At 34.9% G+C, this 59,694-nt stretch overlaps 7 protein-coding genes, 1 long non-coding RNA gene and 1 other non-coding gene across 10 annotated transcripts in view; 3 read left to right on the top strand and 6 right to left on the bottom strand.

Annotated features, from left to right (window-relative positions):
- Positions 1 to 7,612: 7,612 nt before the first annotated feature.
- LOC137726074 (acetolactate synthase small subunit 2, chloroplastic) lies at positions 7,613 to 13,675 on the top strand. Of its 2 annotated transcripts, XM_088693823.1 has the most exons (13): positions 7,701 to 8,134; positions 8,832 to 9,045; positions 9,127 to 9,210; positions 9,663 to 9,731; positions 10,384 to 10,467; positions 10,942 to 11,094; positions 11,407 to 11,493; positions 11,677 to 11,781; positions 11,873 to 11,995; positions 12,558 to 12,710; positions 12,905 to 12,970; positions 13,091 to 13,218; positions 13,305 to 13,675. In XM_088693823.1, the coding sequence occupies exons 1-12, from the start codon at positions 7,917 to 7,919 to the stop codon at positions 13,172 to 13,174; spliced, it is 1,440 nt and encodes a 479-aa protein (XP_088549949.1). In that variant the 5' UTR covers positions 7,701 to 7,916; the 3' UTR covers positions 13,175 to 13,218; positions 13,305 to 13,675. The 2 variants fall into 2 exon arrangements, with proteins under 2 accessions (XP_068321038.2, XP_088549949.1); XM_068464937.2 differs by having other exon boundaries at positions 7,613 to 8,134; positions 13,091 to 13,675.
- A 360-nt stretch (positions 13,676 to 14,035) lies between these two features.
- Positions 14,036 to 14,109, bottom strand: TRNAI-AAU (transfer RNA isoleucine (anticodon AAU)). The gene has a single exon. It is a non-coding gene; the product is annotated as a tRNA-Ile (tRNA).
- Positions 14,110 to 18,678: 4,569 nt separating this feature from the next.
- On the bottom strand, positions 18,679 to 19,323 carry LOC148696582 (precursor of CEP14-like). Its single transcript, XM_088693822.1, has one exon. The coding sequence runs from the start codon at positions 19,198 to 19,200 to the stop codon at positions 18,913 to 18,915; it is 288 nt and encodes a 95-aa protein (XP_088549948.1). The 5' UTR covers positions 19,201 to 19,323; the 3' UTR covers positions 18,679 to 18,912.
- A 10,139-nt stretch (positions 19,324 to 29,462) lies between these two features.
- Positions 29,463 to 34,647, top strand: LOC137726040 (NAD(P)-binding Rossmann-fold superfamily protein). Its single transcript, XM_068464896.2, has 17 exons — positions 29,463 to 29,625; positions 30,327 to 30,581; positions 30,665 to 30,826; positions 30,951 to 31,001; positions 31,239 to 31,373; positions 31,465 to 31,488; positions 31,649 to 31,760; positions 32,081 to 32,206; positions 32,354 to 32,403; positions 32,517 to 32,675; positions 32,761 to 32,856; positions 32,953 to 33,068; positions 33,194 to 33,317; positions 33,492 to 33,605; positions 33,810 to 33,890; positions 33,981 to 34,165; positions 34,382 to 34,647. Exons 1-16 carry the CDS (start codon positions 29,566 to 29,568, stop codon positions 34,125 to 34,127), a joined length of 1,812 nt encoding a protein of 603 aa, XP_068320997.2. The 5' UTR covers positions 29,463 to 29,565; the 3' UTR covers positions 34,128 to 34,165; positions 34,382 to 34,647.
- A 2,251-nt stretch (positions 34,648 to 36,898) lies between these two features.
- Positions 36,899 to 40,518, bottom strand: LOC148696580 (uncharacterized). Its single transcript, XR_015962289.1, has 3 exons — positions 40,403 to 40,518; positions 37,805 to 37,893; positions 36,899 to 37,032 (listed from the first exon to the last, which is right to left on the bottom strand). It is a non-coding gene; the product is annotated as an uncharacterized LOC148696580 (long non-coding RNA).
- LOC148696581 (uncharacterized) lies at positions 38,397 to 38,909 on the bottom strand. Its single transcript, XM_088695136.1, has one exon. The coding sequence runs from the start codon at positions 38,904 to 38,906 to the stop codon at positions 38,397 to 38,399; it is 510 nt and encodes a 169-aa protein (XP_088551262.1). The 5' UTR covers positions 38,907 to 38,909.
- Positions 40,519 to 40,537: 19 nt separating the features above from the next.
- On the bottom strand, positions 40,538 to 43,666 carry LOC148696579 (uncharacterized). The gene is made up of 3 exons (XM_088693250.1): positions 43,646 to 43,666; positions 43,517 to 43,598; positions 40,538 to 42,781 (listed from the first exon to the last, which is right to left on the bottom strand). Exons 1-3 carry the CDS (start codon positions 43,664 to 43,666, stop codon positions 41,388 to 41,390), a joined length of 1,497 nt encoding a protein of 498 aa, XP_088549376.1. The 3' UTR covers positions 40,538 to 41,387.
- A 6,516-nt stretch (positions 43,667 to 50,182) lies between these two features.
- On the top strand, positions 50,183 to 54,130 carry LOC137726041 (ras-related protein RIC2). Its single transcript, XM_068464897.2, has 2 exons — positions 50,183 to 50,577; positions 53,402 to 54,130. Exons 1-2 carry the CDS (start codon positions 50,357 to 50,359, stop codon positions 53,829 to 53,831), a joined length of 651 nt encoding a protein of 216 aa, XP_068320998.1. The 5' UTR covers positions 50,183 to 50,356; the 3' UTR covers positions 53,832 to 54,130.
- Positions 54,131 to 58,415: 4,285 nt separating this feature from the next.
- Positions 58,416 to 59,694, bottom strand: part of LOC137726039 (putative WRKY transcription factor 65) — a 1,667-nt gene continuing 388 nt past the window's right edge. The window contains exons 1-3 of the mRNA XM_068464895.2: positions 59,674 to 59,694; positions 59,408 to 59,548; positions 58,416 to 59,172 (exon numbers count right to left, since the gene is read on the bottom strand). The exon at positions 59,674 to 59,694 is cut by the window's right edge and continues 388 nt beyond it. Coding sequence (XP_068320996.2) covers positions 58,644 to 59,172; positions 59,408 to 59,548; positions 59,674 to 59,694 — 691 coding nt within the window. The 3' untranslated portion in view covers positions 58,416 to 58,643. The remainder of the gene's footprint in view (positions 59,173 to 59,407; positions 59,549 to 59,673) is intronic.

The following is a 59,694-nucleotide window of genomic DNA, read 5'->3' as shown; positions in this document are numbered from 1 at the left end:
CACCTGCACAATCCGTCAGGTGTGAGATTTTATCACAAAAGACCTCGTATTAATTAAAGTGAAGTTAGGATATTTAAACTATTACTTATCATTTAGCATGAACGATGTGGGATTCAACATATCTTCCATCTTCATTGCTGTTCATATTGCCGGTCATACCGTCTATAAGTGCAGTTCACAGTTGGGTTACTGTTGTTGCAGTTGTCGTGGTTGCCATGACTGGAGCACTATTATCTTTGGTATGTTCAACATCAGATTTTTTTTTAAACCTTCATTTCCCTTCTATATGTTCAACCTTAATTCGGATATCTAAGAAACAGGGTTTGGTGATTCCTTTAGCCATGAAGAAAGCCAATGCAGCCAAAATTTACAAGACCATGAAGAGAAACATGTCCAAATTCCATAAACCAAAAGTCTACAGAAAGCCAAGAACAAACCTGCATTACTACAAAATCTTCGGATGATGGAGCACAGTCTGAAGAAGCCTTGAAAGATTTCCTGCAGATGAGAGTCCTTGGTAATGTGTATGAAGAAGAGGATGAGATGAGCTGAGCTTAACTGGACTCAATACAAAAACCTGAACCTGTGCCTACTCATGATCATTCTGCTTTCGAAGATAAGTCTAATACGGAGAAATCTAGGTCATTTAGGCAGTTGCTTGACTCTTCAAACAAGGCACTTTCATAAGATTGAAAAAACACCACCGGTTGAGAACTCATTTCGGTTCATAAAATGCCATCAGAATCAGCTTTTTTTCTCATGTAAGACCTATACATACATATTTCATTCCTGCCTGAATGTGCGATTCAGATTCACATTACCTTATATCACGCTAACCTTCATGCTTTTGTGACGGAATAGGTAAACGAGTATGACAGACAAGATCTTGTTCTGGCTGAAAAATATGATGATGTGGATGGCTTGTTCATCTTACCACAAATTATAGCTTCGTGTATCTTCATGTAAGTTCATTTATGCCCCGAAAAGCCCAAAAACACTATGTTCATTGATGTAAAATATAGTGAAGTTATTGACACTACGTTCTTTTAGGCTTATTCAATCCGCTAATGAAGTATATGCCATTGTGAATTCATATGGAACAAGGGATGGGCAAATACCCATTGGTTATGGGTAACCACGATTATCCGTCCATTTAAATTTGACGGTTATGGTTATGGGTAACCGTTTAGATAAATAAACGGTTATGGGTATAATCATTTACCCGTGAAATTTAAATGAGCGGTTATGAGTATTACATGCAGTTATAAATTGGTACCCATTTAACCGTTTATTTTAATATATGTAAAACTAAAAATAAAATAAAAATTAGTTTCTAACTAGGTATAGTATCCCGAGATATATTTGGTTATAAATGGCCATATATATATATGTGTGTGTGTGTGTGTGTACTTATGCCTCACTTGAGAGAAAAATATAGTTGATAGAACGGGCTAATATTTAATATATGTGATTGAATGTGCTAAAGCATTAGAGTGTTCAACAGTTTTGTTTTGGAGTTTTTTGGAGTTTTGACCAATTCAAGATAATGATTACCTTGAGCATTTAGAAACATGTTATTATCAGATGATGCGTACCTATATATATTATTAGAGTTGTTTGAGACTGAAGTGAAACGGGAGTCATGTATTATTCTGTTTATTTTCTTCATTAGCATCAGATAAGAGAAATGAACGTAGAGAAAGACAAATGAGAAAAACATGATTATTACTTTCTGCTTTTCATCTTTTATACAAGCATACGTCTCTTTTAATGCATGTAAAAGGCTTACACACCAAAACAATAAAAACCAAACTTCTACTATTTAAGCTGTATAATTTTGATTTCTATTCTTCCACTTTCTACCCTTAGCCATATGTGGTTGTTTTCTTTATGTGAGCATTCACACCAATTTCACAATAGAAATCATTACTTGAGTATTTATAGTCTTAACAACTACTAATGTTAGTGAGAAACAATTCAAGAATTAATTACAAAAAAAAAAAAGGCACATCTTTGTATTACTTGTAGGGCAAGTAACCACACTATTTTTCTTAAAAAAGGCACAAAGTACGGAGAAATATTATCACAGTAATTCCCAAGCCTATCTTTGCTCTTTATGCAGCTCCACCCTTCTCTCTCTCCTTTAGTTAAATTTAGGCCACAACGCATTGTCAAACACGCTCCTAACACTGAGCTAAGGAACTGAATGCTTGTTTACTACAAAGTCGTTCACAATATTCATCAAGCAATCCAAGTAATCTATAAAACATGGTTTCAATTTCGATATTTTTTCAGCAATGATTGCATGAAACATTCACCATGAAGCATGAACTCTAATTTTACGTTTTTTTTTTTTTCAAATTATAAATTCAGCTTAAATTTATTGTTCTTATAATTGTGGTAAATTGAATATGCATGAATAAGAGAAGAAAAAAAAATGGGATTTTTCAAACCCTACACGCATGGGAGCCGCAGCCTGAAGTTGCGCTGCCCGAGCCACCAAGTCGTTCCTGCTACAAAACTCTAAGGTCCAAAACAAAGCCGTGTTGCATCACCTTTCTTATGGACCTGGGCTGCCTGCAGTCGACCCGCAACCCAATTGGGCGTATTCACCAAACCGTCCCACTTGTTTTTTTTTTTTTCTTTTGGGCCTTGTTTAATTTTTGGCTCGCATGAAATAACAAGCTCATCGGTTAGGCCTTGTTTTTCACTTTTCCTTCTTAGCCCAATAATTGGGTATATAATCTATTAATCCATTTACTTCTCTTTTGTTGTCTAGCAACCCAACAACCACTCTTTTGGGCCTACAAGCCACGATAGCCACATATTTTGGGTCGACACTCATTCTTTTCATACATAGGTCTCAAAGCTATTATTGTTCACTACATATGTATATTGTGTTTGTTTGCAGGTATCATGAACCTAGAGTTCATATTTAAACTCGAACTTGAAAATTTGAAAATAAGTGCCATAAAAATTCGAAGTTTCATAAAACAATACACCTGTAAAAGTCTGGAGTTCTTGTAGGTGATTTGTTAGGATTACATGTAGATGATGCTTTTAAAAACAACTGTAAAATTTAGTTTGTGCAAATTACTTTATTGTCCATAATTTTATTTTGTGATAGAAGACAAAAATGTTTTTTCACTCTCTTATAGTTGACAAAAAGAGTTTCATTAATATGTGGTTTAAATTAACTTCTTCCTTAGAAATCTGTTATGTGTAAATAAGTTAACTTGAAATAGGTCCAATTTTACGGAAAGAGATCATTTCCGGATCTCTTCCACCAAATCCATCCAATCAATCAATCTAGGCTCTTGAAATTTGATCAAATGGCTACAAACAGGGGGGCCCCTTTAAAAGTTATAATAATTTTAGCCGTTGGACTAAATTTCAAGGGTCCGAATTAGGTAATTGGGTGGATTTGGTAGAAGAGATCCGGAAATGATCCATTTCCCAATTTTATATCCTAACAATTAGATTAGTCCAATTTTTAGTTATTTTTTTTATTTAGGTCCATGAATAGGACTCCATGTATCATCACTTTTTGTTGTTAGGTTGATACTTTGCATTGTGATTACTATTTTACTCTATTATACTTATTCAATGGAAAAAGAAACAAAAAGAAAAAAAAAAAAGAAAATGATACGATCGGTACTTTGCTAAGTATTGTCTTTGAATATAATCGCTCAAAAGATAGCGACTTATTCCCAAAATTGTCGCTATCTTCATAGCGATCAATCCCTTTTCAGTTTTTTTTTTCAGTTATTTATTTATTTTTATTTTGTTAATATTTCTTTTATTTCTCTTACTATAATAACAAACTATCATATTCGTGTTTTTCAAAATGTATTTTTTCCGTGCAAAATATATTATAATTCATTTTTAAACACTTGTAATCAATGATTTAAAACCTAAATTTAAAGATATTTTCTATTTTCTCACTTTGATAATCAATAAAAAATAGTTTCAAGACCTAATAATCGGTAGGATCACATCCAAATGTTTTGCAATATTTTCCTTAACTCCAACGCAAAATATTTCTTAAGGCTAAAAATTTCAATTTTTTTCCACAAAAAAACTGTGTGCTATAAGTCAAAGTTAGAGTCATTCTATTCGCACCACATATTTCCTAAAATTAATTAAGGACATTTCCAAAATTTCAAACACTTATAAATCTCTTGGGGGCCTCGCTATTAGTTATATTATTTTTCTATTTTTTTTTCAACTCAGGTACTGTATTAGTCTGTATAAACCCAAATTTCAGCTAATCTTTTATAATCTAAACTACATATCATATAAGTGCTTTTACAGTCCAAACTACATGTATTTAAGTACTTGTACAAGCTAAACTACCTATCATATTATAATATTAGTCGGCATAAACTTAGACTTCAGCTGATATTTTATAATCTAAACTACCTATTATATAAGTACTTTTATAGTCTGAACTACCTGCCATATAAGTACTTGTACAAGCTAAACTACCTATTGTATTGTAACTACCTATCATGGTGGAATAAGTAATTTTACATGATTCTAACAGTAAGATTTAGTCCTCCATCTTGGTAATGTTAAAAGCCCCCGAAGCTAACACAATCAATGTCAAAAGCCTCTTGAACAATTACTTACATAAGACAATCAATGTATAATGCTCGCGAATCATGTAGACTAGAATCATGTAACAAATACCAGCAAAAATGAAGCTTACTGTTGTAAACGACTCGACGAAAACATGTAAAATTACTTGTAGTTCTCATAGCTTCATGCGAATTCAAATTCAAATTTGGATACTAATTTGCAGGAATCGCGAGGAAAATTCAAAATAGGAGTCGGATAGAGTTTTTGATGAAACGATGAGATTTGATGTGTAAGTTTTTATTTTATTTTATTTTATTTTATTTTATTTTTATTTTAATACAAAGATGTATTTTACATTAAAAAAGATGAGAGTTTTTTTATGAAATGATGAGATTTGATGTGTAACTTAAAATTCCATGTTAATTATGGAAGAGTCATGATAAAACATTCGACGACAATCGATGCAATTTTGTTTTCAAATTATGGACACTTTAATTGCTCTACTTATTAGACGCTACCTATGACTGTGCAATACATTAGACCCATATCAAAACATACAGATCAGGATCCTCTCCTGAGCAAAGGGTGAGGATCCTCCTGACCAAGCCCATCGGGCTGTTGAAATTTTATCCAACGGCTACAAACAGGGGCCCCTCTAAATGTTATAATAATTGTAGCCATTGAATAAAATTTCAACGGCCCGATGGGCTTAGTTAGGAGGATCCTCACTAAGGATGGGCAAATACCCATTGGTTATGGGTAATCGCGGTTATCCGCCCATTTAAATTTGACGGTTACGGTTATGGGTAACCGTTTAGATAAATAAATGGTTATAGGTAACCGTTTACCCGTGAAATTTAAATGGGTGGTTATGGGTTTATAAACGGGTACCCATTTAACTGTTTATTTTAATATATGTAAAACTAAAAAAAAAAAAAAAAATAGTTTCTAACTAGGTTTAGTATCCCGAGATAGAACGGACTAATGTTTAATATGTGCTAAAGCATTAGTGTTCGACTGTTTTGTTTTGGAGTCTTTTGGAGCTTTGACCAATTCAAGATAATGATTACCTTGAGCATTTAGAAACATATTATTATTAGATGATGCGGACATATATATATATATATATATATATATATATATTTGATTGGCCTCGAGTTTTCAATAAATATTTGACCCCAAAATTAGAAATCGATTAAATGACTTGGATCGATGAACATATGTTTCTAAATAAAAATCCAAATATTTATCAAATTAGCCTATTAGCAGACTGATGCGTACTTATATATATATATGTATGTATGTATGTATGTATGTATGTATGCAAGAATATTAATTAACCCACAACCATGCATGATTCTTGTAATAGATTGACCATCAAATAATTGGAAAACATCGCTTGTATTCATAAATAATATTGCCGTTAATATAAAAATACATGTTAAATGTACTTATAACGGTATTTAATAGTTAAAAAAAAAATTATGACAAATTTCTTTTTAATTTTCAAGTTGTTAAAAAAAAGGGTAGACGGGTAAAAAAAAAAAAGTAAATGGGTACGCGGTTATGGGTAAATAGGTATGCGGTTATAGGTATGGGTATACCCGTTTATGTAAATACTCAATGGGTAAACGGTTATGTGGGTAAAAACTTAAACGGTTATGGGTAAATAATCGCGGTTACCCACCTACCATAACCGTTGCCCATCCCTATATGGAACTATTCTTGATGTATCTCAACACAGAAAAAAACTCTGGAAATGGGGAATCTGTGGTGAGTTATTGACTGTATATAACCATGTGTCTATAACTGTTTCCTGTATCTTATCATCTTGACAATCAAATACTTGACACTTGCAAGAATCCATCCATGTGAATTGGTGGTTTAAGGTGATTGGCGGATTTGGTGCAGCAGTTGGTTTCTTGATCTGTGGCGGGAGGCTGACACAATGCCAAGGTGGAAGCTGAATTATATAAGCAACTCAAGAGCACAATGCCTAGGGGGAAAACTGAGTTATACAAGCAACTGAGAGGCTTGGCAGCACAATTGTCCACTGTGGCAGCTACGATTTTGGTTCATAAGATTAAGCTTCCCGTTACAAGTGTTCATGTTTTTTGTCGGATCGTTAGTAGGACTGCAGGAGTCTTCTCGGTGTCTGTACACTCCCCAGCCTATGTGGTGCCCTAAATCTGTCTCAAATTGTTCTATCAATAATTTCACAAATACCACCCAAATAATTTAATTTGATAATTTACCAACAATAAGGGCTTACTTATTAATTAGAGAGGGTGTATCACTTCCATAATTTTTTACCAAACTTTTTATGAAAGAGCATCAAAAGTCATATAAGCAAGCCCCTTTTTAAAGGCATTTTCGTGACCTCACAACCCTAATATAACTTCTCGTAAAAATTGCGCTGATTAAAGCTTATTAGCATAACATAATTGTCGCTGACTCTATTTGGCTTCTGTTATGTTACGAGCTTTTAATAAATGCTATTTTTACCCCAAGTCGTTTATAAATCATGAAATAACAAAACCGCTCTTCATTGGAAAACACAAGTAACGAGACAACATATTTAAAAAAAAATAATGACAATTAATAAAAGTGATACATTCAGCACAAAAAAAAAATTTTTACTACCTATGATGATTGAAAATTCCTTGAGAGATCAAATAGATATTAGAGCACACTCTTGTGTTTGTGCATTTTTGATGAAGTAGATGTTTTTGGATACAAAAATAAAAATATTTTTTATGATAGAAATGTCACGGATTCGAATCGTAAAAATAATCTATTTGCAAAGTATATAAAGCTAGGTACGACAAAATGCCTTTCTGGCTCTTGGAAAGTAAGAAACTTTGTTAACTTGAGGTCTTTCTTCGATATTTTATGACACACTTAAAAGAAGTTGTTAGATTAACTCACAATTTTCTACTGAAAAAAAGGAAGTTCCTAGTCCAATCGTGGGTCCCACGCGATCACTGTGTGGCGAAGGGCCATCGTTGATTCGAATCCACAGTCACCGTTCATCAAAGAGATTCAGAATCTCACGTGCCAAAAGTTGCCAGGTGGCTCCGGAGGTCTTCTTTCTTCGAGATCTCTGCCCGTGGCGTGCTGCGAGTTCAAATCCGATTTAAATTCTTCAACTTATCTCTTAAAAAAAAATTAAAAACTAAAAATAAATCAAGTTGAAAGACCACGTATCACTCAAATAGGTAGGGCATTGGCAGCTCGCAGCGGTTGGGGGTGCCGAAGATTTGACTCGTCTGCTGCACCTTTCTCATTGTATATAACACTTTCGGCCAGCATCTCTCTCTCCAAACAACCAACCAATGGCGGCTGCTGTGTCATCACCGTGCTCCCCTTCACTAGCGGCCCAGAAACCGAGTTTTCGAGTTGATTTCCGGCATGGGTTTTCCACAAGCTTCGATCTTGGCCGCCAGAGGCCGCTCAAATGGAAGAGTTGCGGGCTGAAGAAGCTGGTTGTTTCTGCTAGCACCGGCAATGCTGTTTCTGTCAGTGATTCTGTGCCTTCATTGACTAGTTCTAAGTGAGTACTCTTCGTGATTAAATTTGTTTTTTCTCTAATTTACGTTTCAATTCTTTCTGGGTTTTCCTTGAATGCAATGAAGCTTTCATTTTTTGGTAGTTTTGTGCCCTTTTTGGTTGAAATTTGCTCGCTTTTGTCTTGGGTTGAGCTGAAAATTTGTGGGGTTTTTGCTATTTCAGCTGCTGGATTAAGTGCTTTTGTATAGAATAGAACTGTTTTAACATTGTTATGTTTGTCTTTATTTATTAACATTTAGTGACCAACATATATATTTTTTCCTCAGCGGGTATTGGTTTTGATAATTTAATTGTTCCAACCAATCTGTTTTTATTTATTTATTATTATTTTTTTTTAAAGCTTTGGTAAATCGACTTTGATGGTGACCAGAACCAAATTTTATATTCAATTTTTGAACTTCAGTTAAAAAGAATTAAAAAGAATGTACCAATGGAGTGAAAAACTGATTTGGGAGTTATACTTTTATGGCAAGTGTAGCAAAAGTAAAAAATACAGGCGATGGTTGTGTCAATGAGGAATGATTAGTTCTTCGTTTCTATAGTTTTGGCAACGATGATTTGGAATCCCAGGTCGTGGACCTGGAAGTCTATTTTGATATTTTGTCATGAATGTGCTAGAAATTTTTAATCTGGAAAGACTTTAGGGTGATTTCAAGTTTTCAATTCTAATATGATTTCAGGGTCAAGCGCCATACGATTTCAGTGTTTGTTGGGGATGAGAGTGGAATCATAAACCGAATAGCAGGGGTTTTCGCCAGGAGAGGTTACAATATCGAGTCTCTTGCTGTTGGTTTGAACAAGGACAAGGCTCTTTTTACCATAGTTGTGTCTGGAACTGAAAAGGTTTTGCGACAGGTCGTTGAACAGCTTAACAAGTTGGTGAATGTGATAAAGGTTAGTGGACATCTTTAGTATTTTGTTTAAAACCTTTTGGTAGTTTCTGCATTATCTTCACTTATACTTCTGCTTTATCAGGTTGAAGACATCTCAAGGGAGCCACAAGTAGAACGTGAATTGATGCTTATCAAACTTAATGCGGATCCAAGTACACGTGCAGAGGTAAATTTTGGACCATCCAACCAATATTTGGATAGACCTATTCCTGTTGATACGTTTAAATGATCCACCCTAAGAATAATCATCAGTAATATGAGGTTTTAATTCATCGTGTATGATTCTCTATAGATAATACCAAAATATGTAATTGTTCCACAGAACTTGTTGATTTGTTATACATCCTTGGTTGATCTCTATTATATATACATATCTGATTTTGGGCCCATCAATCACGTGTGTATTAGACTATTAGGCTGTTGTGCTCTGCAATGGTTATGTATTGCAGGCTTCACTGGTGTGGTTACCTTATATTTGTTGCAGGTGATAATTCTTGGAATTAAACCATTAAACTGAAGTTAACTTCTAGTTTGATGGTTATCAGCACTGTTTGAGATGCTCTTTTATCATTTTAGTCATCATTTTACCTGATAATGTTCCTTTGTGTGCATTTTCAGATAATGTGGTTAGTGGACATCTTCAGAGCAAAAATTGTTGATATCTCGGAACAGTCGCTGACAGTTGAGGTGAATTTTGGTCCTTACGCCTCAACTAGTTGTTGCAGTTTGTTGATGTGTTCATTTTAGCACATATACTTAATTGTCTATCCCAGTTTATAACTCAGGTGTCACTTTAGCACATATACTTAATTCTCTGTCCCGGTTTATAACTTAGGCACCCAGGCACCTAAAACCTTACAGATGACGAACTTGTTGAAAATTTTATCTGGAGGATACATTCTGATTAATGAGGCAAAAACCATTACAGTTTGTTATAATGCATTGTGGTATAAAATTATAAAGCAATTATGTCATTTATTTGTTTTCTTATTTTCTCTGATAAAAACAATGCAACAGTTATCTAGAAAAGGAGTATAGTAAGTCACAATGACAATGCGTTATAATATTTTAGAATAATTTCTCAATGTTAGATTAGTTAAACTGGTGAAGCTATGAATTTTGTTTATAATGTGATTTAATCCTACTTCATGAGCAGTTGGTGTCATTTTGTTGTTTGGTTCGCTAAACCTACATATGTAGCTCTAGGAAATTTTATAAATTGTTTTAGCCAATATCCTTTTGCTATACAAAGTATGTGCAAACTTGCAATTTTTGTATGGCCTCTTACAGTGATACTGGTACCAAGTCCATCTATGCTTACAAAATCAGTTCATCTCAGGTTACTGGAGACCCTGGGAAGGTGGTTGCTGTTCAAAGAAACTTAAGCAAGTTTGGAATCAAAGAACTTGCAAGAACTGGAAAGGCAAGTTGTATATTTGCATTCTGATGTTTATGCGTATACAAAGATGTCCATTTATGCATGTGTTAATGGTTGCAACCCTCTAAAACAATGCCATGCAGCGACTCTTATGTGTATGATATCCAATAATTAAACGGTTCTTGAGTGGCCAAAGAACTTGAACTGTCAAGTTGTCCACGACTAACAATATGGAATGGTGCAATGCTTGATTTCTCTTGTACATCTTCTCCCAAAATGCATTTTGAACTTGCAATCAAGTTCTCTGCGTGTTATATGTAAATGCAAGAGGAAGCATTTTTGTCCTTCTCTTTTCAGTTTTCACGTATGTATTTCCATTTATTTTAAACGATGCATATTAGGGTGGTCAGGTAACTATGCTACCGTCTAGAGGTTGACACTTTTTTTCTCTCTCTTCAATCTTTATTGCATTACGCAAGTATCATCTAGTTGAGGTGTTCAATTTGACTCTTCCAACAGATTGCTTTGAGACGAGAAAAGATGGGTGCGACAGCTCCTTTCTGGAGATTTTCTGCAGCTTCTTATCCAGATCTTGAAAAGTCCACGTCTGATGATGACATTGCAGTGAAAGCAAATGGTACACTCAATAGTGATGCTGGTACCGCCTCAAGGGTATATATGTTGTTCTTTTTCTATCGAGCTGATTTCATATGCGCGGTTTATATCTCTGCAGGCATAGTATTTAATTCTGATATATATGGAATCATTTTTAGTAAGGCTGAAAGAGGTTCTCCTATCATATATTGGGTGCCCCATTCACAATACATTCCAGATAATGTTTAGTTATTTATATGCCGCACAACAAAGCATGTTGTCCTCCATTAACTGTTATAATTTACAACGATAACAAGTAGGTGCACAACTTTTACTCTTGCCTTGGCCATTTTGGATTGAACATAATTGAACCTCATTTCATTATTGCAGGGAGATGTTTATCCTGTGGAGCCCTATGATGATTTCCGTTCGAATAAAGTTCTTGATGCTCATTGGGGTGTTCTCTATGATGAAGATGTAAGTTTCTTTACAATATTCAAATCACGTTGTGTTTCACTTTAAGTCCAAATATTGCCTTGTATGAGACACACAAGGTGGAAAAAGTCGATGTATCTGCTTAGGAAGTAGGCTCTAGATACTTAATTCATGTTTGCTTTACTCTACAAATTGAAACCTAACCTGTGCATTCATTATATGCAGTCAAGTGGGGTTCGATCCCACACTTTGTCTATGATTGTGAATGACTCTCCTGGGGTTCTAAACATAGTTACAGGAGTCATATCTCGAAGAGGTTATAACATTCAGGTTTGTTGGTTCTGATCTGTGCTCACTTTTTATATTTGGTATTCTTGGGCCTTTGCTTATGTGATTATTGGATTTCATTTCATACTCCTAGAGCCTAGCTGTGGGGCCCGCAGAAAAGGAGGGCCTTTCTCGCATTACAACGGTTGTTCCCGGTACAGAGGATTCAATTTCCAAGTTGGTTCAGCAACTTCACAAGTTAATAGATCTTCATGAGGTGAGGGTTGCTGAACTTACATGTTCACAAGTTTCTTTTGAGAATTTAGAATATTCATTTTGGGTGATGATTGAGTGATCTATTAAAGAAAACTGAAAATTGTTAGATTTTGGCTATTTGGAAGATTTACAAATTTTGTTCGTAGTTATGGAGTTACAATATTCAATCATACAAATTATATAATCTATTGACAAAGCTCTTACACATTTGAAACTCTGCATGTTCGATTCTAATCACCTTTTGCAAGTTAAATGCCGTTGTTTTGGTAGCAGTCTGATCGATGTGGAAGGTTGGGGTTGATGACTGAAGTAGTACTACGAGTCTACGGCCCAGGATCTATTTTTCCTTTGTTTTTCCCTCTCCATATTTAGATGAACCAAAATATGCTCCTCAGTTATCTTAGTCATTGATAATAGGCAGCCTTGATAATTTGATGCTTACCCAATTCAACATTGATGAGTTAATGAGTTTTAATCTTGAGATGATGAAGTTTTTCCAAGATTATTCTTAAAATAAGATTTGTTCGTGCCTTCATGGATGATAACGCTGGTTGTTTCTCCAGGTTCGGGATATTACTCACTTACCATTTGCTGAGCGAGAGTTGATGTTGATAAAGATTGCTGTGAACGCTACTGCTAGAAGGGATGTTCTTGATATTGCCAGCATTTTCCGTGCTAAAGCTGTTGATGTATCTGATCACACAGTTACCCTTGAGGTTGAGGCCTTGTCCTGCATTACTATGATACTGTCTACATATTGTGATTATTGTTATTATGAATTAGTGTAACAGAATCTGTTGAGAAGTTCTACCTTCGAACAGGATCAATTCCACCGTAATTTTTGTATTTAATTTTACCAATGCTGTTATTGCTAGTCTTACTAATAAAATTTACTCATGATTGTTTTCAGCTTACTGGTGATTTGAATAAAATGGTTGCACTGCAGAAGTTACTAGAACCCTATGGGATTTGTGAGGTTCGTCTTCTCATTCTTTTGTTGGTCTTGTACTGAACAGTTAATTAGCATATAAATTTTCAGGTTTTCACATGAGCTTGGTCCTCGTATCTTAACATTTCTTTCTTCCCCTCCTTGAAGGTTGCACGGACTGGGAGGGTGGCGTTGGAGCGGGAGTCTGGTGTGGATTCCACGTATCTCCGCGGATACCCTCTTCCATTGTAATGCTGAGTTCCTCATCCGCTTCCTATCATGGCTGGCCAGGTTATGTGAGTTTTTTCCGGTCCATTTTGACGAGCTCACTTTGTGCCTATTAGCTATATGACAAGGAATAAAAATCCAGTTTGGCTGTTAGGTCTCAGGAAAGAGTGAATCAACATGCATGGAAGTTCAAGTCTCTGAATGTTTTCTCCTTTTTTCTTTTACTTTACGAGGAGGGATCAACCAACGTCTAACTTGAAGGTCGTTGATAAACCCTGGATGGAGGATCTGACTCCCGCGACCCTTGTATTTGGTAAAGCCGAAGCATTGCGTTCGAGGGTGTTTGAACTTCATGTCCCCATGCTGATTAAGTTAAGAAGCTTGAGTGTACGAGTGTTTTTGTAGGAGTGTTTTAAGACACTGGAGGTTATTCAGTTTGTTTTGTATCAGTGTAACAAACACGTGTGTGAACATCTTAGACGGTCTTCTAATCAAATATAAGGATAGAACAAAACTCTTATTGTTCGTTTTTGCCTGTGAAACAAATGGCATGAGTATTCAGAAGCAAACACAACTGAAATCATTGGAACTCAGCATTGATGCAGAGAAGAAAGGGGAAACCGAGAAAAGAACCCGACTTGTCAAAATCCCAAATGAAAGATGTCAGATTCGACTTTGCTCTCCATGCCGGAGAAATATCGCTGAAACCAATCGACGATAGCCTGAAAAGTGCAACCACAAAAGCTTGGAACACCTAACAGAAGCTAAAAACTTAGCTCGCTTATTCTTTGTCCAAAGTGAAGGGCAAATCCAATTATCCAGGTGAAGAGAAAAAAACAGGACCAACTTCACTGAAAAATAGTAAAAAATGAGACAAAAAAGAAATGGCCCATACAGGTTTCGAACCTGTGACCTTCGCGTTATTAGCACGACGCTCTAACCAGCTGAGCTAATAGGCCGGTTGACGTTCTGTTCGATTTTCTTGTATTTAATTGAACGAAATTTCGGAAATGACGATAGAAATTTCCTAGTTCTATCATTTGAAAAATCATACAGTTACTACCCTTTTGATTACAAATTCTCCTAAAGCTTGTCCACTGGATAAGATCTGAGCGATGGTTGTGGTTGTGGTTGTGGGTGGTTGGGTTGTTGCTGCTAGTGCTTCGATTGGTTGCATTCTACTCTCCAAAAGTATGTGATGCATGCAATCTTAGTTGAATTACACCTCCTTAAATTATTGGTTACAGAAGAAGCCTCTCATCAACTCTTCCCAAAAGCACTTCCATCTTCAAAAGTGCAGTACAATGACAAATCAAATCAAATCAAATCAAATTTGTCCCTACCATGCATGTTGCAACGTGCAACAACAAAAAAGAAGAATTGGTACTTAAAACTCAAAAGCATGTGATTAGGAACTTAATTAGGAAGATAGCCACACTGTGTAACTTTTTTCCGAAGTGATCTTGTGACAGCTTTGCTTTCACGAAACAAACGTGGGCTCAATCTATCAAGAAATTTTTCGGTATGTCAGAAATACAACTTGATACATCAATTGTTATAATACGATTAGTTGAATTTATTTATTTATTTAATTTCTAAGCAATTGTATTATTACTTTTAATGTACCAGGTCGTGTTCCCATAACACTAAAAAAATTCTCCAATCTATCAATTAAACCATTTCATTCACTTTTTCATGAATTTCAAAATCGAAAATGATGGTAGTAAGATGTTGAAATCTTATCATTGACAAAATGAGAAAGAAATGCACATTGACTAGCATATGATTGTGAAATATGAGCTTTTATATCGGCTAAATTCAAGGTTAAAAGTTAGGGTTACAAACAAGAACATGAACATTATGGAGAGAAAACATCTTCGTTAACGAAATTAGTTATCTTATTTCTCCAAAATTTTCATTTATATTCTATGCTAATGTCTATCCAAGAAGTCACGTTATGTACAATATCATTTAGTTGCTCCCATTCCATGCATATAAAAGCCACCGCATATAGCATGCTATTCAGGTCACTACCAAAACTCTAAACGCTATATCATGCACTCCGTCGGTCGGAAACCCTTTTCTTTCTTCTTAACCAGTATATTAATATTTCTCTTAGTTTTGGCACCCATGGCATCTGCAAGTCGAACCTACCCAACACCAAATGTACTGGATTGTAAAAGCCAAGGCGCTTCGGAGACGCCTGCAGCTGTGCCTCGGCTGGTGCTGTTAGATTTGCAGGAGAGGCTAGTGCCTGTTTTTCATCATGTTATTTCTAAGCGTCCTGTCCTGCCTTCTGGTCCAAGTCATAGGAGTAACAAGGCTCCCAATTCCTCAAGGCATTAGTTATTAATTAGTCCATGATTTGCCTCAGTAGTTGTACTAGTTCGCAGTATTTTGCCTGGAAAAATGAGGCCTTGAACTTTTGTGGGTTTCTCCAACCCAAATTGAATGTACCAGGAATATGTCTTGTTCGTACTTGTAGTATAATTTTTTATTTGTAATTTAGATTTTGAACAAATAGTCAGTTATAGGTTCTACAAGACCGACTTGCTCAATTTCAATCTTGTTCAATCTCAGCCGCTAAATAGGCATGTATGAGTGGATTGAACTTGGACGGAGATGCATACCTTTGAGAAAGTAAATTGCATTCCTTTTGCCATTTTTGGTTACTTGGAAGGAATCGAATCTCACACTTTTTATAATCATCTCACCACTCAGACAAATCCCTAAAGCTAAAGTTAATTGGTGTTTGCTTAAGTAAGTTTTTGTACACAAGCGACATTAAAATAGAAGATTTTTACACTAAAAAAATCGATGCATAGATAAACGCTCTTAATAAGTGCAATAAGTCCCTTGCGACATTGTTCAATTAGGTTCACTCACACTACACGTCTTGTACAACCCTAAACTAAAAAGTCAACGCACCAAAATATCCAGAGGTGGCGCTACCCAATGTACGTTGCCACTGTTTAGTCAATGGCCATCAGCGTCTGACAAATATGGGATTTTGGTCTAAATCCACACTTTTCTTTGGTTTTTGTTTTTTCTTATATATTTCGATTATATTAATTTAACTTGAGCAGCACTTGTGCATTATTGATTTGGAAACATAATTAATCTGTATGCCAAAAATCACAAACCAAGTGGAGGCATTTTGGTCCTATGATCAGGTTTAAATTAACGAATGAGTGCGCAGTTTTGTGGATTCCTTGAGTTGGTTTACAAGAGCCAAGAGCCGGTTCGATGTTCTTGAGTCTTGGTTTAGTCATTTTTTACGTTGTATAATCAAATTGAAATTGAGCGAGGTTGTGTAACTCGAGTATTGAGATTATGCACCGATGTTTTAAATTTGATTTTTCTTTCTTCAATATAGGTTTTGAACAAATATTGATCGATGCACTTGAAGTGAACTTAGGTTTGATTTTTTTCTTCTTCATTATCACTTGTATAAAAAATAAAAGAAAACAAAAAACCAAAAACAAAAATTTAACGTTAACAGATAGTTTTTTTTTTTTTTTTTTTTTTAAATTATTTTCCGTAGAAGTGACTATTCTTTCATAAACATGACAACAATTGGGCTGCCAAATTTCGAACTTTGATTTTTCAAAGTTCCTTTCTTTTGGGTCACATTCGAAGAAAGCCAGAAGCAAGAGATGTGAATAGACTTATGAGTGAAACCTGCTTGATCTTTGAATTTAACAAGCCGTGACTTTGAAATTTAAAAGATATTCTTGGAGAAAATAAGAAAGTTGTAGACTCAAATGAATATTGTGCATGCTTATCTGATCCAAGCTCCATAGTCAATCCTGACGATTAGGATAAGAATAATGCTACATAGACTAATTGTTTGTTTGTTTGTTTTTTTTTTTTTTTTTTTTTTTTTTTTGGCAACGGATCATATCATAAAAGTGTTTTTAAATAACTGAAGCGCTTTTGGAGAAATTGATTTTGAGTTCCAAAAATATTTTTTGAAAGAAGCCCCAAATATGTGTTTCTTGCAAGGAGCACTTCAAATGTTTTTTCATGGTAAATTTGGATTTTTACTAAAGATTAATTAAAAAAAGAAAAAAATCACCAGAAGCGCTTTCAATCATTTTAAAAGTACTTATAAACGAACCATAACTTTTAGACTAAATCTGTAAACTATGTGATGCACCACCAAAATAGTTTACAAAAATCACGTCATATAATGATGTGTCACCAATAGAAAATAAGCACGTTAATCAATACTTAAGTAATAATTCAATTACCAACAAATATGTTATTTGATTTGCAAATCTAGTTTAGTATTTAATTTCTCTAGCATTACCCCATCATATAATTTACAAAATATGATTTAAACACATGGTCTCTCTAACATTACCCATAAGAATAATATATACTCATCGTATAGTCTTCCTACTTATTTCTCATTCAATTAATGGATGTGTCTTTGCAAGTGGCACCCTTAGACCTAAATTATATCTTCCTTATGGACGTGATTTCAAAACACGTTTAGTTTATTTGAAAAACACTTCAAAAATTCCCAAATAAAACTATGCACATTATAAATTTTATTATGACAAAAAATGCTATTTGTAAATTTCTACTTGGTCGTGAATGCGAAGGAATAAATTTTTTAGTATGTTCAGAACACGAAATGATACATCACATGTTATCGTATAAGTGAAAAAAAGTTTTATTTTCAAGTGTCTCTTAATTTATATAATGATATGTAATGTATCAATCCATATTTCAAGCACACTTAAAAAACCTCACCAATACGGGAGCCCTATGCCAAATGTCATTTTATTAAAGAGCATCCAACAACTTGTCGGCTTGTGACGGTCCTGCTTCAAAAGCAAGTCCCAAAAACGCGCTTTTGCATTTTCTGTCACTTCTCTTTCACCACCTTTAGAGCCAAATGGCATATACCATTTTATACACTGTCTCTCCACCATTGTTACTATTTATTTACATTTTTTTTCCAACACTAAATGATAATAATTTATTTTAATTCAACTTCCAATGAAAGTCTTATATGTATCCCCACCCAATTAATAAAAGAAAAAAATTCCATTTTAGGAACTTTTTGTTTGTTTTGGTATGATCTATTTGTAGAACTTTGGCAAAGAGACCAAAGTGTTATGCACAACACTTTTTGCTACTTAAATGAACAAGAATTACAGAAACGACTGACGTTAGAACCTCCACCACCCACTTAGAAAAAAGAATTATGGCTTTTATGGAATCATCAAGAATTTGGAGAGCTCTTAAATAGGAGATGCCAAATTTAACCAAATGCAAGTCAAGGTATGAGTTTGATCTCCTTTGCACCCAAAGTTCCGAGTTTGATATCTCAACAAGAAGAAGCCAATAATCCTTGTTCCTCTCTTACCTTTTACTTATATACCATTCTTCATCTGTTTTCCCGTTGAAAATTCGCAGAACGATTTTTCAACGGTGAGATGACAACATATTAAACAAAAAGAAAAGAGGGAAGCCCAAGAATAATAAAAAATATGAACAATGTTACGAATGGGATCTTGTAAAAGCACTGTCTTTATAATATTTAAAGGGATGCAGAGATTATAAAAATGAATCCCAACAAATTAAAGAAAATGAAATAAATAACATCTGCACTGTCTATACATTTTCTCTTCAACTCTTTAAATTTTATACCTAATCAAGCTCCAAAATTGTAGTGATCTATAGAGATTTGAAAACTAATGAAAAAAAATATACGAAACGAATAGTTATGAATGTATAACTGGTACAAATCAATGACCGACGCCGGGGCTGGGAACAGACTGCGCCAGGATCCGATTTTGAACGACGCTAAGATGGCGGGCAATGAGCTTTTCGTTGACGACGACGGCGTGACCCTTCTTGCTTGGGGTAGAAGCTGGCACCTTGCCCTTCGGAAGGGCACTTAGAAACAGAGAAGCCACTTTCTTTTGATTCTCGGCATCGTCCTTTACATCCAAAAGCTTTCTGCTTTCTAGAGTTGACACAGATGAGGCCATTGTCACTAAGAAAATCAGTGCCAAAGCGGTCAGACGAGGCATGGTAGTGAAGAATGTAGAGAGAGAGAGAGAGAGAGAGAGAGTTGAGAGATTTGGGATTGTGGGTTTTGTGTAGGTTGAAGAAATGCTGATGGGGGATTGGTTTCATTGGGTTAGGCCATGTATATATAGTGGTAGGGTTAGAGAGAGAAAGTCGTGTACCCCGTCGCAGCTAGAGAGAGAGAGAGTGGAGCTTCCTGAACAAGTTAGCCGGAGTCTACAGGGACAGGGAGGTGGCCAAGTCAAGATCAAGTTTGAAGAGAGAATCAGGTTAGTCAGAGGAAAGTGCCAATAATGTCATTTCAAACTATGTGGGAGACCAGAGAGAGAGAGAGGAGGCCGCGTGGAGGAATTGGAGACCGGTTTGGTGGGTGTGAGCTAAGCCGCCGGCCATTTTCTCTTCATTTTCTTGGTAATTTTCATTTTTTGGAAACACATGCACCGTCAAATACCAACACCTTCCCTCCAAGTTAATACACCTCGGCTTGGCTCAGGTATAATCAGCCGACACCCGGGGCTAGCCAATTTGTCTTAAATAGGGTATCTTATTTGAGGGTTGATTTTCACTCTCATTTTCTCATTTTGCACTTTTTTATTTAGCGAGCTTTTAAATTGAATGAATCAAAGGAAATAAGTCCGGAATGAGAAAAACCTTGGCTAAAGTTTGCATAGAGATACAAAAAATATGTAATTCAAAAAGTAAACATAAAAATTAAAGTGTAACTGTGCGAGATTAATACTCTTTATTATTTAAATTACAGGTTTCTTCCTTTAAAAAGGCAATTTTATTTGTGATTAATAGAAGTAGATTTAAGTTCATAAGTACTTATCTGATTTTTTTTTATTACACTCGTGATGAATTCAATTCAATGTGAGTTGAGGCATTCAAGTTGCAAGGATTATTACTTCTTTCTTTTATATTGATCATATAATCTCTTCTGGTGCTAATAAATGGCCAATGGAAGTTGGAATACCATCTTAAAGGAAAATTCTTTCACTCCTAAATGCATTAATTAAACCCAATGTTAATTAAAGAGCTAAACCTTTTCAATAGAGCATCCAAAACATCTTCTTAAAAGTTAATTATTTTTCATTTCCTGAACATAGGTTGGCGAGGTATGGAGTAATGGCGGCGCAAGAGCTTATTCAGTTTGAGGAATCTCTGAATTTTATTGTTGATCTTCTGTTAGAGGATCCTCATATTATGTAATTGTAGGGTACGAGACCCAAATGAAAGCACTATATCCTCGCTCTTTGTGTGTGTTCTTTCACCTTTTTATCAAAGAATATTGTACATTTGTCAACAAGAAATAATATTTCTCATTTCTTTAAAACTTAAAAGGGATAACTTTCTTCTTTGCAAAGAAAGCCACGACTAGACATAGTGGATACTTATGTGTTAACGTTGCAAGGACATTTCTATATAAGGAGAACACATTTATTTGAGTGCTGCTTCAATGGGAGAGATTTTTCAATGTGCTTGAAATACTGAACGGTAAGTCACGTTATTATACAATTGATGGAAAGTTTTTATTTTCAAGTATTCCTTCAATTGTATAATTATATATGGTATACCACATCGTATTTTAGGCACATCCAAAAATCTTTCCTTCAATGAAGCCCTCATGTACTATAGTAATTATATTATGAGACTAAGATGTTGCAAGGGTTTATGAAAGGAAGGTAATTTATTTATTCTTAAATCAAGGTAATGAGGTGCGAATAAAATCTACTTCACCATAATCTATACCATAATGTTTATTTAGTAATAGTATAACACAAAGAAAAATATAAAAGTGAAGGTTGTGAAAGCATGGACCTGCCAAGCGAAGCCGAGCCATTTGTTTTGGAAGCAGAAGCTTGGGACTTGGGGGGCGGGGGGTGGGGAGCTCGTGGGTAGGTGGGCATAGTCAAAGCCGTGAAGCTGAAGAGCAAGGAAGATCCAAATGGTCTCTAACAACCCAATTCTTTTTTACGTGGAAATCTCACAGAAGAAAATTGGAAATCTTCGGGAAGAAAAATGGGAACGTGATTCAACGGTCTCACACTCGTGACATCATAAGTTACTAAATTCAAACGTGATTTTCAAGAACTAAAACTGCATCTTAAAATTTTAATTAAAAAGGTATGCTGCTTGAAAATAGTTTTACGGGGCATTAAAAAAAAAAAAAAATACACTACCATCTTTAATACTATAACTAGAATACAAAACCCTCCTAATCAGAATTGAAGACGATGATAAATATTTCGAACAAGGGTTTAACTAAGATGTCTCTTCTAACTAAACCCGACTAATCAGAATTGAAGACGATCATATATTTTTCAAATAAGGGCCAACTCTCAGCACGTAGATGGTGATTCCTTAAAGCAGAGCTGCAACATACGTTTAATTTATTCTTGATTATTTTGGCCATGCATGCATGCATACTGAAATTGAAAGGTGCAAAATATTGACTGAGACTTTTCAGTGCTCTGGAAAGAGAGAACAAACGAACGTGTGCACTGCAAAGCAAAAAAAAAATACCAAATTGGAAACCGATCATAAATAGAATTCAAACTAATAGTACACGTTTAAGTTAATTTAAAGGGTTGGATTTAGCAACAAACAATATACGGTTCAAAATATATGTTAGCTTCTTCTTCAATTGTCAAATGCAGCTCAAACATCAGTTTCATCTTTTTTAGTTTATCTTACAGCCAGTACAACTTGGACTAACCACGTACAAGTCCCCCTTTAACAGCTGTGGCTCAAAGTTGCACGTTTTAGGTGTACGTTTTGTAGTCTGAAATCCCTAGTCATTTTGCATTGCAATTTGCTCTTGTTCCAAATTGTCATGCCATTGTTTGAGGTGAAACAATCATATATAGTTTTAATGTTGTGAGTACGGCCGGTACTCAAACCAAAAATACTTAAAAATAAAGAATAAGTTCAACTTGGTCATTCTAACCGCTATTGTATTGTCTGATACGTGAACGTGACAAGCACGAGAAGTTGTAAACCAATAAATTGTCATATCATTTGTCAAATGGTATTTGAAATTTTTGCCTTTTCTCTCTCAATTTCTTTTATGAGGGAAATTTAATTAGTTGGTCTCAGCAAATGCAAATGGAATATTATTAAATGGCATTCATACCTTATGAGTCACAACATTCTAGCTACTAGATAGACCAAATCATAGAAGTGCCCCATTAAATAAATGTCAAAAAGAAAATGCTTACTTAGATATATCAAATTAGGAAATACATTTTATTTATTTATTTATTTTTTTTCATGTGCTGAAACTTTATGTTGTTTGGTCAGACAATAAACTTTTTGGGCCATGGGAGCAGATAAATCTTCTAATGAAAATACCTGAGCAGCTGACATGGGTGAATGATTTAAGGGTTGTTTTGTTGACGTAGTGCCCTGCACATGCATTTCTTCTTCCTTGGCCCATTCTATGCCGACAATGCAGGAAATTCAGCACCATACTACTGTGACTTCCTCTATCTCTTGCATTTTTGGCTTATGTTTTTCTGCGTAATGTAGGTAGTATCATGCAGATTTGTTTTATGCACAGTAAGGTAGCTAGCATTAAGTCAACAATTTTGATATGGTTTTGTCTGTTATGGGCATGCATAGCCAAATTGGCCATGGGAAACCTCCGTATGTTTCTGGTTTTAATTTATTTTGTAATATTCTTATGGAAGTGGATATTTTTTTTTTAAATTAGGGTTTAGGCAATTGATATTATGGTGTAATAGGAACAGTATTTGAATGGATGCGGAATTGACCTGTTAGTATTCACGTATTAACCTATGTTGAAAAATAATTATTCATTTTAATAATTATTTACTTGCGAAACCCAAATTATTTGCTATAATTTCTGCATATTGAGAATCATGCTTGCCATGAAAAATAATTGCTCTCATATGTATGTGTCGAAATAATGGTTAATTACACTAATACCCCCTGAGGTTTTTCGTGTTTTCACAAAACCCCCTCACGTTTGAAACATAACACTAACACCCATTGAGGTTCTAATTCACTTTCACATAACCCCTTTAGGGCTAACATCACCTTAAAATAATTTCTTAAAGACAATTTTGCCCTAATTATTAATTACTTTATGAAAAATCTTTTATAAATAAATAGAATAAAATTTCCAATTAAAATCTTACATTAAACAATTAAAAGGAAATAAAAGAAAATTGAAGAAATCTTGTTACCTTCTTCATCTAGGCTGTTAATTCATATCCCAATCCTCTTTTCTTAATTGGAAAACCCCTAGCAGAACATCTCTTTCTCCTGTTAAATCCTTTGGGAGTTTCAGACTATGAATGTGGTCGGGTAATTTCTTCCAAGAAGCCAAATCAAGTACTCTTCTCCATGTTTGAAATTAAGGCTTTCTTCCATATCGTTTTCTCATTGAAATTGGTTTCAGTTTGGGTGAACAAGGAGTGAAGGAGGTTGACGAAGAGATGGAGGTAGCGATTTGAGGACAAGAACAGAAAGAAAAAAAAAATTGAGAGAAAGATCCAAAGATGCATAGGTGGCTTTCTATTTTCAGTTTATTTATTTATTTATTTTTATTATTATGGTTAATGTATGTTTTTGAAGTCCAACAAAAAAAAATCTATTTTCTTTATATGGGTTATTATTATATGTATTTTTAAGAAGCCTTTTTTATTTTTTAAAGTAATTAATAATGGGGCAAATTTGTCTTTAAGAAATTATTTTAAGGTAATGTCGGCCCTGAAGGGGTTTTGTGAGAGTGAATTAGAACCTCAAGGGTTGTTAATGTTATGTTTCAAACGTGAGGGAGTTTTGTGAAAACACGATAAACCTCAGGGGATGTTAGTGTAATTAACCCGTCGAAATAATTAGGTGATAATGCTTTGCATGTTCATGTTTTCAATCTGTTCAAATAAAAATATATAAACAAAAACCGATGAAAATTAACAAAGCAGAAGGGTCCTACAAAAACCAAATAAACGGTTCACGAGATATGATATACAAATTAATTAGGAGCAAAAAGAAGTAGACCCATAAGGGTTTGTCACAAGAAAATGCATAACATCTTTTGAATATCCTTCTCTTGAGCTTTGAAGTTTGGACGAATAATATTTTAATCAAATTGATGATTCGTCTAATGGTGTATCGTTTGAGAGTTGTTTGCTGACTTTCGATCTATACAAAACAAATGCAAGTTGATATGGCTGATACCAGCTTTTATCATCTGGCCAACATCATTGATCAGTGCATACAATTTATGACATGTATAGTTGAATGTAAGTTAGTGCATACCAGAAGAAGAGAATGGTGGCATATGTGATTGTCAATTAGACTTATAATATAAATATTGAGTACTATTATTTTGAGAATCTTTCTGATTGGATTGAAACTCAGTTATTTGATAATATGACAGGAGTCTCTAAAACTCGAACTATCTATAATAACTCTTTGAACTAGTTTTTTGGGTGATCCACCCCTTATGTTACCAAAACAAAACGAATGCAAGTTGAGGCTGAATTACAAGGGGCCGATTACCCATGCACTACGGGTTCAAAGTAGACGGAAAATATAATAGATAATGCTCCAAGGTCAAATAATGAAAAATAATTAAGAAATAATATAGTTATTACTCTTCTATATATTGTCACATCCCGGCCCAGGGGATCACTTTCCGGGTCTGCTCCACCACCGTAGCACGATATTGTCCATTTTGGGTCCCGATCACGCCCACACGGTTTTATTGTTGGGAACTCACACGAGAACTTCCTGATGGGTCACCCATCCTAGGAATGCTCTCGCGCGCTACTTTCTTAACTTCGGAGTTCCGATGGAACCCGAAGCCAGTGAGCTTCCAAAAGATCTCGTGCTAGGTAGAGATAGAAATATATATATATATATCACTTCCTGGTAAGATCTTACATATATGATCTTAACACTTCAACTAAAAATAATGTTAAAGAATTTTCACCATTATCTTTAGTCCTGTAGCCCCCTAGGTCTAATTAGCTAATTAATTAACTAGTTAAGTCAAACTTTGTTAATAATGTTACACTACGACTGCAGTCCACGTCTCGCACATATCATTGACCTTAGGCTGCTAACAAAAGATACGACATTGCGATGGAATTATTGGATTCTTTGATCTTTGAATTATTATCCCTGTATTATATTAAATAATCAATTAGTTTAGGTGGTTCTGGTTGCATAATAATACTACAAAATTGATATCTACCCCAAGGCATGTATGTTATAATAATATTCCATGGCATCGGCATTCTGCAGCAGTCCCACGAAACCGCGTACCAACAACTGCTAACAATATTACTTTCTAGCTATGAGATTTATGCCAAAACCTAAACAGCTAATTAACTAAATCCAAAAGATTTAATTCTGGTTCCTCCTTAATTAAGTACTGTACGTCTTAATCAACCATGACTTGTATGTATAAAATTAAGATATACACATACGTACATGCTCACACATACTGAAATACCGTACCCCACAGGAGCCTGCAGCGACGGCCGAGCCAAGTTTGGTTGATTCTCGCCGGCTAAAATATAAAAACAAAACTGAATATACAATCAATTAATATAACGTCATGCAGAAGTCATACATACATACATACATACATACATACATATATATAGACATTGCAACTGTAAGTGCCTCGATCATCAATCATCAATGGCGTCACATATTTCTTAATTATTTGGTGTGTGTGTGTGTGTATGTATATATATATATTTATTTATTTATAGTGGAATATTGATCAAGTTCTTGTGCGAATCTGAGTCAAAATTAATCCCACGGCTGTTCACACTTGTTAGGAATGTTGGCTTTCCTTGCTGCGTTGCTGCTATGGAAATTGATTCGATCTGTTGATACTGGATAACTACAGGAGTCTGGTTAGTTGCAAACTTGCAGGGTGCCATCAATGGTGCCAAAAGTAATTAATCCAAAGAAAAGGTCATGGCCATGTGATCCTGGTTCATCTTATGAAGAAAATTTTCTTCCTAGTTAATACATATATATTGCCACACTTTGCCACGGATACTAGAAAGAGCTCCTATATGCAACATTAGTCAATAGAAGAAATCATGAGAATGTGTACGAAGGAGAAGTTTTCCGAATGACGTGTTTATTTGCTTGGAATTAGTAGATTTATAAATAGAGGATGAATGTGAATCAGTTTAACTATTTAAGAAAAAAAAAGAGACTTAAAATAAATAAACAAATAAAATAAAAGAATTGAAAAAATGAGAAGATTGGTATGACACTACCGATCCCCGCCTGTTCAGTTGATGCCGTACTACAAATCCTAACATGAGGAGTCAGTAGCATCATATCAATCCTCCCATTCTTCAATTTTTTAATTTTTAATTTTTTTTAATTTTGATAACACCAAATTATTGTATTTATGTTATACAAAATGTAATTATCGGTGTAAATCTCTAGGAATTCAAGTTTAAACACTTGAAAAACAATGATATAAAAGTTAAAATTAAAGAATTTTGAATCTAAACAAATGAGTTCAAATACTAGTATATTATACTTACCTCCAACTGCGGTTCCAATGGCGGTGACGTCCACCTGCGCGCAATTGGTGGCTAGTGGCAGGAGTTGGATACACCCTAAAATCACTGGATGCACACTCCTCAGTTCTCCACCAAGATGACAAATTGGAATTTCTCATGGATTACAATATTTTTTTTTTTTTTTTAATTTGGCATTGAAACACTACAACAAAAATGGGCACTGCGCACAATAAATTATCTGTGCCCTTTGAGGCCAAAGAGCCCCAACATATGTACCCATAGACCAATAACAACAGTGCAGCAACTATATTTGTATCCGTGCCCTCTATGGGTGTCACCTTTGATTAGAGGGCACGATATGGCTATTGGTGCTCAAGGGGTTGAGCACAAATAAGGGACACCTGTGTCAGATGACACTTCAAATTCAACTTATGACAATTTTTGTAATTGTGCCCTATGAGTTAAATATTAAAAAAAAAAAATTTAAATAACATCATCGTAACACCTTACAACCTGAAACAAACATTTGAAAACACCAGATCATAATAGGAAAATATTGCTCAGTTTCTCTTCTTGACAGATTAGACTCAACCAAGTAATCAACATTATAAATTAAAGAAAAAAAACAAGGCAACGATTTCAAACGTATATTCTTCCTTTCAGCCATTCATCCTTCAGTGGAGGCGTCTATGCTCCACGCACCATCCTCAGCAGTACCATGCACAACTCCATTCATGCGATTACGACTGCCGCCTGCAGCTACACCAGGGGTTTTAGAATTCGTTTTGGGTCCAAAACAAAATCATTTTCAGCAATTCAAAAGCCCAAAAAAAGCTACAAAGGTAAGGATTCAAAATATACCTTCCTCAGGGCCATTAGGCGGCCGGTGATAGCCTCAAATCAGCCTCAAATTCACGGGCCTCACCGAAAATCTGGAGAATCTCTCCCAAGTTGAAACTGCATCCAACCTTAAACAAATCAGGCATGCAATGCACGAAAACGTTTCTAAACAACCTAAAGAACCTAACTAAGGTGTTTTCAAGACTCACCTATACTGGATTTGACGAAAAATCTCGCCGGAAGGTCAAGCTGTGACGAAGCTCGTCACTTCACCGCGTCGATTTTGGTTTCCAGAAAGCAAAGAGTAATGGGAGTCCGTGGTGACGAGAGGATGAAAGCTGGTGGTTGCCTCGCCAGAGAACGGCAGTTCCCCCGTCGTGTGTCAAGGAAGAAGCCAAGAAGGAGAGAGGAGAGATAGTGGCAGTGTGGTGTTTGGGTGGTGGCAAGGTTCGCCGGAGTGGCGAATGAGGTGGAGATGGTGCTCCAATTTTCTGTGCAATGAGCACAGAGATGATGAAGGATATGACAGAGAATATAGTGGAGAAGTAGAGAGAGTTAGTGAGAGAACGATTGAGTGAAGGAGAGACGGAAGAGTGATGTGTTGAAAAAAAAAAGCCTTTATTGTGTGTGTGTAAATTAATAAATTAAAAAAAAAAAATTCTCTCTCTAACATTTAAAAGGACATTTCAAATTTTTGTAGGCACAATTACATGACACAAACTAATGTGCTTATTTGTTAGAGAGCACATTTGAGATATTTTGGTGCTCAATGGAACTTAAAAAGCACAAATATGTCTTTGTGCTCAATGAAAATGCAAAGGGCACATATCAATTGTGTTCTTAGCCCATTTTTCTTGTAGTGAAAACTCGTTGACGCCAAAAATTAAGGCTACATTAAGGTACTTTCAGTCATGGAAATCGATCTTTTAGAAAATTAAATAGTGTTTAAGAAAATTTGTTCCCTTTTCTATGTTTTTCACTAAATTGCAGCTTCATCAGTTTGAGACTCTCTTTAAAATGAGCTTATCAAAAAACTCATTTTTTATTAATCACTTTTGAATCAGACATCTAGTTGATCTCATTCCAGGTTTTGGAGATGTTTGATTACTGATTTACAGTGGGAGCACATACGGTTTGATTCTTTATAAGTAACGAAGCATGCATGGGGAAATAAAAAGGTGTAATACATACAATGTCATTCATCCATATTGTAAACACGTAAATTAATAACCTTACTTGATGGTGCGACCGTCACACTACAAAATTTCTCAAGCAGTCGAGGGCCAATTTGGTTGCGCAGATTAAACTGTATGATTATTGGGCTTTGGACACTGGGTCACTGATTCGAAGTGGGCGGGCTTTACAAGACAGCTCCGGGGATTCGGACTGGCACAAACAATAGTTTGTTAATAAGGTTATGTTTTTCTCGGCCTCAGTATGGTTCACTGTGATTAGAGAACAATGTAATTGCAATTTGCATTAGTAAGGTACATTGTTAAACAATAAACTTTTGCACACTAAGTATACTGACGACCAAGCGTCAACTAACTCTTCGTCTAGTGATGTTTCTTCTTGTAATAAAAATATTCTTAATTCGAGTTAACTCTAGATTGTATATGCACAATGCATGGAGAAGGAGCCACGTCCATGTTCCAACAAAGAAAGTGACAGTTATTGTGGCCCTTTACTTATTCAGCCCTTCTATATGGAAAATTTTTAGGTGTTCCGGGTACACCAAAAAATTTTGGTGTACCCACACTCATTAAAATTTGATTTTATTATTTTATTGAAAAAAAAGTGAGGGTAGGGTCCACCATTATGAGTGAGGGTACACCAAAATTTTTTGGTGTACCCGGAACACCCAAAAATTTCTCCTTCTATATGTGGTGTGTATTTACTCCCACAAATATCAATCATCACTACACAATAAAAAAGCAACAAGATAAAAACCCAGAAGAGTCTGGAATTCAGTTTCCAACTCTCGCTGGAAAATTGGAAATGGAATTAGGTGCCATTAATCTGTCGTCCCCTTTGTCTCCATCAGCCCTCAGAATTCAGGTAAAATAACCCCATTATTTTACACTCCTGCTTCTGCTTGTTTCTCATCTGCTAATGTTTCTATGTAGACATTGTGGTGTTTTTGTATAAAGTTCAAATTTTGCAAAGCCAATCAAAATAGCTAATTTGGGAGGTGGTTTTTAAAGTTTTGTGTAATTTCATTGCTATGTCTGCTTACCAAGATTCTGATAGGCAAAGGTTTAACTTTTCCCCAGATGAATTCTGATAGGCAAAGGCTTAATCTTTTCCCCAGATGAATTTTATTTTGTAGTAAGTAAATGAGTAATTTGAAAAAAAAAAAAATATAAGGACATCTGCATAAATAGAAGAAGTTACAAACTTTTAATAAAAAATTTAACTGGGAGGACGCTAAACAGACAATAAACTGCGGTTCATAGACGCCATATTACTTATTGTTTCTTTAGTGTCTTCCCAGTTTTATTTTTTATTTGAAAGTTTGTAAGTGATCGGTGATCCCCGAAATTATAGTTTGTTTTCTCTTGATCATTGAACACTTGGTACTTGGTTCAGAGTGTTCAACTAATTCAAGTAATGGGGATTGTCTTTTGATCAATTCGATGTTCAACTTCATTTCAGCTCAGCCGAGCTAGAATTGTACGATTATCATGTATAAACTGCAGGAAAATAGCTAGTGAATTTTAATTGCCAGGACTTAATTACTTGATGGCTTGATATTGCAGGATTTTTCATCACCTGTTGGTAGGAATCATTTTAAAAAATCTTTACATCCTCAGTTGCTGTGCTCTCCACTTCCTAAACCCTTTCTTCAACTTAATGACAGACCACACAGCTTTCTCTACCAACAAAACACTGATAATCTCTCTACGAGAACGTATAGAAGATACATATCAGCAGAAGCTGGAAAGCAAAGTTGGGACTTGACTAGATTCTTGAAAACAATATATTTCTTCAACGAACCGCCCTCTCCTGCTAAGGTTGCACACTGCTAAAGTTTTCGACATTTCTAAAACAAAAAAGTGATCTTGTTTCAACTAACTAGAATTTGTTATTTGTGAAGTTTATTGAGGCTTTAATTGAAAAACTATCCGGCCCATCACCTAGTAAACCAGAAAGGAAAATGGAAACTTCTGGCATTGTCCTGGTGGCTGGAGCAACCGGTGGTGTAGGTCGAAGGGCAGTCAACATCTTAAGGAAGAAAGGGTTTCCAGTTCGAGTATTGGTATTCTGCTCTTGCCTTATTGTTTCATACTTGTTTCATACTTTTTTTTTTTTAATTTTCAAATCACCTTCACTGCTTAAACTTTCCTTCCTCAAATTTTTGTTTTTCATATAAACTCTCTCAGGTTAGAAATGTAGAAAAAGCACGGCAGATGTTAGGCCCAGATATCGACTTGGTGAGCTCGCAACCTTGTATATTAAATTTCCTTGTTGGAATTAGTTATGAGATTCCTACCTTTAGTGGTGATACTTTATGTTGAAGAATCAGACTCATTTGTACAAGACTTATTCAATGGTTGTGGTGTCTTGATGCATGCTACAAGTATATTGCACAAATTGTGGTTGTGGTTTCATTTTTTTTTATCTTTTACATTCTCAACGGCAACCCTCTTGTATTTCCTGGAAAATGTCAGGTTGTTGGAGACATTACTAAGGAGAGTACGCTAGTTCCTGAGTACTTCAAAGGTGTGAGGAGAGTGATTAATGCGGTTTCTGTCATTGTTGGTCCAAAGGAAGGTGACACTCCTGATAGGCAAAAGTATAGTCAGGTATGTTCCAACGGCTTTATCTTTGATGCCTTCAAAGTTCATTTATCTTTCTTAAGCAAGCACTTGACAAGCAAATTATTGTTTTGAACAGGGAATCAAGTTCTTTGAACCAGAGGTGACGAACTGATTGCCTACATTTTGTATTTGGAGCCAGAATTTCTTGAATATAAAGTTTAATTTGGGCACGAATAATTATTTTACTTATGTTATGTGTGTTAATACAATTATACAAACATGTTCTTCTTAGTAACGTATTGGTTGATTGATGGAAGCAGATAAAGGGGGATTCACCCGAAAAGGTGGAGTACATTGGGATGAAAAATTTGATCAATGCTGTAAAAGGAAGCGTCGGACTTCAAAATGGGAAAATACTTTTTGGATTCGAAGGTATACTCTTCTGAACGGTGAAAACGCTGATTACCATCCTCGCGGATGTCTTATACTAGGTCCAGTTACTTTAGTTGGAAATATAGAAAGCTCTTTCGGAAAAGGGAAAAAACTGGGGGAGAATTTAGGTTTATATGAAATATAGCAGGGGAAGCAAATGGTGAAAAACTTTTATTATACTTGGAAAAAATGCAAGGGACGATGCTCGAATTTTTCAGATATGGAAGTTAACTGAAATCATCAATGCTTGTAATCTATATGGTGCTCATGTATGTAGTTAGGTACCAAATGAGATCCCTTCTTTTGTTTGTAATTTGCAGGCAATAGTTTTAAGGAAATGGCTTGGGGTGCTTTAGATGATGTTGTGATGGGTGGAGTGAGTGAAAGTACATTTCAGATTGACCGAAACGGTGGTGAAAATGGTGGACCAACTGGACTTTTTAAAGGTCTGCTCTATTCGAACTTTAGAACTTTTGTCTGTGTATTGCCTTGCTGGTGGTGCTTCAAGCAGATCGACAATGTTTGATTTTTTTTCTTTATTTATATTTGGATGCATTTAGTTAACATTTATTTATTTGGTATGTCTCCTTCAGGGGTTGTTTCCACTGCAAACAATGGTGGTTTTACTAGTATCAGAACAAAGGTAAATAGCAATGTTTTCTTCTGACTTGTACCTAAATTCTGCACCGAGATAGTTACCGCCCTTTGAAGTTCTTAAGTTCTTATTATCTAGTGGATGAATATGCTTGCTTTTAGAATCTACCAACAGCTGAAGATCTCTCTGCCTATGATGGCTTGGAGCTACGCCTTAAAGGTGATGGTCGACGCTATAAGCTAATTGTTCGCACAAGCCGTGATTGGGATACTGTTGGTTACACAGCAGGTTTTGACACTGTTGGAAACCAGTGGCAGACAGTAAGTAACACACTACCCTTTGATTGACATAAACAATGTGATTAAATTCTAAAACTCCATTAATAATCTTTCAAATTCCTTCCAGGTACGCATACCATTTTCTTCTTTGAAACCAATATTTCGAGCACGAACTGTATCAGATGCGCCACCGTTTGACCCTAGCAACGTTGTGTCGTTGCAGGTACAATTTCTGCAGCCATAACGTTCACGTTATTTTAGTCTGTTATTTCATTTTTCTTGCGTCTATGTTTACTGATGATATTCAAAATTATGGCAGCTCATGTTTAGCAAGTTTGAATACGATGGGAAACTGAATCCTACTTTTGTGGAAGGCCCATTTCAGCTCCCATTATCAAGCATACGGGCATATCTAAAAGAACCTATAACTCCCAGGTTTCACGTTATTTTCTTCTTCTTATTTTTTTGAACTATTTTTCAAGGACAGAACATAATTGATCTGCTAGGTGCACTTTCTGGTTTAGTATTTAACTGATCTCCTTGCTTTGAGTCCAATGTAGGTTTGTACATGTAGGTTCTGCAGGAGTCACCCGACCTGAGAGGCCTGGACTTGACCTAAGTAAACAACCTCCCGCTGTTCGCTTGAACAAGGAATTGGATTTTATCCTTACATACAAGTTGAAGGTTTCCTCCTAATCCAGTGCAATCCGTTTGATAATTTGACTTGTATATATTTAATACTATGTTGGGCTTCAACATTTTATTGCATCTTAGTGTTAGGCTGCTATTTACATGTAGCAAGTACAGTTTTACGATTTAGCTCTTACAATTTTCTGACATTTGAAAGTTTTGGATCAGGGGGAGGATTTAATACGGGAAAGTGGAATACCATACACAATTGTGAGGCCTTGTGCATTAACTGAGGAGCCTGCCGGAGCAGATCTCATTTTTGATCAAGGAGACAATATAACGGTATAGTTAAAAGGGAAGATCAATATTCCCTTTTGTTTGTGATGTATTTAAGTCTCTTTGCTTTGCTTTTGCACGTCAAGTTCGTCAACTATCCAATGGGAATAGTATTCCAAGGAATACTGCGGGCATTGGGTTCTTAGACAGCAGATAATCGTAGATGGCATTGTCCCCTTCTGAATGTGATGATTTACATCATGTATGCAGGGTAAGATTTCAAGAGAGGAGGTTGCTCAAATTTGCATTGCTGCTTTAGAAAGCCCGTATGCAACTGGCAAGACATTTGAGGTCACACCCTTAATATAGTGCTGTTTCTACATTGTGTTATACCATTCATCAACTTTTGCAGATTATGACATACTTATAACTCCTTTGCAGGTTAAGAGTGTCATACCATTTAGCCAGCCGTTTACAGTGGATCCCGAAAACCCACCTCCCGAGAAGGACTACGATGTTTACTTTAAAACTTTGAAAGATGGAATTACGGGAAAGGAAATCTTGGAACAAGACCCTGTACCAGTGTAATGCTGCATGTATAGAGCTCTGCTATCAACATTAACTCTGTAAGTCAAAAAAATGGAGCATAATATGCTAACAATTTTGGTCTTATAACAGATAATTTTTCTCGCTTGGAGTTTAAAATAAAGTTACATCCAGCCATTAAATTCCGCCATATATGTTATACATAGATGTACCCTAGAATTGTCGTTTTCAATATAGCATTCCTTGGAACCGCTGCCCTTTTAATTTAAGGCTACCTCCTGTCTCTCTCATTGCAGGTGTATATAGTCATAGCAGATGAAAAGCAGAGGATTCTTTAGGACCATCAAAGCAATCAAAGATTATAGGGTTCTTTAGGACCATCTTAGCAGTGTTTAACTTTGAAATTATAGCCTTTGATCATGAGGTCCAAATCTCGTTATATATAAAGGTTTGAAGATTTTTTTCAACATCAGTTTACTTTGTACACGAGTAGCTTATATTATGTTTTCTAATGATATTCAATGAGTTTGTAAGTATATAGAAAAATGGATCCTTTTTTAAATTATCTACTCAAACCCTATAGTCTTTGGACCATCCTGAATTGAGAGGAACAAGGTGAGGAGAAAATATTTAGTAGGGCAGTCTGCTGGTCAGGTCACTCTCACAAAGGGTGGGCCCTTGTGCATTGGAAGTCATGCTTATGTATAGTGGGGGCTTATTCCATTGTGTGTGTACCTCAACATCCAGTTAATCATGCAGCTCTATGTAAGTTTTTCTCCAGAGCGAGGCCTCATGTACGAGAGCAACTTACATATAACTAGAAGTCTCATATGTCATAGTGGCAGTATCTGAAGGCAATTAAACACTGCTGTGAGAATGTTAAGACACATTACACTATTTGAATAGTTTGTGATACTGTCACAAAATCGCGGCCTAATTTATAGGTAAGATATTCTCCTCACGTAGCTGGCAGGTATGAATTGGAGGCTCTTGCCTTTAAATTTCTCTGTGCAGTGTAAGCTTTGATGAATGCTCTTGCATCTAAGTTTCCTGACCTTGTCATGCTAAAAGTAGACATCTGTTTATACAATTAGAATATACTAGTAATTGTGCCCGCGCATTGCTGCGGGTTTTAAAAGTGTATAAAATTTATAAAAAGTTTTACAGATGTATATGTATTCATGATATTTATAGCAAGGAACGAACATATAGGTATAACAGATGGTTGAGTTTGGACTTGATAATGAAGCAATTGTAAGAAACAGTGCAGCTGTAATTCGAAGGTCAAGGTTGGTGTAGTGCGTGAAAGATGTTGATTGAAGCGAGAGTTCGCAAATGGTTCTTTAGTGTATAAATTAATAGTTAAGATGCTGGGAAGTATTAAGGCAATTAGTATTAAACTAAGGCAAGAAATAATATTGTTATTGTTAATAACCAAATAGGCGAGAAATAATTTGAACAAAACACACAAAAGATAGTGTTAGAATGGTGTACCTTGTGATGAACGATGATTGGAGACAATGTTGTACACAGAAATTGGTTAGTGTGTCTACTAAAGAGTAAATATGTGAAAAATATGCTAGAAAAGAATAGTAAATCAAGACTAAGTCGAAATACAGAGTTACATTCAAATGGTGAACAATCTGGAAAACACATGAGCATGAATAAAATTTTATGTATCTAAGTGATCTTAGAATTGGAAAAGTTAGGAACGTTGGTAGTTAAGCATTTGCTAGAAAATTTTTTTTGGTGTTTTTGTTTAAAAGTGATTCCAATGCTGTAAAAATGCAATTTAAATGTGCTTTCATGTGTAGTGTGGTCCTGTAAAATTGGAAATAAAAATTTATCTAATTTCTAACTGGTTAATCATCTAAGGAACCGAGTATGTGTCATTGGTTGTATTCATATGGAATATCTTAGATAAAAATAAGCACAAAGGAAGTTGAGAGATTGCATTGTTGAATCAAAGTGAAAACATAGCTAATTAAAGAATGTTGCGGACAGATGTAGGGGAAAATCAGTAGAAAAGGATAAGGAAAAATGTAATCAATATATTAAACATGTTAATGCAAGACTTTACAAAACGGAATAATCGGATTGAAACAAACTGATTCACTGTTTAGTTAGAACGTTGGTGTTATGAATACAATAGTAAAAAAGGCAATAAATAAATTTAATCTCTAACCAAAGCATTCCTCGATCAAATTGAAAAGTAATATTGTTAATTAACAGATAATTTTGTTATCAATTGTTTTGTAAAAATGTAATAAGATATTGTACAAAGATGGATCAGATACGTTTGGTTTGGTGTTTTGGTGTAAAACAGAGGTTTAAGCTGCTAAGTTATTTCAACTTGCATAATTTAGAGATAAGATCATCATTTCCATCTTTCCTCCTCAGAGGAATCAGTTGTTATCAATTTGTAGATAAAGACTTTCTTCTATTGACTTGGTCTTAATACATGGTTAATGATTGGCCTGATCACTGAGGGGTTTACAATGGATGTCTAAAAGTATAGACAAAGATTTTCCTACCAAAGATGTAGTTGTTCCAAATGTTCTGTGGTTGAACTAAGGCATGTGGAAAGGGTATATCTCAAGCGGGAACGTCTTGAGTAATACTTTTAGATATTGAAGTGAACTCTTGAGTGATCAGGGGAGGGATTAGTTGTGTATTATAGACTAAGTTAAAAAAAGATAGTGATTATCTACATTGATAACAGCGAATTCCCCTGAGGAAAAATCTTAGTAAAGATTGAATGTAAAAGCAAAATGTTAATTAAAAAAAAAGGTAATAAAGCTTGAATTCTTGATACATACCGATGAAGCCTTGAACTGTAATTTAGGATATAGAACAGAGAAAGGATGAATTGAAGATGTTAAGTAAACGCAAGGATTTATACCTTAATTGAATTTCCAGATTAATTTTCTTTTGGAAAAATGTGAACCTACAAAAGAAAATTGAATTCATGATTAAGGAGAAATGAATGTTGAGGAACTGAATAGAACACAGGAAAACATTGATTTTATTTAGGCAAAATTTTTTGAGTGAAAAACTTGAAACCCAGAGATTTCTAATTTTTAACCAAAGATTAAAATATTGGATGAATACATGAAACAGTTTTTGGTGTTTACTATAGTTAAGATATTATTTTATTGCATTCTAAGCATTACTGACACATCATTAGTAAAAAAATGAAAGCTCATATTGTATTTAATTAAACTACGGAAACAACATAGTGATAGACTGGAAATGGAGATTGATATATTATTTGACAATACCAAATCACGGTCTGTAAAGATCAATAATGTATGGTTCGCTAGAAAGCAGAAACATTATCTCATATGGATTAAAATAATTAACAAATTCTCATCGAATGAACACGAAAAGGGTATGAAAAAGTAACCCGATTTTTTAATTAGAAAAATGGCAAATATTAAAAACAGGTTATAAGTTGTCAGTTCTAACCATTACCAAAATGATCATATCGTTTATATTCGCTGTTAGTTCTATTTTTGTCATTAGATTTTGCAGAAGCAGTAACTTCAGCCAGCAACATATCTTAATTAAACTTTAATTGATATTTTATTCATTAATTAAAACAATGTTTCGATTTAAATGAAACACATGAAATTTAATAAACAATTAATTGCAAGCCACGATTGAAAATATAAACTTTATATCCAATTTAAAAAAAAAATTTAATTTTTTTGGCTCACCAGTTTCCAGTTTTTGGTGCCTGTTCTTCGATTTAATGTCAAAAGTGGGAGCCGAATGTATCTGTTTGTAGTTGTTGCCATCAATTTTCCTGAGGACAGATATAAAAAGAAAGAAGAAACTGTAAATTTGGTCAAAATGAGTAATTGGGTAGCAAAAAAAAAAAAAAAGAAGATGGTTTAGTTTTTTAAGAAGCTGAAAGCTTGTAATTAATCGGAAGTTGATACTCACACTTATCAATTTCCACCTAATTTGAATGTGAATGATTTAGGCTTGAAAAAATTGTACAAATTTTTTGAAGAAGATGAAAATTTAAGCAAAGGATAAGGATTGGGCAATTTGGACTCACCCAATCATAAGAAATAATTGCACAAAAGTATTAACACATTAAGTAAAAATTAAAATCATATCAGTTTGAAACTGATATCATGTTTATCATAAAAAAACATAAACAAATAATTTAATTGAAAATTTGAAATTCAGAACAACTAAGATAAACATAAGCAATTTATCATGGAAGATGATCAAAAATGTTTTTATTTACAGTTAATGAATGCATGGATTGTTCAATATGTAAAAACGATGGTAAAAATTCTATTGCAAATTTTGAAGCACATCTTTAAATACTATATTTGTTGTATAATTGTTTGCACTGTTTTCTCCGTTTGTTATCAAAATTTTTAAACCTTCTCTTGATGTAACTCTAGATAATGCAACATATAATTGACCAAGCGTAAAAACAGGTTCAGGAAGATATAATCCAACTTGTTTCAAAGATTGGCCTTGACTTTTATTAATAGTCATTGCATAACACGGCCTAACTGGAAATTGACGTCTTTTAAAAATAAAAGGCCATTTGCTTTCAGTTGCTGTAAGAGTGATTCTTGGTATAAAAACTTTGTAACCAATATTAGTTCCAGTAAGTATTTTAGCTTCGATGATTCTATCAAACATTTGTGTAATAACCAATCTAGTTCCATTACATAAACCAAAAGACTGATTTAAATTTCTTAATAACATAATTGGCATTCCTATTTTTAAAATTAGGTTGTGTGGTGGTAAACCATTGAAATCAAGTTTGTTTAAAAATTCTACAGGATACATTGTTTCAAGATTTTCAATATTTCCATTTGAAGAACACAAAGAATCATAACTTAAAAATGCATGTTGTTCTCCAGGTAATAAATTAATTATATAATCATTTATATCTGATACGGTTGCATTTCGAGGTGTCACAATAGCTCGTTCTCTTAGATAATCAAAACTGTGAAAAGAATTTTGAAAATCAGGGTAAGTTGCCAAAAAGATTGAAGAAATTGGATTTGTAGAATAATGTATTATGAAATCTTTAGGTATTTGAATCAAAGATGTGTCTGCATCATTTGAATCAGTTGGGTTATGTATGCTATCAACCTTTCCATCACCTACTTTCAAAATCCAATCTGCAAAATCTTTGATTTTTTTCTTTTCATCAATGCTTATATCACTTCTTGATAATCTCATATTTTCTTTTAAAACAAAAATTTTAAAATGTGACCATAGATAAGAACTGTTTAAAGTCGCATTTATTATATCTTCTTTGTTTGCTCCAGGAATAACAGGTAATATTTGTCGAAAATCACCACCTAACAAAAGAGGTTTCCCACCAAACGGAAAATTTTTATTTGAAACATGTACATGTGATAAAATGTCAGAAAGTGATCTATCTAATGCTTCAAAACAATATTTATGATTCATAGGTGCTTCATCCCATATAATCAAATCTGTTTTTTCAATTAATGTAGCAAGATGAGTTTTTTTCTTTATCGGACAAACTGAGTTATCTGTAACAACCAATGGAATTTTAAATCTAGAATGAGCTGTTCTACCACTGGGTAGTAATAGTGATGCTATTCCTGAGGATGCCACAGCCAAAACAATTTTTCCTTCAGATCTAAGCTTACTTATAATTGTATCCCATAAAAAAGTTTTTCCAGTACCTCCATGACCATAAACAAAAAATAATCCTTGTTTTTTTCTATTTACAACATCTATAACACAATCATACACATATTTTTGATCTTTATTAAGCTGTGATTTTAAGATTTGATGTTTTTTAGATAATTCTTCACAATTGTAATTTAATTCTTCTCTCAGAAGTTTATTTTTTATTTCCAACATTTTTTGTTCATCAGGCATTGGCAAATGATGTTTTTCCAATGAGGTAGATGCATTGTTAAAAAGCAACTCTAACTCAAATAAAACAGAATTTTTTAATTCATTTTCTGGTACAATCATATCAGGTATCGCAAGAGTTTTTCTCAGTTTGTATAAAATATCATCATACATATTTTTCCAATGAGCATTAAAAAGAACTTCAGGATTTGCAACATCACAAAACAAAATTATTGTAACAAACAATTGCCTTAATTGAGAAGATGACGCAACATGGGTAGCAGTTGATAAAGCATCTAACCATTCTTTATCATCACCTAATAATCCTAATGATTTACATGCAGCTTGATACGAAGAGTGCACCACACCATTAACAGTTTTGATATCATCAAAATTTAAAGCACATTTTTTCAAGTTTAAAAGCATTCTTAAATAATATAACTCACCAGATGCAGGGTGCACATATGCTATTCTGCCAATTGATCCTTTGCGTTTTCTCGGTTTCCAACATTTCTTTCGCGCATCATATAAGAATTTGGATGACATCTGTGCATAAGTCAGTAAACGTGCTTCATTATAAATTTTATTTGTCTCAAACCAACTTGTCAACATTGTGTGTTCAAAAGCTCTTTGATTGATAATTGATATGAGCGATTGATCACCACTGAAAACAATGTTTTGTTCTAATGGTAAATGCACTGGTAATCGTTCAACAGAAGGTTCTCTATGGTGTATCGAATATTGAAACAATCGTCAAACAGCCTCATAAGGTGATATGTATCTACAATTGAGATATGTTAATATTTCATCATTTATATCTTGCTGAAGAACTAACCGTGCTCTATCTGAACCTTTGTTAACATATTTGAATAAATATTTTATAAGCATAGATTGACAACATGATTCAACATTTATATGTGCATTATATCTCAAAAGTAGCTCTGCATTATAAGGAACAACAAAACTGTTATCAATTTTTATTCCATTTTTTATGAAAAATTTTGTATCATCATCACGACGTTTATAAATTGGAAACCCATTTGATTCAAAAAAAGTCTCATTTCTATAAGGTTTTGGAAAATTTTTAGAACACCTATTTTCTCGCATGCAAGGAGATTTTAAATTAATGTGACCACATGGACCATGAATCATAAATTGATTAACAATATCATAAAGCTTTGGATTAAGAATTTTATCTGGTATTTCAGCTGAAATAATAGAATCAATATCAGATGGAGACACACATTTGAAGTTTGACTTGAGCCATATTAATATATGAGAATGCGGTAAACCTCTTTTCTGAAATTCGATCGTGCAAACATCTGTTTATAAAAAGAATAAAAATAAGACAAACAAAGAAAAAACAAATGAGGTCAGTTTGATTTAAAAAAAAAAAAAATTGCAAATTAATATAAGCAACAAAATAAATTTTTAAAACTTACTTGCTTCAACTTCTCCAAAAGGCTTTCCAGATTTTATAAAGTCAAGCATATCATCAAGTTTCATTTTAAACATGCGGGAAATTATATCAGGCCTATCCTCAGGTTTGAATCCTGGTTTTTTCTCAAATTCTCTAACAATTTCTGGCCATTTTATATTGCAAGTAAATGTTATGAACAAATCAGGAAGTCCATCTTCTCGACAAATAGCCATTGCATCATGATAATTATTAATCATATATCTAGGACTTCCTGTATATGAAGCTGGCAACACAATTTTTTGGCCCAAATTACTTGCATCGTTATCACCCTTTGCCACCGCATCATAAATCCCTTTGTAAACCTCACTTCTTAAATTTTTTTGGTTTTGTCTAATGTAATCCAACCTATCTTCTTCAAGTGTTGTATAAGAATCTACCAAATATTGTTGAAAAAGTCTTCCTCCTTTTAACAATGTTGTTAAACATGGGTCTCGTTCTTGAATTTGGTAAGCTATAAAAGCTCTCATGGGTATTCTTTGTCTTTTAGTTTTTGGACCTTTATAATTTTTACTCCACTTTAAATCTGGTCTATACCCATCTTCACCATATGGAAAAAGAATAGGATATTGCAAAGACATAAATTTTGGATTTAATTTTGTGACACGCTTTAACCCTTCACTTTTAGACTCTATAATAATATCTCTATTAGAATCAGCAAGTCCTATATCACCAACTATTAAACCACTTAATTCATCACTTGTTGGTTGGTCATATTGCTTGCTATCCGTTAGTTCTCTTGCTAATATTCTCATTTTTAAAGAAATTAGTCCATCAGTTTCATATTTATCCCTTGCTGTTCGAAATAGCTTAACTAACTTATTTGATGCATCAAACATTTTAATCAAACCTTCAACAATTTTTGGATCAAGTTTTTTATTATTTCCATCAGATTCAAAAGCTCTAAGACGATTCTGAACTTCATTATATGTATCATAAATATACAATTGAGCAAACTTTGGAGACTCATTGTCAACTGGTAAAAGAGATCCCATTAGATGACAAACTTGCCCACTAATTTTGAAAATATAAGGGCTTGACCCATCATTAATTGAGTGATCAACTTTGGCACCCATTGAAGTAAATGAGAACATTGAATTGTACGCTCTAATGTTTTCTCGAAATGCTAAACTTTTTTGGCCTCCATTTGGATCAAGCAAAGATTCTAAAAAAGGTGGTGTCGATTTTGGAGTTGGAAAAACAATTTTTCCTTGTTGACAACAAAGAGTAAAAACGGGTTCATTTTTTTTGGATGCTTGTTTAAGAGATTCTTTTAACCAAAAGTAAGCACCACAGTGGATACATTTATAAGTTTTATCCCCAAAGTCCACATAACCTATTCCAACTCCTGCATAAAAAAACACACACATGAAAAAAAAACAAAGAAAAGAGGACTTAAAATCAATACATCAATAACTAAATATCCAATTAGTACAATAAGGAATAATTTTTTATGTTAAAAAACATATCAGTTTTACTTTTCTGGAAAAATGCTTGACTCTTGCTCATAAAAGAGTGATTCTCAACATGAAACGTTTTTTCAAATGTGTTATCAAGATTACTCAAGAAATTAACAACTTTTTTTCCTTTTTGATCAGAAACGCAGACAATTTTTTCAGCAGATGTGACATTTTGTGCTTCATCACCATTAACATCTTTAATACCACATTGGATAACATCAGATGTGCTAGCACTACAATCATGTCTAAAATGTGAAGTTTCACATAGAAATCCATCAGTCTTGGAGAAAACAGCATTTTGACAATTTTCCATATAACTGGCTCTACACACTTTTCTTAGACAGCGGCTATATTCAACTGAGAGATTATATTCATCATCACTACTGTTTTCATTTTGGTCCACAACATCATTTACCAATGCATTTATAGGTCTTTTAGACATAATGGAAAACAACTGTTATAACCAATTCAAAAACAAAGAATTGCAAAGAAGGAAAAAAAAAAGACAAAACAAAAGAGAAAAAAAATTAATAAATATATAAGACAAACAATAAAAGAACATAATAAATATTAAATATAAGCAAACCAACCACATCGAAATTTCAATTCATAAGAAATTTTACCTCTTTTCTTTTGCCTCTGTATCAAGTGTGAAGAAAAATTATTTGTCTTCAGCCAGGGTACAGGTTGGAATTTTTTAAACACCTATGCACCAGAGAAATTTGTCACATTACACTGACAAAGTAAATAACCATTAACAAATCTGTACCCATGATTTCAATTCATACATACACTAATTGGTGAGGAAACTCAAAATTCAATCCATCAACTTCAGCTCATAAGTCCCATCTACGCATTTTTTGACAACAATAACAAAATTATTTCTTTTATTAATCCCCAGAACAAAATGAAACATAACCCACAAAATTCCATTGATTTCTCACTTCTACTAAGTTTTCACAGCCAATCCAAGTACAGAAGCAAAAGGCAAACATTAAGCGTAAGAAGAAAAAAAAACCAAAATTACCAATTTTTCTGGATTCTTAATTATCTTATATCAACACATAGTGGGCATCCCCAATAACCCAAATCACCAAAAGTTTCAAACTTTAGCAAAAATTATCAAAATTAAACAAAATGGACATTGACTCAGAAACATATACACATAGATGATGAATATATTCATATTCCCTCCAGAATAACCTGACCTACATCAAAAAGAGTAGGCAACAATGAATAATGAGACCTACAATTATCAATTTACACATAAATTCCAATTCTGAATCATTTAGGCTTCCAAAAAATTGCTCAGAAATGTTAAAGAAAATAAACAAACTGAAACAAAGTAACATGTACTGGATAATGAAGACTCACCTTAAATTCCTATGAAGGTCTGCTACACACGTGATGACACGTTTACAAAGCCTTTCAAAGGTTGAGATTCAACTTTCAAATACGAAGACTTCAAGCCACAATTGTTCTTTCTAGCTACTTCAGCTACATAACCAGAAAAAAATAAAAAAATTAGTTTAATTATAGTTAACCAATCTGGCTTAAGATTAATCAAAAAGCTTGGAAGTTTCATATGTAAAATCACACTTCAGGCTGCAAGTAGAATCAAAACCATGGAATTTCAAAACCACTCACCCTAAAAACAGTGTACTGTTCGCTCATCCCTCTCTATTTCTATCTTTGCAATCTGTACTGCTCCCTCCCTCTTTTTCTCTCTGTAACACTTACAGAATTATAGATCTCGTATGAACAGGTTTTACTTGCCCTTGTTCATGCCTCCCTCTCTCTTTCTCTCTCTGTAACACTTCCTCACCAAATCTAAACACCCGGCCCTCGATCTCACCAACTATAACCCTCACCCCTCCCAAGTCTAAATGATAATACTGCCTACCCAACCCAATCTAAAACATCGAATCACACACTGAGATGCACAAAAAGACATTACAAATTCAAAACGGAATACAAAAATTAAGAACCAGCAAGCAAAAAAATCAGAAAACTCACCGGAAAAAAGACATGAGCATCGACGAAAAAATCGCCCAACAAATGTGATTCAGAAGACTTCCTCTCTAATGATTCAAAGAAAACGCTCTGTTTTTGCGATAACGGTATCGCACAATACCAATTTCAACTTTTTTTTTTTTTTTTTTTTTCTTTCCAGCAAACGCCAAAAAACGTGAGGCAAAAATGATATTTCTAGCAATCCAATCATTTTGAACCACAAAAAGCACACTTGCTAATTCACTGGGGCAAAAGAAAGATGGGAAATTCAGAAGCAGTGCAAGAGGAAAATTTGAGGCACAAAGAAAGTGAGGTCTAAAAGTGATAGAAAAGCAGAGACTAATATGGGAAGCAAAAGTAAAAGTGGGAAGAAGACGGGGAAATGCAACAGCCTACGATGATCAACACGTGGGCTGGACAAATGAATTGGAGTCACGCGTGGCCTAGAAGGGCAATGCCGTCATTTAACTGTGCAACAAAGAGAAAAAAGCTTGCTGGAAAACCAAACGGAGGGCATTTTCGCCACTTCACTGTCCGTGAACAGTACACCCGAGTTTGGGTTTTAGTATAGGATAATGTCTGGGACTGCGAAGCATTGCTGCCATATGCAAAATAAAGCCTTGGGCGCTGGATCACTGCATGATATGTACATATACGATCTCGAGGATATTATTCCCTTTGTTATTGAATGCAAAAACTGCAATTTGAGGACCCTATAAGCTTGTCTCAGTGAGCTGTGATTTTGGGATATGTTGCATGACCTCACTAATCACAGCATGGTAGTTAATGTTGGAAGAAACTTAGCTACATCGAGATATCATCGTTGCAGTATAAAGTCAATTATAAAGTATCATGCATTTTAACTTTTTTACATAACAAATGTCATTGGTTTGAGATACTGCTCAAATGACATTTCTATTTGACAACATAATTAGTTTAAAATATCACCGCAGTGATATTACTGTGACAGAGCGGTCCTTCTCATTGATATGCGTTGTTCAATAAGAAATCATTCCCTTTTTTTGCCGTGGGGTTTGAACCTCAAAACTTTCACCTTGTAACCGACACATTAGCTCAAATTTATCATAGGTCATAAACTTTCATAACCGAGTTTCTCACTCTCCCAATGTTCGAATCTTCTTTCTGTATACATGAGCAATAGTTTTCTACTCCTAAGTACATTAACATTTTTCATAACATTTATGTATGAAATCACTGGCTAATTGAACAACTAATATGCAAATTACAAAACTTTTCAGTTTTGTAAATGGAATTAAAGACCAAAAACAAAAAAATAAAAACTGAAGGAATAAAAAGGCTCGAAGCCAAAATATTTCTGTTCTCTAAATATTCTTTTTCCTTTTCTTTTTTTGGTTGTAAAAAAGGAACATTTACATGATACAGTAAAAGAACAGTAAAAAATGGGTGTCTGTTTCTTCTACCTTGTTTGATTTGAATTGGTTTCTTGATCTGCAATCCTCATAAATGAAGTCAGGATGGCTTCAAAATATCCTTCAAGAACACCAGCATCCCTACAAAATATCAGACAAAAACATACATTAAAAACCAAGTGTGAAACAACCTAAGCGCGATAGAGAAGCACAAAAGTAAACCAATCACACAAACGAAACAAGAAGCTTAAGCAACTCACCCCAAAACAAGCTTTATCGTGTCTTGCAGAAGGAGCGTCCGTTAGGATTGAAAGTCTGGCAAGCATTTCTTGTTCAGTGACGATTTTTCCTTGAGAGCTCAGGAATACCGTACGCCGGACCAGAGGAGACCACAATCCGCTCTGCTCGTAATCAAAGTCGAACTCCGTGGCATCGAAGAACTTCTGCAGAAGTCGATCAGAGGTAGATTTTGGGACCAACTGCACAGTTGGACAAGTGGAAAGAGGACACGTGTCAGGCAACCCAGGTGAGGACGAAGAAGAAGGAGAAGAGAGCTCAGACTCAGTACCAGAAGACATTAATTTGGACAAATTGGAACCAAGAGTAATGGAACTGGAAAGATGAGGAACTTATAACTTGACAAAAATAATGTGTGTGTATAAAGGGTAAGTGTGGTAAGAACGTGTATGGCTGTATGTAATCATAGGGGGAGATCGTGGATACCATGATACTTATGTCTTTGTTTATGTGTTTCAATATCTGGTAGCACTCTTTGTTTTTTTTTTTAAGCTAAATAGTCGCTGGAATTTGAAAAGGTTTGCTTTAGAGAGATGTTAGAGGAGCAATATATTAACAAAAATAATATTCATACTATATTTTTGTACTACATTTTCATACCACCTTAGATGACATTTGATGTGGATAGCCACATCATTTAAATTAATCAGATTTTTAAATTTAGTTCATTATTCAATAAACTAATAATTAAGAAAAACTAATTAATTAAATGATAATTGTGGTACACGAGGAGTCTTTCTCCTTCATTTCCTTGGGTTTTGCAAATTTTTCAAATGATATGATTGTCCACATCAGATGTCACCTAAGATGATATAGAAATATGGTATAAAAAGATGATATGAATAACATTACTCATATATTAAACGAGGTCTATAGAAATTGGTTCTGTAGTTCACATCACAAGATGCTTAGCCTGCTTATATACGTATAGGGCCCCGTTTGGGAATAATCTATGTAGGAAACTGTTGTACTTGTGCAACATATGGCGAAGATAGAGTGGATTGAACAATAGCTTGACAAATGTAAAACATCGAAGTTAATCATGCTTTACATATTACTTTCAAAGTTTCGATGTGAGCTCATAACATGCTGTTTTAAAAAGAATAACCTCGCGAGTCAAATAATTCAATACCACGTCAGTCAACCTAAATTTTAATCCGCTGTGAATGGACATGGTGGCACACATAAATCATTTGTGGGTCTACTTCATGGGACACCCAACTAATTTCTCAACGCTTGCATAATTCATGGTTGGTGTGAATGATTGTCCGGTTGGTGAGGAGAGATCCCAAATCATATTTTTGGTGCAATTTCAGGCAGAAAAACTGGTTTCTATAAGACATAGTTGAATGTATTATTTCCTTGGACCAACATCCGTAGAGTATCAGGCACCTTTGAGTGGTCATGCTATACGAAGAAAACTTTATTGTACAATAATGTATATCATATATCTGTCGTAGATTGAATGGATTTACTTTTTCTCTGATGTATGACGATAATAATTATTATTGTTGAATTTGTAAATTGATGTAATGATAGAAAAATGCTACTAGTGATGATTATAAGTAGCGCAGAATGAAGATCGATCACTTTGGTGCTGAAAACAGTGTCAGTTTTCATGCTTTCAGAAGCTTTGTCAAAAGGGAACGATCATGAAAAAAATGTGAATCATTATTACAAATCAAGAAAAGGCAGCAATAGAAATATCCCAATCTCAATGTAGTCATTAGCTAACATGGTTCACGATATTAACCATAACATATATACCCCAAAAGTGTCACACTCTAGTTGCTTGTTAAGTTCTTTGGTGTAATTTGTTCATACATATATTACGAATGGCTATGATACTTGCACCGTAAATTCAGTCACAGAGCCAGAATTTTATGTCAAAAGTCTCAATCCGAAATGCCTGCTGATTTTGCAAAAATTACTTTGTTGTGTGATAAACAACCATTATCGTTTGGGTCTGGTATGGTGTCGTGCTCTTCTTTCTCTTCCTTAAACCTAAACCCCAAGCTTGTCTAACTTTCTTTATCTCTCATTCCATTGATCCCCAGACCGGAGTCCTCCTCAAAGCTCCAAAGCAACGGATTTTCTAAAATCCATAGGAGCCACCAACCTCAAATCAATCTCAATGAAAAAATTTTCAAGTAAAAATGTCGAATTAGGGCTCAGAGCCTACAAAGAAAACCTTGAAAAATATAAACATAATACTTAACTTTGAAAAAAATGTCAGAATGCATGGGCATGATACCATCCTGATCTCTTCATGGCTCCGCCTCTTTATTAGTTAGACCACATATGCTATCAATAGAATAATAATTTCATTTATTAGATAGTTCATAAGAGCAAGTCCACCCCATGTGGGTAGACCGGCTCACAGCACACAAAACGGGCCGACACCCCCCAACAGTGCTCCAGCCCAGCCTAATAGGTTGGCACCCAACCCAAGCCAAGCCATAGGTCGGCCCAAATTGTGCTGAGCAATCAGCTGGCCTATGTGACGTTAGGCTTGCATCAGCCTGACGTCACAGGGCACTGATATTTTTTTTGCATTAGGCACGTGGGAAACAAGCACTAGTGGGCGCGTGTCCCCGACAAAAATAAAGGCGATGGGGCCCGCCGTTTCAGCCCATGTGGCTCGTTATGGGCCATTGGATTTCCAAAGACTAGTTTTCTGGACCGTTGGATTTCCAACGGTCAAAAAAATTTCAAATTCGAACCTAACGACTAGATGACGTGGTGCGTTTTGGCCCGTCCGATCCTAAGATCAACGGTTCACGATTTTCATACAAAAAAAGAGAAAAAAAAAAAACCAAACGGTCAGAATTATGACCATTGGCCACGTGTCCACATTTGGGCTGTTGGATTTGAATCCTTTTCAAATCCAATTGTTCAGATTAATTAACTTAATTAAAATTAATAATAATTAATTAAAAATTAAATTCTTTTTCTTTCTATAAATACCTAACCATCATCTTCTACCTTACACCACATTTCAACATTTTCAACATTTTCTACCAAAGCTTTCATACACTTTCAGACAATGACACGTGGCGTGACAAGTTTGGTTAAAAATCCTATCTGAAATTAAAACTATTTATTTATTTATTATTTTATAAAAAAATTATATATTTTAAATGGGCTGGGTGCCAGCGTATTTTATAGATGTGGAGATCGTTTATGCCAGCGCATTTTTTAGAATTTGTACCAACTCATTTTTTTAGGAGTGGAGATGCATTTGACCTATTACTGTTTATTGAGGCCTATCACTATTCACTGAATGGATTAAATGGGCTGAATGCTAGCGCATTTTTTTAAGAGTGGATTTGCTCAATGTTTTGCAAATAAAATCTTAACTAACAACAATATTAAATAAAATATCATAATATCTCACTCGAATCTGCTAAATACAATCCTACTTTCTTGTTTCTGAAAGCCCACTTAGCCCAAAGACCATAAATTAGAAGACCCAAAAACGAGCATCCCAAAATCTCAAAAACACCCTCCCGCCGAATGAGACCTCTCAGCTGTAACCCACTTTGATCAAGCAAGGACATAAACGTCATTTCACTTTCCACATTCTCTCCTTCCAGACAGCAGTCTTCCACAGGTCTGGCGCATCCGAAAAGCCGAAAACAAAAATAATAACGAAGATTTCAGAGAGCAAAAGCAAATCACCGGGAGAGATCTGAAGAACGAGATCACCGCCTTCTTCTTAGAAGCCAAAAAGCTTCAGACTTCTTCTTTGGGGTCACAGTAATGGCTGGGTACAGAGCTGAGGATGACTACGACTACCTCTTCAAGTTGGTGCTGATCGGCGACTCCGGCGTCGGCAAGTCCAACTTGCTGTCGAGGTTCACCAGGAACGAGTTCAGCCTCGAGTCCAAGTCCACCATCGGAGTCGAGTTCGCCACCCGCAGCTTGGATGTCGACGGCAAAGTCATCAAGGCCCAGATTTGGGACACTGCTGGCCAAGAACGGTTGGTCTGCTTTCTTGCTTCTTTCTTCATCTTTCTGCTTATTTGTGATCTGGGTTATTCTTATTTTTTTGAGTTTTTAGGTGGGATTGAAGCTTTTGGTTGATGATCATAAGATATGAAATGGGTCAGGGTTGTTGGGTTTTAGGTGATGAAAGAATTAAGCTTTTGCAATTTGGTTGGTGCCTGGATTTGGTGCTTTTTTGGGTTGTTTTAGTAGATCTGAGTATTAGAATCAAAGTGCTCATAATTTTCTTGGTTTCGATTTGTTTCTGTAGCAATCTAAGTTATACACAGATCAAGCATTGATTCATTGTCTGAAGGAAAATTGTGGTTTTGACATTATTTTGTTGTTGTTGTTGTGCATATCTGCATTTCTTCTGCAATTCATTTTAACTTTATATATGACTTATGAATTAGAAATGAAATGAAATGTGCAAGCTGTGTTTATAGGTCTCTGTAATTTATGCTTTCCGGTTGGTGTGAATTGGTATTTGGAAATGCCTGGTTGCTAGTTGCTGCATGTAATGTCCTTGATCCATCGGATACAATGCTTAAATAGTAAATGCCATTACTTTCTACAGAGAAATGTACTTAATTTTCAGTGGAATGATGATTTTTAGTGCAGATCTTCTGTTTGTTGGATACCATTACTCAGTGAAGCTTTGTTAATGGCTGGCTTGTCTTAAATATATGTGGTAGTCAAACCAACCCTCTCTGTTTCAAAGTCATTACTTTCTGGAGATTCCAGCTACTGTGTTGGTAGAGAGATCTTTCATTAAATCTGCTTTCAAATTTTCATCTGGGCTTCAAATTCTGTATGGTCACCAGTAAAAAAAAAGATGTAATATAACTGTGGTGTCGCCCCCTGAGTATTCTTACAGTTTACTGATGAGGCTACAGTCTTTTGTTAGAAAAAAGGCCACTTGTTTAACATTAGTGGAACGTGATTATTTGATCTCCGCTAACATGGAATTATCAAAGAGATTGTATTTCTTATTGAGAAACTGAACTGATTTTCTCAAAATGCAGAGTTTGAACTTGACATGTTTTGAAAAGAAATTGGTGTGATAAATGTGACCTATAGGTAATGCATTTAAGTTAAGTTTTATATTATGCTTTCTGGAATGAATTGCTGGTGGGAAGTGCTCATGCAATGCAGGTGTGCTATAGTTTGCCTTGACCGTTATGATCTTTAGGGGTAAAAATATGATGGTTTTAGTATTTCATCATTATGAAAAGCACAGAAATTATACTCAGTTTCAAATCTTACCACTTTAAGGTATAATATAATAAACAAGATAAGTCATATCTGAGCAGATGGATGTTGAAGTTGGCCAAAGTTTTGCTTTCTGTATTACCTACGATCATATGTGTCTCTATATTCTAATGACTTTCTATGAGCCTGGAGCAATTTTGCATTTCGAGAAATAAAGCCTTCCTAATTTATTACCATTCAAACCAGTACTGCTACTACAAATCTGAACTCTCTATTGTCATTCAAACTCCTTCACATGCCTTTTCACTTTGAACAGGTTTTCTGCATCACTGTTTAGCCAGTATTGTGCCACATGCACACTTGCTCTTCTATTAAACTATTTTGGTTCGAATTTTATGCATATTCAATAATGGATAATAGTTTGAGCACCCAAACAGACAGCTGATGAGGATTATCTGGTCTCCCTTACTGTTCTGGTGAAGTTGTACAAACTGCGAGACAGTTCAATTACCCTCGAATTCAAGTTACATTATTCTTCCTAGAATAAGAGGGGTGCGAAGAGTGTAAACTATCAGGTCCACTTTCTTTTCTAGCATTGAGAAGGAGAAAATAATGAATGTTATAATAGAAAAACAAAAATGCTGCACATTCTTATGAGTTATTCTGCTTAAGCTGACAAGATAATTTAAAATCTCTTTATTGAATACTACGTGCTCTCCTAGCGAGAATTGTGGCCAGTCCACATAAACAAATCATTTAAAGTATATGTTGAGTGCTTCATGGTATGCCAGTATAGACTGTATATTTGTCTCAGGATTACACCTTCTCTTGAAAAAAAAATGGTAAAATGAAGCCATCTTATTAGCAACACTGAGGTTGTGATTGACACCAAATATTGGTTGAACTATTTTGTTTGAAACCCATGTTAGATATCCACACAGGATTGGAGTAAGATAGACTAAATAACCCAACCTACCCACCGTGCCCAACTATTATTAAACTGTTTAAACCAATGAGGATGTGAGATAACTAATCTCTTCACTATGTTATTCGACATGCACAAATTTTCTTCTGAAACATATTCTAAAGCCACCATCCGACTTCAGGTCCATATATGACACTAAGTTACCCCAAGCCATCCAACTCAACCCAACCTGTCACTAACAACACTTGTTGTCTTTGTACCGATGTTACCATTGTGTACAGAAAAATTGATGAACTTTTGGCTCTATTCAGATGGGTTATGTATGGTTGTATCATATTATTATTAAATATTCGATGTATAATTTGACAGCATTTCTTTTTTGTGATGATGTTGACACTTGATCTGGAACACCTACATTTGCTGTGATGTAGAACTTCAATATGCTCTCGTTTGATAGTTTATATGTAATTGTCTCTCTCTAGTAATGCTGTATATGGGATTTTGAATAAGTTAATGGTAATTTGATGTCCTAACTAATTGTGTTAGTATTATATTGTTATCGTTATCATTATTTAGTATCGTTACATTAGTGCTATAGTTTGGGACTTGGCAGTGAAAAATTCGATGTTTTTTGGATTCCTTTCACATCAAGCTTGTATTTACCTCTTGTATTGTATTTGTAGGTACCGAGCGATAACAAGTGCTTATTATCGAGGGGCTGTCGGTGCACTACTTGTGTATGATGTCACTCGGAATTCAACATTTGAAAGTGTGGAAAGGTGGTTAAAGGAGTTAAGAGACCATACTGATCCCAACATTGTTGTCATGCTTGTTGGTAACAAATCAGATCTTCGTCACCTTGTGGCAGTCTCAACTGAGGACGGAAAATCCTTTGCCGAGAGGGAGTCTCTCTACTTCATGGAAACTTCTGCACTCGAAGCAACCAATGTGGACAATGCATTTTCTGAAGTCCTCACCCAGATCTTTCGCATTGTGAGCAGGAAGGCCATGGAGGCTGGCGATGGAGCTGCTTCGACCGTTCCTCAAGGAGAGAAAATCGACATCAGTAAAGATGTTTCAGCTGTGAAGAAAGCTGGATGTTGCTCAAGCTAGGGACCGAATCTGCACTGGATGTAGCTGGTTTCTGTTACGACATGATCTGTTATTCCCTCTACTGGGTTGTGTAAAAAAAAATCTCGGAAATTCTGCCGGCGTTAGGAGATAGGCAGGCGGGGTTCGGTGTTTACTTCCATTGTCGTTATCATTAATTATCCAAGACAAATATGTTTAGCCGATCAAGAGGAGCGTGTAACAAGATATTACATGTTACTTTTCACATAGGTTTTCGCCCGAATTATTCGGCATTCCGAGATTATATTCTTGAGACGAATTAATTGAAATTGTTCATTCAACTCCCTATGTATAATCTGTCCTACGTTGGCAAATTTTTCATGGCTGCTGTGTAGTCCCCTCTTTAGACGGATTGTCGTGCAGGTCGATTCCTAGAAAACAAAACAGTTGGTGAAGGTGTGGTGCGTGTCGTTTTGGAATTCATCTTTTGCCCAACTCAAAAATTTAGTTTGGACGTTGTTTTTCGATGATCTGATGTGTCCGTAATCATCGAGGAAGGATGTCATTGCCGATACGAATAAAACAATTCCAAACACTTCCCTTGTCCACAGGCAAAGCCGGACGGCCGGCGTTCAGTAATCCACAGATTAGCCTACCTACGACAACAGCACAAATTGCACAATATGTTGTATTATCCATTGAGGGAAAGCCAAGGAAATTGCAAGCCGTTAGATTTGTGTGGACCCCACATTGATTGAATCCGCTCCCACCAACGGCGCAGGGAGAGCTTCTATTATTGCCACAGATATTTCAAGTCAAATACGCAATATTATGTGGAATAGTTAAAACATAGAATACATGTAAATATGTGCATGGACAATTGTCTCTAACACAACTCCTATCTATTGTGGTACTGCTAAATTTGATCACACAATCAAATCAAAATGTATGCGATTCATAAAAAGTTGGAGTCCAAGAAAATTGTGATTACTCACTGTTCATCATAATCTAACGATAGGTGGTCATTTAACTCCTTTGTCGTACTTTCTTCTCCACCTTTGAGATTATGATCGAACAGTGAGTGACAACAATTTTCTCAAACCCTAATCTAAAAAAACGCAACTCATGATTTATATGTGATTGTCAGTTTAGCACAATAATATATTAGTTTGTCCAATAAAAAATATGGGAATTGTTATTGGCACTCAAAAAATCTCATTCTAGCCTCCAAATTTTCTATATTCAGAAAGAAAAATATAGTTGTGAAAAATGTAGAATGAGATTTTTGAAGTGTCAATATCACTTTCCAAAAATATTTCTGACTTTACCGTTATTACAAGTGTGCCTTATTCAAACCTAGATTCCAGCCAATACTCGCGGAAGGTATTTAACGCAGAGCACGTTACATGCAGAGACAAAAACTTGGCAGGCTTTGAGGTTTATTAGGGAATTGGAACCTTTTTAGCAGGAGATCAGGAGTCTCCTGACCCACTAACATAAACCGTTGGATTTTGATTCAACGACTACAATTATTATAACTTTTAGAAGAATATCTCGTTTGTAATCGTTGAATCAAAATCTAACGGTCCGTGTTAATGGATCAGAAAAATCCTGATCTCCCGCTCAGGAGAGAATCTAATTCCATTTATTAGGGTTTGAATAAAATGGTGGATCTTCATGCCTAAGCTTTCATTTGACTTAATTTATTCATCTCTGCCTTTCTGTCTCCGTAAAATGCCGTAACGGATAAGGAAGAAGTAGATCCCATCCAACTATCCAAAAGCATTCTTCCGTGACATGAGCAATGACTGTGCAATAATTTATAGGACGTATTAAATGCTGTGCAGATGTTGTAAATCAAATACTAAAATAAAAAGCCAGTTGCAAAGATGAGACATTTTTAAAACAATCGTATTAATATTTTAAATTCGACAAGACCAAGTAGGGGTTTAAACTTTAAATAATGCAGGTTAGTCGTAAAAAATAAATAAATACAATTTAGGGTTTCGAACTATAAATATAAAAAAGATAGCATATAATTTAGGGTTTTGAACTAATATATATATACACACACACACACATACATACACGCACACATAGATCCTTTAAGGAAAAGGATCTCCATTTTAAAAAAAAATAGGAACACCCTCTTGACCATTAGATTTGACTCTAATGAAATTCCGTGGATGAGATTAAATCACATGCCACAGAATCTCAACCAGAAAATTTCATTCAAGCCAAATCTAACGGTCAAGAAGATGTTCCCATTTTTTTTGAAAAATGAGGATCTCTTCCCTTAAAGGCTTCCTATATATATCCAGTTGGGTCCCCTTCTTTAGTCTTCATCAACAACTTATATCAAATCTTTCTTCCATCAATTTTAGGGTTTATAATAATATGTTGGGGTAAGCTGGTACAGTTAAGGATAATATTACCACATATTCATTTTTGCTTTTCACGTACTTATTTTAATTTTTTAACGTTGAATCGAATAAATTGAAGAAGATTAATGATCAAAATTTAATAAAACTACGCGACAAATAAAAATGAGCATGCAATTAGTAATGTTCCTTAATTTTTTTGAAAATTAAAGTGTGACGTGCAAGACATTTTAGTATGTATTTTCAATGGGCCACCATAATTGGTGACGGGGTCAAAATCCAGCTATACCATCACTACCTAAAAGTCAAGGGTTTTGGCTTTCTTTGACTTTGGAAATGATCTGCCTAGAAATTAGAAAGACACTTTCGTTCGACATCTAATCGAACAATGAGAATCTTAAGTCAGTTTGAGTTCCCAATTTCATAACGTACGTGGGTTGCTTATGATAATGAAGGTGGAATAGAACCTACATAATGGCGTGCGTAGAAATTTAAAAAGGAAAAACAAAACCCTAAGGCTCGGTACTATTTTGTATTCTATATTTTGTTTTTGAAATTAATGAATATTAAGTAATTTATTTTTATTTTTTAAAACAAAAAATTGAATTAAAAAAGGATACCAAATAAACCCAAATTGTCTTTATATTATATTTAGTATGTTTTTTTTTTATACAACGGGGCGTAAGCTTTAAAGAAAATGAAAGATTACATAAGAATATTACGAGGCTACAAAACTCTAGCTATATCTGCAACTAGCAACCAACGACAAGAAAAATGAGCTTGCTCAAAAAAATGGACCTAAACTGCATGACAAACCCAAATGAGCCAAATCATCAGCAATAAAATTGTTTTCATGATATATATGACGAATTTAACAAGACCAACTTTGGTGCATAAGGGCATGCCAATTCAGTGCTAAACTTTCCAGATGGTGACAATAAGGGTATTTTTGCATTTAAAATCAATTTTACTGCAAGTGGAAAATCCAATTCCACCATGATCTTCTTATGTGTATGTGTGTGTTTAACCCACTATTTTTTTTTTTTTGTTAATATTTGTATTTAGATTATTGCGTTGATTTTAAATCAATCATATGTATACAAGAAAACAATATTTGGAGAATTATTGCTGGGATTATACACTACTTCGTGTTATATCTCACATTCCACTAATTACTTGACGAGAAAGATAGACACATCATTGCATAATATGCAAATGATGATTCTAAGTCTAAAGAGTTACCCTAGTATCATGGCAATACTATACATCATTGAAAAAGGAAAGGAACGTTAAAAAAGAATACAGTGTGGATTGCTTCGAGCAAACAAAAGTCGATAAAATTCAATGTGCAGGATAAGATCGATGGAAATCAAGGAAGAATAAAGAGGAAGCAAATGGCGATGTTATTATCGATGGTTGCTGGATTATTTTATTTGTCATAATTAATTTAGGAAAAAGAATATAATTAACCTAGCTAGCTCCAAGGGCTAGCTAACAGTCCGACTTTTGAATTGGGGTCAAGTTTGATTTGGTTCTAATCCCCTTACACTAATGCATCCAAAAGCTTCAAGATGCTAAATTGAGTATGGGAAGACAAGAGAAAAGACCACAACTTCAATTCAAACACAAGAGATAGATTAGATTGGATAACTTGAGATTTGTTGAAGCTAAAGGTAGAAGATAGATTACTTGTGAAGAAAATTTGTCCATTTCAATCTCCATAAAATGATATTAACACCTTATATGATTTCTTCACTTCTATCAATTCAATCCTTGACACCAAGGGACTCGCTCGCTATCAACACTTTAGTTAAAAATTATTAACATATATATATATATATATATTGGGTGCTTTTAAAATGACTTAAAGCACTTACGTGCTTCTTACAAGTGCTTTTCTAATTCACTTGTATTTTTACTATAATTGGTTACATGAACACTTTTATCGAAAAAAAAAAAAAACGCTTTGCCAGTTTTAAAGCACTTTCAAACGAGTTTTTCATATTGTAAGAATAAACGGGGGATTAAGATATTATGTCACAAACGTGTGATTAGCATATATAAAATTAGCAATAATGGATTGGTGAGCCCCACTTAAGAATATTCTAATCTATGTACACATTTCAAACAGACGGCCAAAATATGCTAATACACCGGTTCTTCAAAAAAAAAAAAAAAAATGCTAATACACCAACATCATGACAGATCCAGATTTAAACATTCACTAAGCTAAAATCAAGGCAAGTAAAAAAATAATTAAACCCTTTTTATTACTAAAAAAATAAAAACTAAAATCAGAAAATTGTTAAATAAATAATAATAATAATAAATAATAAAAATAAAAACTTTCGGTATCTTAGGGCGCACGATGCTCGTTTGAATGACACAAAACTGTTGTATTTACGGGGAGTGAGAGAGTGTGTAAAAAAAGAAAAATAAAAATGGAGGGTTTTGGAAGAAAAGGGCAGACGTGTCAACAGATCTGAGCTTGTGGTCCCACACCACGGTACCTAAACACGAAAGTGCACTCCGGCAGCTCGCCCAGATCGGCGAAGAGCGACTCGTCCTCCTCTCCCATGGGGAACACCATCGCCGCCTTGTCCCCGGAGTCGGACCCGACTGAGCTGCTGCTCTCGGCGAAAATGGGGCTCTCGAGCATCCTCGACGACGTGGTCTCCATGTCGGCGAACCAGACGAACTCGTCGTTTACGATAAGCGACTCGTGGTTTAGATCCGCGAACCTAGAGTCTTGGTCTTGGTCTAGGTCTTGATCTTGGTGGTCGGGTTGCTGGGCCTCCGGGGCTTCGGTCTTGGTGGGGCCGCGTTTGGTTGCCGCGGCGGAACTTGAATTGTTGTGGTTGTTGTGGTGGTTGCGAGAGGCGAGCCAAGAGTGGTTGTGTTCGGAGGAGTAGGTGATGACCAGCGTGGTGGGGTCCACGCGGCTTCTCTCTACTTGTTTCCTCGCCGGGCATCCTTTTGAGCTACTGCACCTGTAATACCCTCTGCCCAGTTTGGTAAATTAACCAAATCCCAAAGAAAAACAGAACAGATAATTAGCCACGGGTCATAAAAACCTGCCAAATTCGACAGTATTCTAAACTGCTGTAATATACGTGAGAAAAAAGAATGCAACTTAATACAAAGAGGCGGACACATGGGGTTTAGAAATGATTATTAGTATGAAAAATAAAATTACAGTTTCTCGCTCAAACTTGCTTAACTTAAATATCTAATTACCTGGGATAAGGTGAGCCTTTGATGGGTTTTTGGCCGTACTTTCTCCAAGCCCAAGAATCGGACGGCGGCGGAGTGTTGCTGTTGCTGTTGTCGCCTTTGATGGGGACCGACACCACTCGTTTCTGTATTGCTCGCCGACCACTGTAACAATTAAATTCATGTAAATTAACATTAATTTAAAAATTCCATTATTAACATTGGTTTTGTGCATGGAGTTGAACTAAAACTGGGTTAATTTGTGAATTGAGAAAGAGTAAATTACAAACCTTTTTTTGGGGGAGGAGGTG

The sequence above is a fragment of the Pyrus communis genome, chromosome 5 (assembly GCF_041283825.1).
Source record: "Pyrus communis isolate YQ-2024b chromosome 5, ASM4128382v1, whole genome shotgun sequence".
In the NCBI taxonomy this organism is placed as follows: domain Eukaryota; kingdom Viridiplantae; phylum Streptophyta; class Magnoliopsida; order Rosales; family Rosaceae; genus Pyrus; species Pyrus communis.
The sequence above is the reverse complement of the archived record's forward strand: the minus strand, read 5'-3'. Positions and strand labels throughout refer to the sequence as shown.

Bases quoted from the DNA above. Each gene is read 5' to 3' on its own strand.
- LOC148696579 (XM_088693250.1), bottom strand. From the start codon at position 43,666: ATGGGTACAGATTTGTTAATG. The intron at 43,599-43,645 runs GTTATTTACTTT...TCTGGTGCATAG, and splicing joins TGGGTACAGATTTGTTAATG to GTGTTTAAAAAATTCCAACC. The intron at 42,782-43,516 runs GTAAAATTTCTT...TTTTTTATGCAG, and splicing joins ACAGAGGCAAAAGAAAAGAG to GAGTTGGAATAGGTTATGTG.
- LOC137726041 (XM_068464897.2), top strand. From the start codon at position 50,357: ATGGCTGGGTACAGAGCTGAGGATGACTACGACTACCTCTTCAAGTTG. The intron at 50,578-53,401 runs GTTGGTCTGCTT...TTGTATTTGTAG, and splicing joins GACACTGCTGGCCAAGAACG to GTACCGAGCGATAACAAGTG.
- LOC148696581 (XM_088695136.1), bottom strand. From the start codon at position 38,906: ATGTATCCTGTAGAATTTTTAAACAAACTTGATTTCAATGGTTTACCA.
- LOC148696582 (XM_088693822.1), bottom strand. From the start codon at position 19,200: ATGCCTCGTCTGACCGCTTTGGCACTGATTTTCTTAGTGACAATGGCC.
- LOC137726074 (XM_068464937.2), top strand. From the start codon at position 7,917: ATGGCGGCTGCTGTGTCATCACCGTGCTCCCCTTCACTAGCGGCCCAG. The intron at 11,494-11,676 runs GTAAGTTTCTTT...CATTATATGCAG, and splicing joins GTGTTCTCTATGATGAAGAT to TCAAGTGGGGTTCGATCCCA. The intron at 12,711-12,904 runs GTTGAGGCCTTG...GATTGTTTTCAG, and splicing joins ATCACACAGTTACCCTTGAG to CTTACTGGTGATTTGAATAA.
- LOC137726040 (XM_068464896.2), top strand. From the start codon at position 29,566: ATGGAATTAGGTGCCATTAATCTGTCGTCCCCTTTGTCTCCATCAGCC. The intron at 30,827-30,950 runs GTATTCTGCTCT...AAACTCTCTCAG, and splicing joins GGTTTCCAGTTCGAGTATTG to GTTAGAAATGTAGAAAAAGC. The intron at 32,404-32,516 runs GTAAATAGCAAT...GCTTGCTTTTAG, and splicing joins TTACTAGTATCAGAACAAAG to AATCTACCAACAGCTGAAGA.